Here is a 72,089-nt window from a genome sequence, read left to right as displayed (position 1 = left end):
CCCCCATCTCTGGCTGTCACACTCCCCCCTTGTCTCCCAATCTCCCCCTTCCCATGTAGACCCACAGCTCCTGGGCTGGAGGACATGGTGCAGAGACGAACACACCTTTTGACTGACTGCTGTCATGCACAGAAAGATCCTACTCTGCAACCATTCCCCAGCCACACACACTGTCCTTCTCCCTTCATATGTGTCCTTCTTCCTCTCCCTGTTTCTCACTCCCCATCTCTCTCTCTCCTCAATTTCTCCATCCCCACTCTCTCCATCTCTCTCTTTCTCTTTTTGTCACCCTCCCCTTCTCTTTTTCTTCATTTCAGACTCAATGAGAAAAGTCCTTTTATGTCCCTCACACTAACCCCCTCCCCACAGTCGAGGTAACATTCGGGAGAGACCAGGAAAAGGTTGATCCCCTGCATTAACTGTACAGCATCCAGTGACACAGAGACAAACTCTTCCCATGTCCCTTTCCCAGTCACTGGGACAGGGGTCTACGGAGACAGAGGGAGAGAAACGACAAGAGAGAAAGAGAGATGGGTAGACAGACAGTGAGAGGGAGGGAGAGAACACGAGAAAGACAGGCAGGCAGAGGGTGGGAGAGAAAGTGAGAAGAACTGAAAAAGAGCAGGAGAGAGGCAGAGAGAGAAAAGGAGAGAGAGATAGTAAAACCCTAGGAAGAGAAATACAATGTCAGACAGATACAAGGGGGAAAAGGGGAGGCAAAGACAGGGAGTGAAGTTCAAATAGACAGCAAGAGAGAAATCCCAGGGAGAGATATAGGACAGAGAGAGAGAGAGAGAGAGAGAGGGGGGAGTTGCAGCAGCAGCATAGAGCTGAGAGAGTTGAGGGGTGGGGGTGGGGGGGGGCTGCTGTGATGCAATGAGAATGATTTACAGACAAGAAAGGCAAGATCCCCCAGAGCTGAGAGAAAGATGCAGAGAGAGATGAGCAAGGTGTTGGTTTTGGGGAAGATTGAATGATTAAACATTCCAGAAAAACATGATGGGGTGACAAAGGGGCAGAGTGTTGGAGGAAGGGAATCTGCAGGGAAATGGCAACAGGGCAGAGATATGAAGGATGTTGTGAGATAGGGATTGAAGGGAAAATGTGGGAGAGACAGCTGGGTACACAGAAATATACATAAGAGCTCTCATGGCAGTGGGAAGCAGTGAGATCGGTGGGATCAGACTTTGCAGCTGCCCCCTCTCTAGGATTTTGCACCTTTGTGTCTCCTTTGTGTCACAGACACACACACAGACACACACACAGACACACACACAGACACTCTCTCACAGACACTCACTCTCCCAAACACACACTCTCAAACATATACACACACATTCCTCTCTCTCACACACACACATTCCTCTCACACACATACATACAAACACACACTCTCTTTCAAACACACACTCTGACATCCTCAAACACACACACACATTCCTCTCTCACACACACACACGCACACAAACACACACTCAGACAGACACATACATAAACACATAATCCCTCTCTCACACACACAGACACACAGAGATACACACACATGCACTCTCTCTCTCACACACAGACAGACACTCGCTCTCTGTCTCTCTCTCACACACAGAGATACACACACACAACCACGATTACTGTACAAACATGGAGGAAGGTTCGATGGAGAGATTACTTCTCCTAGGACTAAACCCTGATCTCGCATGATGACTGCTGTAGGGAGACAGACAGCAACTGCAAATGACTTGTTGGATCTTCCTGTGCACCACGTCTTGCATCGACAGCGTTGGTCTGTTTGGGTGCCTGCTTTTCTAGAGAGTCTCCAAGCTACAAGTGACCATACATTGACAACAGTTTTCCTCCAATCCATGTTTAAGACACATGGTGATGTTATCTTTCAATGTTTGTTCAAAAAGATCTGAATCTTCTAAAATGGACGTGGCCTCCATCCCAAATTGCGACACCAGTGTGCCTTGCGGACCCTGAGGGAATGATCAGGGAAGTGTATCTGTACCTTCCTACATTCTGCACCTTGTACCACCAGACAGTGCTCCCTCATACCTCAGAAAGCACCACTCTATTGTGTTTACCCACAATGTCCCTCATACAGTACCTCCACAAAATATTCACACCCTTAACACCTCAGAACACAGCCCAGCCCAACTCTCAGACTGCATTCATCCACAAGCCCCTTCAGATTGTAAGGACCGACATCCACCGCAGTCCAAGATTGGAGCCCTGATCCTCAGAACATTATTGGGTCTCTTGATTAATCATTGAATTCCTACAGTGTAAAATCAGGCCATTCGGCCCATCAGGTCCACATCGGCCGTCTGAAAAGCATCCCACCTACACTCACACTCTCGATTCTATCCCTGTAATGTTGCATTTCCCATGGCCACCCCACCTAACCAGCACATATTTGGATTGTGGGTAGAAACCGGAACACCCAGAGGAAACCCACAGATTCAGGGAGAATGTGTAAACTCCACACAGACAGTGGCTGGGAGCTAGAATCAAAGTTGCATCCTTGGTGCTGTGAGGAAGCAGTGCTAACCACTGCGGCACCGTGCTGTTCTCTCTCCCTGGATGTCATGTCATCTAACCTTTTACTAACCAGTCTCCCATGTGAAACTTTCTCATCTATCTTCTCAGTCAACCCTTCAAAACCTCTATCAAGTTGGATAAACCATTTCCACAAGCCATGCTGACCATCCCTAATCAATTCTTGCTTTTCCAAATCCATGTAAATTGTCTCTCAGAATGCCCTCCAACAGCTTACCCACCACTGCCATCAGGCTCACAGCTCCATAGTTCAATGGCTGTTCCTTGCAGCCTTACTTCAATAATGGCCCATCATTAATCACCCTCCAGTCTTCAGGCACCTCACCCGTTGTTACTGATCGGTCCATCTGACAAGGCCATCTCCATCCTTCTGTAATCTAAGGCTATCATCCTCAGTATTTATCATCCAACCAATCTTCATATCATTCATGAACCAATGATTAACCCTCCACCATTCAAATCTAAATCTTTTCTATCAACCACATCAGCAAGACCCCAACAGTGAGACATGAACAGACAGAGATTTCTAACTGGGCCATCACTGTCTGCTTCCTGCCACTCAGCATTCTGCGCCAAATTCCTTGGATCTTGAGTTTTTATGTTCACTATCAGTTTCCAGTATGGATCCTGATAAAAGCCTTACTCACCTCCAAGCAGGCGACAGGAAAGTGTTGCCCCTTTTTACACACCTGGTCACCTCCTTAAAAAGTGCAATCCCATTGGTCAGACCCGACCTCCCCTTAACACAACCATTCTGACTGGTCTTCATGAACTCCAGTCTCTTTAAATGCTGATTAATTCTATCTCCCAAAATTGCTTCCAACAGACGTCCCACCCACGATATTAGCCTGACTGGCCTGTAGCTGCCTGGTATATCCCATGCTCCTTCTTGAATAACAGTACCACATGGTCAGTCCGACGACACCTCTCCTGTGGCCAGAGGGGATTTGAAAATGTTTGCAAGTGTACCTGCTACTTCCTCCATCACCTCATTCGGTAAACTGAGATACATTTCCACCGTCTTTGGAGATTTATTGGGTTGTAAGAAGGCCAGACCACTCAGAACCATCTCTCTCTATATATATGCTCATTCATTTAATTGTATCACAGAGCATCTTCACGATTTCATACCAACCCTGTCCCAATGAGCATTGACAAAATGAATCCATTCACTGTAGCCTCTGGGTCCATGCACAAATTCTCACTGTGTTTCTGTCATTATCAATTCACCCTTAATGTCACTGTAAGGTACATTCAGAATTCTATTTCCCCCCTTAGCATTCCTCTCTCCCAAGCAATTAGCCTGTGATCCGATTTGGAGGAGTGTGGGTTGTCAGTCTGGAATTGGATTAGCATTGGGAAACTCAGAAATAAGGAACACACGACTGTGCTGAGTGTGGGGCAGTGGGATTCATTTGGGATGAGCACACAGAAGCTGAGGAATAAACCTCAGTCCTGCAGCATGAAAATATCCCTTTGATCTGGCAGGTCAGTCACACGAAACAGAAACCCCAACACTGGGAAAAGAGGGTGGTAACCAAATGGAGACGGTCTGTTTGAACACAGTCTCTGGAATCTGGACGTGGGAATCATTGCTGAGCAGGGTATGTAGGAAGCAGAGACAGAAATATACTGAACAATTTCAGATATTCCTCTTAGGCCACAAAACATGGGAGCAGAAATTAGGCCATTCAGCCCATCTGATAGTGTGGCACTCAATCAGTCCTGACTCTCTTACAATGCAGGTATCCCCCAGACTGATGCGCTGACAGTGTAGCACTCCCTCAGTAATGATCCTCTGTCAGTGCAGCGCTCCCTCAGTAATGATCCTCTGTCAGTGCAGCGCTCCCTCAGTCATGATCCTCTGTCAGTGCAGCACTCCCTCAGTACTGACCTTCTCACAGTGCAGCACTGCCCCCAGATTGACCCTCTGACATTGCAGCTATTCCCCATTACTGACCCCCTGATAGCGCAGCACTCCTGCAGTAGTATCCTCTGACAGTGCAGCACTCCCTCAGTACTGACCCTCTGACAGTGCAGCACTCCCTCAGTACTGACCCTCTGACAGTGCAGCACTCCCTTGGTATTGGCCCTCTGACAGTGAGACTCCCCTCAGTACTGTTCCTATGACACTGCGGCACTCCCTCTGTACTGACCCTCTGTACTGACAGTGAGGCATTGCACGTACACTGACTGTGGGATATCAGTAGGATTAGTGTTACTTCTGCAATTCCATTTTACAAAGGAGGTGAACTCACACCAGTGGGTAATTGTTTTAGCCAAGAGCTGAGTCAACAAGAATGGAAACGATGTGGAGGAAATATATAATTGTTTTTATATTAGCTAAAACTCTATGTCAGAAGGTAGACATTATGGGCAAGTAGATAAGATGTTGTGAGGGGATGAAGTTAAGCTAGATACGCCTGTACAAACAGTAGATATAAACATCTGCTTCCCACTTTTATGAAAACACAGGAACAAACCCCAATTAAAAGGGTCATAGGGATCAGAACGGCCTCGGGAAAGACACAGATGAAGGGGGTAGATAATGATGAAGAAAGGATAGGCCTAACAATGACCTATAGCAGGATAAGGTCAAACAGCCTTGTGAGACCAGAAATAAGCATTTTATCACAGACAAGGCCGGATAAGGCAAGAGGTAAACAGGGGTAATGGGGGCCGGTCTTAGGGAAGTGGATGATGTAAGTAGGGGAGGGAGCAATGTAAAACAATGGACATTAAATCATATAAATATTATGTATGAATTGAACCTAGTGTGTGTATGTCTTTTGCCTCTTAGACACGGGACATCACACCCACTTGCAAGTGTAAAATAAATGACACTATTGATTCAGATCTTGTCTCGGACTGAAATTATTGAAGTGAGTGGGCTTTGTTTCTCACAAGTGGGGGCTCGTCCGGGATTTTCTTCCATCACCGGGGGGAGTGGCTGGCCTTGGACACTGGGAAGACGCGTCCCGTTCCCCATTGAGGAGCGGTCTCGTGTCCTGGTTTGGTCTGCTCCCTTGGGCGACTGGTACGAATCCCACAAGAGAGACATCTGAATCAGACAGTGATAGGAGCTCGATAGACAACACGGCACAAAGGGGCCAGGCAACTCTGTGCACAGACCAAGGTAAGAAACCTGACTTTTAAGTATTGCCTTGGTGGCCGGGATTGAGTTTTAGTAGTTAATAAGGGACTAACGAAGGAACTCAATATGGGTTGTGCCGTGGGTAAGGAAAAAGCCTCCGGGAAAAACAAAAGAAGGAAAAAGAAATGGAATTGGAGGCGGGGTCCATTACAACATACCTCCAGAAAGTTCTTTGGGGAGGATGTTGTGGAATTGGCAAAATAATACTTGTACAGGGGAAAAAGATGATTAAATATTGTTGCTTCATATGGACTAAGGAATCCATTCTTCGTCCCGCCTCTTTTGGCCAAAATTCAGGTCGGACAAAGACTGGGTTTGTAAATATCTGAATTTATTTGTCAATGAGTGAGAGAGAGAGAGAGAGAGAATGAAGAGAGCTGTACAGCTGGTCGAAAGTTTAACCCTTTGTGATTTGGTTTGAATGCACATTTGTTTGTTGGTGATTGAATGTTTGCGTTTTATTCCCTGGAGCTTGAGTTCCGGGACTGTTTTGAATCTGATTCTTATTATGGAAACTTAACATGATTTCTTTAAAGGTTAAGGATTCTATAGAGATTATGAAAAAAAAAGAATGATAACTCCTGTTCTTCTTACAGGTCACGACTGCCTTACTATCAGTTTCTAACTAATCTCTTTTATCTTTGCATGAAAGCGATTTATGGAGGACAGTTGAAGTTTCAGTTCAACATTAGATTGTAGTAAAAACAAGATCCTATGGTTAATATCTGTGACCTTGGATTCGGCCATTGTTCATGCATTAGAAGTTTTTTTCTTTAAACTTGAATAGACAAATAATTTTAAGGCAGCTCTGATTATTTCAAGACCTATAGTATTGTAATTGAGCAATGATTGGTCAGGACTACTTAAGAAAACTAATTTTGGATTTAAATTAAGGGACTAAAACTGGGTGATTACAGTGGATTTCAAAATTGAGAACTGTATGCATTTGACATTTTGAATATTAAATACTGAATAAATGAACGTAAATATATAAATATATTTACAAGTTTGGAACAGGCTTTAAAGTTAGTCAAGCATGAATTGATGAATTGGCGTTTGAAGTTATGGGGAGCTAGAAATATTGCAATATTTCTTTAAAAAAAAAGAAAAAGGGGAAGAACGTAATGACTTATCCCCTTCGGGAGGTACCAATAGGGGACAAAGATTGGGTTTGTAAGTGTCCCCCTCAGCAGTGGGGAGGTCAGAATATTTAAAAAAGAAATGAAGGTCCTGGTTGAGGATCTGGTAGGGTTGTCTGAACAAACTGATCAATTTTTGGGGCGCAGTCTGTATACCTGGGCTGAGTTAATGTCTATTTTGAATATACTATTTACTGGGGAAGAAAGGGGACTTATATGGGGAGCAGCCATTAAAATATGGGACAGGGAACACCCCATTGGAGATGGGGATGCTGGACAGGGAGAGGTGAAGTTTCCCCTCAGAGACCCCCAGTGGGAAAATCAAAATCCGGAGCATAGAGAAGAAATGAGGGAATTGAAAGACCTGATTCTAAAAAGAATAAAAGAGGCAGTTCCGAAGTCACAGAATTTGACTAAAGCCTTTGAAGTTAGACAGGAGAAAGATGAGACTCCCTCAGCTTTCTTGAAAAGATGATGAGACTCAATGCGGAAATATTCTGGAATGAACCCTGAGGACCCAGTGGCACAGGGTCTTTTGAAAGTACATTTTGTGACAAAGGCATGGCCAGATATACAGAGAAAGATACAGAAGATAGAAGGGTGGAGTGAAAAACCATTAGATGAATTGTTAAGAGAGGCACAGAAAGTGTTTGTAAAGAGAGAGGACGAGAGACAAAAACAGAAGGTGAAAATGATGGTAGCTGCGGTTGATGAGGTAGTTCAGAAAAGAATGGAACCAATAGTGAGCAACTGGAGCGGTAGGTGGCAGCATGTAGGACAGAGAGGGAGAGGGAGAGGGAGAGGGAGAGGGGGAACATTTGATAGAGGGTTCGAGTGACAGGGGCAGAGCTGGAGGTCTCCACAGGCAGGATACTATTATTGTGGAAAGATAGGGCACTTTAAGCGGGAGTGTCCTGCTCTGAAAAGGGAAGAAAGGGCAATTCCGCTTATGAATTTTGATGAAGAATAGGGGTGTCAGGGGTTCCTGCCCCTGGGGACCCACCAGGAACCCTTGATAAACCTGAAGGTGGGACCCTGTAGGGAAGAGGTAGTCTTCCTCGTCGATACGGGGGCAGCACGGTCATCGCTGAATTTTAAACCAAAGAAAGTAGGAATGTCAACACGGTCAATTACTGTTTCAGGGGGTAAAAAGGGGGAGGATTTACTGTTCCAGTATTTGAACCTATGATGATAGAAGGTCCGAAGGATAGGGTCACAGGGGAACTGTTGTATATCCCTGATATAGGCCAAATGGGTGGTCAGCTCAGACTTGTGAACTCTATGCATTGGAAAGAGCCCTTAGGGCATTAGAGAATAAAGAGGGAACAGTATACACTGACTCTAAATATGCATTTCGTGTTGTGCACACATTCAGTAAGATATGGCAGGAACGACAGCTGATCAATAGCCGAGGGAAAGAATTAGTACATGAAGAATTGATTAAACGAGTCTTGGAGTCCCTATTACTTCCCCGAGAAATAGCAGAAGTGCATGTAAATGGTCATCAGAAAGGAAATGAACCAGAGGTTAGGGGAAATAGTTTGGCGATGAAGTGGCGAGGGAAGCAGCCCTGAACCCACAAGAAGTGGTGATTCATTCCCTAATACCTACTGTCCCAAGTCCGAGGGAAGCTCCTATATTTACTGAAAGCGAAGAAAATGAATTGAGAGATTTAGGGGCTGTAAAAACAGCAGAAGGTCATTGGATGTTACCTGATGGAAGGAGAATGTTGAACAAAATGATGATGCGAGAGATTATGGCTGTCCTACATCAAGGCAGCCATTGGGGAGTACAAGCAATGTGTGATTTGGTTCTTAGGGAATATGGATGTAAAGGAATATATACAATTGCTAAACAAATATGTGAGGGATGTATCATATGCAGAAAGGTAAATAAGAAAGTCTTGAGAAAACAGACCCCGGGAGGAAGAGACCCAGAATTGAGACCTTTCCAGAGTATACAAGTAGATTATACTGAACTCCCCAGGTTAGGGAGACTAAAATATATGCTGGTCATAGTAGATCATCGATCTGGTTGGGTTGAGGCATACCCCCTAGATACCGCCACTGTGAGTGGAGTGTCTAAAACAATATTGGAGCACATAATTCCCTGATATGGGCTCGTGAACCATATAGATTCCGACCAAGGAACTCTCTTTACCTCTAAAGTGTTACAGGGGATAATGAAAGGGTTGTGAATTTCCTGGGAGTTCCATACTCAATGGCACGCGCCATCATCGGGAAGGGTTGAGAGAATGAACCAAACACTCAAACGACAGCTCTCTAAATTGATAATAGGAAACGGACTCCCTTGGACCAAATGTTTACCTATCGCTCTCTTGCGAGTACGAACAGCCCCAAGGAAAGACTTGTGACTATCTCCCTATGAAATCTTATTTGGATTACCTTACTTGGGAACGAATGGAGAATTGCCAAGTCCTGAAACTAAAGATTTGTTTTTAAAGAAGTACATACTGGGCTTGTCCTCCTCTTTGTTTTTCCTCAGGAAACAGGGTTTATTGGCACAGACTCCACCCCTTGAATTCACCATTCATCCCATCCGGCCGGGCGATTGAATCTTAGTAAAATCATGGACAGAGACTAAATTGCAGCCGGACTGGGAAGGGCCGTACCAGGCTCTTTTGACTACCGAATCGGCAATAAGGACAGCAGAGAAAGGCTGGACTCACTACACTTGGATCAAAGGGCCAGTGGACCCTCCAGTTGGGGAAGAAGTCTGGACAGCCGAATCAACACAAGATTCGCTGAAACTCAGGCTAAAGAGACTTTGAGTAACTGATTATACAGTGGCGACGCGAGCGTGGGATTATTTCTGTAAGATTGTATATTCAGCATGATGGTTAGAATACTGGGAATGCTGCTAGAGATATGATGCTAGCCCTTTTAGTATTGGGATTTTGTCAAATATCATTTTCATATGTATTATTAATGGTTCCTGAATCTGATAATCCACAAGTAATAGACGCTGATGTATGCAGCTTAGTAAATTGTGGGGATGTAGATAATCAGAGACAGTACCGCAGCTCTGAGATACATCTTAAGTCCTATGGGGATAGCCTTGGGGATGGTACTTCGTATCGTGGTCTCATCACAGTGCACCGGACCCCCTTCCGACCAGCTCGCGATTGTCCCGATAAAAAGTGTAACCCAATATACCTAACGATAAGAAAAAACACATGGCACGAAACAATCCTGGTTCGGGGGGGGGGCACCTATGAGATACAATGAAATGAAATGTTTGGGATAGAAATGAAAGCAAATGGGAAGGATTTCTTGGGCTATTGTTTTTGAATTAGCGTAGGACAGGGAAAACGGGTAGAACTACTGGGTAATAAGATACAATCTTTCACCCCTCCCACTGATCCTAAAGTAGTAAATTTTTTAGAGGTAAAGGACTTGAAACAGACCATTGAAATAGAAACTGGGTACGGGGATGCAAATGCCTGGGTTGAATGGGTAAAGTATACTGTCAAAAGTCTGAACAAGAGCAATTGCTATGCATGTGCCTCCGGTCGGCCAGTGGCCCAGGTGGTTTACTTTCCGCTCGGGTGGAAGCGAGACAGGAAGGGCATGAAATGTATGATAGCCCTGTATCAGGATGAGACTGCGTGGAATGATAGGAATTGTACCTCCCTATCTCTGATGTTCCCTCCCTTGGAGTAGAAAGATGTAAAAGATCCCCCCCTGTTTTCCGCCGCAGTTGGAAATCACACATCGTGTGTGCGTAGACGAGGTACAAGTCAGTCGAAAGATTTGGGGGAGCTGAAATTATGTACAGAAATTAAGAATGTAACCGAAATGGAGAAGGGAGGGAACTACTCAGCTCTGAAGGTTCCTCGAGTGGATCTGTGGTGGGACTGTGGAGGCAAAATATTGAGACCCACGCAACCTCCATATTGGAGAGGGATATGTGCAATTGTACAATTGGCAATTCCATTTACCCTGGCATTTGAGAAGGAAAAGATACGAGGGAAAAAGGGAAGGGGTAAGAGATTACTGTTAGACACTTCTTTCGATGACAGGATTTATCTCGATTCGGTAGGAGTCCCTAGGGGGGTACCTGATGAATTCAAGGCTTGTAACCAGATTGCAGCAGGCTTTGAGTCAGCTCTCTTTTGGTGGGTAACAATTAATAAAAATGATAATACCCTATATACGAGGAATCACCCAAAGACTGATTGAAACAGCCTTGATGAAACAGGTGCCCCTAAAAGAAAAATGCAGAAGATAACAAATGGTAATTAAAGAAAAGGGGGACATTGTGGGATATAGGTAAATTAATGTTACTTCTGCAATTCTATCTTACAAAGTAAAATGAACTCACACCAGTGTGTAATTGTTTTAGCCAAGAGCTGAGTCAACAAGAATGGAAACGATGTGGAGGAAATATATAATTGTTTTTGTATTAGCTAAAACTGTATGTCAGAAGGTAGACATTATGGGCAAGTAGATAAGATGTTGTGAGGGGATGAAGTTAAGCTAGATACGCCTGTACAAACAGTAGGTATAAACATCTGCTTCCCACTTTTACAAAAACACAGGAACAAACCCCAATTAAAAGGGTCATAGGGATCAGAACGGCCTCGGGAAAGGCACAGATGAAGGGGGTAGATAATGATGAAGAAAGAATATGCCTAACAATGACCTACAGCAGGATGAGGTCAAACAGCCTTGTGAGGCCAGGAATAAGCATTTTGTCACAGACAAGGCCGGATAAGGCAAGAGATAAACAGGGGTAATGGGGGCCAGTCTTAGGGAAGTGGAGGATGTAAACAGGGGAGGGAGCAGTGTAAAACAATAGACATCAAATCATATAAATGTTATGTATGAATTGAATTTGGTGTGTGTATGTCCCTTACCTTGTAGACAGTGGACATCACACCCACTTGCAAGTGTAAAATAAATGACACTACTGATTCAGATCTTGTCTCGGACTGAAATTATTGAAGTGAGTGGGCTTTGTTTCTCACATTTTCAAAGTTACTCACAATTTAGAGTGATCACTTGATGCTGTCTGCATAACACACTACGAAAAAAAATTAACAGAAAAAACATTATAACCCAATTTCAGAGTCACTAATTCATTGATATTGCATTGGTCCAGCATTTATAAGTAATCAATTTTTAAAAATAAATACAGATACATTTACTAACTACATTGGAGTACAGTCAAGTTTCTTACCGAACAGTGACAGGATTGGACAGAGTCCACATGGATTTAAGAGAGGGGAATTATACTGAGCAAATCTACTGAAAGAATCTACAGAGTCGAATATTAAAGTAAGAAATTGCAGGATATTTAGAAAAGCTTATCAGTAAACATGGTAGACTGGGTTTTGTGAAAGAGAAACTATATTTGACAAATTTGCGACAGTTCATTGAGGAGATAACAAGCAGGGCTGATAAAGGGCATTCCAATGATGTTCTGTATTTGGATTTTTAAAAATGCAAATGAGAAGGTGCTACATAAAAGTTAATTGCACAATTTAGAAGCTCATGGTATCGGCAAAATGTATTAGAATGGACTGAGGATTGGTTAACCACACTGGCTGTTGCTGAGTACTCACGTAGAGTACTGTATGCAGTGTTAGCTCCCATATTTAATAAAGGATAAACTAACATCAGAGACTCTTCAAAAAAGATTCAGTTAGCTGCTTTGAGGACAAAAGGGTTGACCGATCAAGAATTGATAAGCAGGGGTGATCTTATGAAAACAAGATTCTGAGGAGCTTGACAGGGTAGATGTTGACTAGATCTTCTAGCACCAGTGAAGTCTCAAACCAGGGGACATTACATAAGGGAACATTCATTTTAGAAAAAGTAAAGATTTTTTTCTCTCAGTGAATGACTAGAATTTTCTCGCCAAAAAAATTGTGAAAGTTAAATGTGGGAGGGGAATGGTTGGGTTACTCTTTGGAGTGTTGTTCTGGCTTCAGGCTGAAGGGCCTGTTTCCACATATAATCACAGATTCCCTACTATCTCAAATTATTTTAAAAGAGGGCAGATAGATTTTTGAAATATTGAGCAGTTGAGGGCTATGCGGATCAAGCATAAAAGAGGTTTTGAAGTCTGGATTGGCCCAGCCATGATCTGATAGAATGGGGGAACAAGCTGAAGGGAATGAATGCCCTACGCCTGCTCCTTGAGGCTCCGTTTCATGTTTTTTTTGTTTCCAAAGAAGAGTGTGATACAATGTGCTAAAGATCTCAGATGTTGTGAAAATGGTGTGTTTATGTACTGATTCAAATGGCATTGATTCATCAATCACAGCTATACAGTCATGAGTGGGAAGGCAATTCCCTCCATGAATAAAGGAAATCTACTGCAGAGCTCACAAAGGGAATTCCTACCCTCAGTGAACTCTCCCATCACATTACCCAACATATCAGCAAAAGCAGGCCGCACTGCGCATGCTCTAGCCAACAAAGTATCCCGCGGGTGATTGATGTCAGCACCGGACCAATGAAAGGACGGTGGGCGGATCTGGAGGACCTAGCGGGATGTTGGTCCTCCAACCAATCAAAGTAAATGAAGGGCGGAGCTAAACTAAACCATGTGATCACCCTCGCGCGCGGTGCAGAGTCGCTGTAATGAATGCTCGGCAAGTTATGGAGAGAAAGGATCCGGTAAGGAAAGAAATAAACAGGGAAACGGGAGAAAAACTGCGTTGCTATGAGCGGAGAGGTTTTACAACCAAATTGTGCACGTCGGAAAACATAAATTTGAACGTCCCAGTCCCGTGTTTACAGTAAATGGGGAATTGCCTCAGCGCGGCTGCAGACCTGAGTGAGCGCCGCCATCTTTATTCGGGACAACGATTCACTGGACACGTGCGGAGCCGCCATCTTTGTAGGGGGCAAGGTGCAGCCAGGCGCATGTGCAGCCTTTCTCTCGTATAGAGTCACTGGGATCATAGCAGCCAATCCTGCTCTGATTCACCTCTGGGCTCCCTCATAACCACTTTGTCACGATCTAACTTCCTCAGTCTCGAACCATGGGTGTAGTTTTGGTCTGTTTACTCATGTATTATTACTTTTATAGACCCTTTGTAAATGAGTTTTTCACTGCAGCCCGGCCCCTGACCATGTACTGCTCTATTATCAGATTACTTTTTTCTTGAATATTTTTGACAGTCAAGAATTCTTTTTTCCAATAAGCAAGTGTATGTTCCTTCCATTTCTGACGATCAAATTCTGCACCATTTTCATTCCCTGTAATCCATTTTGCACTCCCTGAAACATCAACTATGTTTCTCCTTCCACAGAAACCAGTGATTAATGCCAAAGCCCTGTTGCTTGTGGAGAGGGTGATGTTTGACTTTCTTGTACAGCTGCAGTTTGTGTGGTGAAGGTGCTCCTTACAATGTGGTTGGGTAAGAGACATTACAGAGTATTCATTACAGCAACAGTGAATATTTGAAGATAATGTCAAAATCAAGAACAGTTTGTAGTTTTATTATCATGCTTATAATTTCTCAAAAATACTATTGAGAACTTTAGACATAAGGCCAGAGATGGAGATATTAGGTCAGGTGACCAAAAGCATTGCCAAAAAGCAGGTTTTGAGGGATGTCGCAAAGGTGGAAAGCAGACCTGTGAGGTTTTGGCTGCGAATTTCAGACCATGCTGCTTCAGGAACTGTAGAAACAGCCACACAGGTGAAGTAATGAATTAACAAATGGTTGGGAGTCTTCAAGAAAATGGGTTGTCGAGGTCTCAGTGTGTGTGTGGTGCAGGGAGCTAGGGATTATCACAGTCAGGAATTAAATCAAGTGTGAGAACTTTAAATTGAGGGACATTGGCCAGGTGCTGGCAGGTGAGACTAGATTGGGTTGGGGTATCTGGTCGGCATGGACGGGTTGGACCGAAGGGTCTGTTTCCTTGCTGTACATCTCTCTGGCTGTATGCTGTTGATTATAATTAGGAGCCTTTTGATAAATCAACAAGCAGAGATTTAGACTTTCTTGAGATTACAGGAGGTTGAATGTGGCAAGCTGGCCCTGAGAGTGTTTGGAAAATGAAGTCTGGAGATAACACAAGGTGGATGAAAGTATATGAGCTGAGACAAGGGTGGAATCAGCTAGAAATAGTGGTCTTGGAGTGGGACTGAGTTATCACACTCACCTCACCTCGCCTCTGGGATTCAGTTAGTTGCCAGATTGTGAATCAGGGCGGTAACACAATCGGGAGCTGAGTGGCCCTGGTGATGCCTAAAATGAGTGTCACTCAGCTGGCTGTTGCTGAGCAGCTGCTGCTTGGTAGCCCTGTCGATGACATCTTCCATCACTTTACTGCTAATCGAGTGTAGACTGATAGATGGAAATTGCCTGGGTTGGATTGCCCTGTGTTTTTGTGTTGAACATCCCTGGGCAATGTTCCACATTGTCGGTAGATGCCAGTGCTGGAGCTGTACTTGGCTTGGTGGGTGGCAAGTTCTGGAGTACAAGCCATCAGTATTATTGCCAGAATATTGGCAGGGCCCGTAGCCTTTGCACGACTTAACCATTTCTTGATGTTATTAAAACTCAACTGCTTTAAAACTCACATCTGTGATGTTGGAAACCACTGGAGAAGGCTGAGATGGATCATCCCACTTTGCACTTCTGGCTGCAGATTGCTGCAAATGCTGTCATCTTATCTGGTGCATGGGGTGTGAGGCCCCTCCATCAGTAAGGGTGGGGATATCTGTGATGCTTCCTCCAATGAGTTGTTTAACTGTCCATCACTGTTCACAACTGGGTGTGGCAGAACTGCAGAGCTCTGATCTGTTCCATTGGATGGAGGATCACTTAGCTCTGTTGCTTGCTGCTGATACTGTTTGATATGCAGATTGTCCTGCTTGGTCACTTCACCGAGTTGGCACTTCATTTTTAAGTCTGCCTGGTGCTGCTCTTGGCATGCCCTCCTTTCCTGTCCATTGTAATGGGTGAGTGCGGGATGTACAAACCCATGAGGTTACAGATTGTGCTGGAGTACAGTTCTGCTGCTGTTGATGTCCCACAGTGCCTCAGAGATACCCAGTTTGAGATCCTACATCTCTTCAAAGTCTGTCCCACTTAGAACTGTGATAGTGTCACTCAACACGATGGAGGTTTTTCTCAACTTTAAGGCAAGACTTTGTCTCCAAAAGGAATGTGAGATGGTTGGTCTTACTGATAATGTCATGGACAGATGTATCTGCAGCTGGTCAATTCATAACAATGAGATCAAGTATGTTTTACACTCTTATTGGTTCCCTCACCACCCGCTGCAGACTCAGCTGAGCAGCTATACCCTTTAGGACCTGACCAGCTCAGTCAGTAATTCTATTACAGAGCTAGTCTCAATTGTGGACATTGAAATCCTGTACCCAGAGTACAATTGACACCATTTTATTGCCTCAGTGCTTCCTCCAAATGTTATTCAACATGAAGGAGGAGTGATTCATCAGCCAAGGGTGGATGGGACGTGGTAATCAGCAGGAGCCATGAGACTTCCTGGTCTCCGGAGCCAATGCTGTGTACTCCCAGGGCAAATCCTCCCTGTCTGTACACCACTGTGCCACCACCTCTGCCTGGTCTGTCCTGCCGGTGGGACAGGACATATCCAGAGATTTCAGGAGAAAGTGAAGACTGCAGATGCTGGAGATCAGAGTCAAGAGTTTGGTGCTGGAAAAGCACAGCAGGTCAGGCTGATGAAGGGCTTAGGCTAGAAATGTCGATTCTCCTGCTCGGATGCTACCTGACTGTTGTGCTTTTCCAGCACCACACTCTCGATATCTAGGAATGGTGATGGTGGTGTCTGGTCATTGTCTGTAAGGGTTGATTTTGTGTGTATGACTATGTCAGGCTGTTCCTTGACTAGTCTGTGAGACAGCTCTGCACATTTTGGCACCAAAAACCATATGTTAGTGAGGAGGACGTTGCACCATCGAGAGGGCTGATTCTGTGGTTGTAATTTCTGGTGCCTTGTTAGTTGCCAACTGGTCCATCCAGTTTCATTCCTGTGTTGAGACTTTGCAGTGATTAATACAGTGAGTAGCTGGCTGGGCCGCTATCAGGTTGGCAGGATTTTATTCGCCATTGATAATGGTTTCATGGAGATCAGCAGATTCCTAATACGTTGTTTTTTTTTTCTTGAATTCAGATTCCACCATCTGCCAAGATGGGATTCGAACCAGGACTTCAGCCGTTTGTTTTAAAATTCTAGGTAAAAGCTAAATACATCAGGTTTGTTCATTCATTTTAAATATTACTAACCCTGGTTTTGTTTCTTTGTAAAACACTGTCCATCATCCTGTCTCCTCCATCCTCCCCTCCAACAACGAGTGAGGAGCACATGGAGTTTCTCTGTCACTAAGACTGAGATAATCCGATCTGCTGTTTCTCTCCCTCCCACTAGCCCACTGAGCCAAACTGCCTCACATGGTGTTTCTGGTTTAGTCCTAAACCTACATCTTTCTCCAGTGTCTTTTCAAGCCTTATCAGAGCTCACCTTGACCCTTTACCCTAATCTCGCTAAATTCACTTTCCAACTCTCTTTCCTCCACTGCTGCCTCATCACTCCCCCTCGCCAATTCATAGATATTGTTCCTTGTTCTGTCTGTTGGTCTTTTTTTGGTTATGTCCTTCTCTCCCATTTTGTGAAAAACTGATATTTGACCTCACCGTTGTTGGAAAATCCTGCTCCATCTCCACTCTCCTTTTCCTTTCTGAATTCCTTGCATTTGGTGTCCCTCAACGATCTATCCTTGGTCTCTCCTGTATCTCACGTATAAAGTGCCAGGAGGTGATATCATCCAAACACACTGTGTTAGGTTTGACATGTACACTGACGATGCCCAGCTCGCCCTCCCCATCATCCCTCTCCATTACTCCACTGTTACTCAGTTATCAAACTACTTATCACATTCCCACTACTCGATTAGCTGTAATTTCAGCCAATGAAACATTGTCATGGTTAAGCCCATTGCCTTACCTTTACCTTTCTGCTGAGCCCCTCCCTCCCACTGGGAACTCTCTGAAGCAGAATGACACTCTTCACAACATTGCTGTTATATCTGACCCCAAGGTGACCTTCTGATCAGACATCCACAAAATCACAACACCAGGAATTCCAATCTCTTAAACGTTGCTTTTCTCCACCCAACCCCAGCTCTATTGCTACTGAAACCCCTTACCCTCGCCTGTGTTGCCTTAAACTTGAATCCAAAGCAGATTCCTTGATTCCGTGACTCAGAATCTGGTTTCAGACTCCCCTCTCAGTATTTACCCTCAGACACATCCTCTCAGTATTTGTCCTGTCAAACCCCTAAAGACTCCCATCTGTCTCAATGTGATCACCTCTCTTTCTCCAAAATCCAGTGAGTAGAGTCCCAACCTTTTCAGCCTTTATTTAAACGATAATCCCTCCAAAGCGGGGATCATCTCATTGAATCTTCCCTGAAATGCCTCCAATAAAGTGACACATTTCCTTCTCTAAAAGGACCAAAACTGCTCTCATTACTGCAGATATGGTGGTCTCACCAGCACTTCCACACATTACTCTCGGGTATATACTCCAAACTCTAATACTGAAAACTTTTGAAACAAAACATTCGATTCCCCTTCCTGATTCCCTGTTGTAACTGTGTGGTAGCTTTCTGTGTTTCCTGAACAATTACCCCTGGTCACTTTGTGGTGCAGCTTTCTACAGTTTCCACCATTTAAATAGTACTTTGTTCTTTTATTATCTCCTCCAAAATGAGGAATTTCCCATTTTTCCCAAGTTACACCCCATCTGGCAACTTGTTGCCCCCTTCTCCTGTGCATCTCTCTCTTTTCATAATCCTCTTAGACCTTTACAGTTATGCCTTTTCTAGGAGATATCCCCCCCCCCCTTCCCATTCTTCCAAACATTTACCGGGAGCACTGGGCAGTGGGAAGCAGACAGAGCTGCTATCTTTTTAGGGATACGCTTTGGAGTGATTGAGAGGATCTTCCTACCCATTGGTCAGGATGGAGACAACTTGCCCATCGTTAGGCATTAGCCTTTCACACCCATGTCTTATTGATGAGGCAGAGCGGCAGCACGGAATGAAAGAAAAGAAAGTCATTCTTGTTCCCCATATCTCACTGACGCTTGGATCATTTTCTCCAATGTGTCAAAGAACTGCTGTGTTCAGTCACATAAGATCTCAAGTTGGAATCTCCTAGAAACCCACAGATTTCCCTCTGAGTTGACTGCTGATGTCCTCAAGGGTAATATGTACAGTAATTCTGGGCCAGAGGAGGGGATGGTGTGAGTTTCTAACTTGAACTGATAGTGACAGATTTTATAAACTTATATTACAGGATATTACAGGTGGACATTCAGATGGTAATCTCAGTAAATATTCTGCTAAACTCTAATTGAATTACTCAGTATATCAGGATATGGATATTCGCATTGTGTGTGTGAGTATTGTGTTCAAGATCAATCCCATTTGCTGCTTAAAAATTCTCCTTTGAATCGTTGCATTCTCTCAAAAGGTCTCTGCAAACCTTCAATGTGTCATGTAATCCTTTTATGATGACCTGATGAGTGTAAGGTTTATTATTCGGATGTGTAATTTTTGTATAAGGATGTCTCAGAGAGGGAGCAGAATATTCTTAAAGGGGAGAATAACCATTTTGAGGGGAGGCTGTTGTTTATTGGTATCAATGACATAGGAATAGAAGAGTTCACATTATTGGATCATTGGAATCTCTTGTGGGGTAGAATTGCCCTCCATCGGAAGGATGGATTGTACTGGCACTGGAAGGGAACAGTTGCTCGTGCTATTCAGGAGGCATTAAACCAGTGAAGGAATGTGGGTAAACCCAGAGAGAGAGTGAGGGAAGAGCTCAGTCTGACGCTGGTACAGTTCAGACGTCAAACAGCCAAGGCAGACAAGGGCAAGGCACAGAATGAGCAGTTACTCTGCATTTATTTCAATGCAGGAGGCCCGATAGGTCGGGCAGAGGAGCTCAGGGTATGGTTTTGAACATCGCACTGGGATATTATAGCAATTACAGAGGCATGACTTAATGATGGATAGGACCAGCAGCTTAATGTTCCAGTGTATAGATGCTATAGCAAAGATAGAAAGGGGGCAACAGAGCAGGGGGAGAGGTATTTTTGATTAGGGATAACATTACAGCTGAGCTTCAAGAGGGTATTCCTGGGAGTACATCCAGGCAGGTTATACAGGTGGAACTGAGAAATAAGAAAGGGATGATCTCCTTATTGGGATGGTAATGTTGACCACCCCTCACTTCCCCAATAGTCAGCAGAGAGTTGAGAAGCAAATTTACTAAGAGATCACTTATCTGTAAAAACAGTATGGTTATGTACAAGACTTGATCTTCTTTGTTATTCATTCACAGGATGAGGGTATCACTGACTGGGCCCAAAGGGCAGTAAAGAGTCAACCACATTGCTGTGGGTCTGGAGTCACATGTAGGCCAGACCAGGTAAGGATGGCAGATTCCTTCCCTGAAGGATATTAGTGAATCTGATGAGGTGTTTTTTTTTCGCAATAATCAACAATGGATTCGTGGTCTTTAATAGATTCTTAATTCCAAATTTTTATTGAATTCACATTCCACTGTCTGCCGTGACGGGATCCAAACCCTGGGCCCCAGAAAGTTATCTGGGTGTCTGGATTATCCATCTAGTGATAATCTCACTAGGCCATTTGGCAGGGTGAGTGACTGAGGTATCCGTGGGGCAGCACATCAGCACCAAAGATCCCATGGTCTCTGCGGAAGATAGAAAGGGCTGGGGAGGGAGATATATCCCTAGTGGTGGGGTCTGACTGTAGGTAGCGGACATAGCAGAGGTTAATGGAGATTAGTGGGTGGTAGGTGAGGAGTGGGGGATTATATTCTTATTGTGGTTGGAGGGGTGGGGGGAAGGCGGAGGTACAGGAAGTGGAGGATATGCGTTGGAGTGCATTGTTGATCAAGTAAGAGGGAAATCCGGTCCTTGAAAGAGGAAACCTTTCTGGGATGTCCTGGAGTGGAATTGCTTCTCCTGGGAGCAGATATGGCAGAGGCGGAGGAATTGGGAGTACAGGATCACGTTTTCACAGGAATATACTCGAGAGTAATCAGGAGAGCAAAAAGGGGACTTGAAATATCTCTAGGAAATAGTTTAAGGAGAATCCAAAGAGATTCTACAAATACATTAAGGATAAAATAATACCCAGACAGAGAATAGGACCCCTGAAAGATTAACAAGGCCATCTGTGGAACAACAGGAGGTGGGAGAAATACGATGCTATTCTATTCTAGAGAGTTTGGGGAAATAAATAGTGATAACTTGAAAGTGTCTATATTACAGAGGAGGAAGTCCTGGATGTCTTAAACAGTAGCAAGGTGGATAAATCCCTGGGACCTGATCAGGTGTATCCCAGAAATTTGTGGAAAGCTGGGAAGGTGGTGGTAGTGCCCCTCCCTGAGGTATTCATATCATTGTTTGTGACAGGTGAGGTGCTGGAAGATGGGTGCCATTATTTTAAAAAGGTGGTAAGGAAAGGCCAGGGAACAAGAGAACAGTCAACCTAACATCAGTGGTAGGTAAGTTGTTGGAAGGGATTCTGAGGAACAGGATTTACATGTTTTTGGAAAGACAAGGATTGATTAGGGCTAGTTAACATGGCTTTGTGTGTGGGAAATTCTCTCTCTCTAACTTGATTGAGTTTCTTTGAAGATGTGACAAAGATGATTGATGAAGGCCGACTGTGGACGTTGTCTATATGGACATTGAATGATGTTCCACAAAGTAGACTGGTTAGCAAGGTCAGATAACATGAAATGTTGGGAGAACTAGCCATTTGGATACAAAACTGGCTTGAAGGTAGGAGGCAGAGGGTGGTGATGGAGAGTTGCTTTGCGGACTGGAGGCCTGTGAGTAGCATTGTCCTGCTGGAATGGATATTGGGTCCTTAAATAAATGACTTGGATGTGAATGTATGAGATATGGTCAGTGGGTTTACAGAAGACACCAAAATTGGAGGTGTAGTGGACAATGAAGAAGGCTAGTTCAGAATGCAACAGGCTCTTGACCAGATGGGCCATTGGAGTGAGGAATGGCAGACTGGGTTCAATTTAGACAAATGTAAGCTGTTGGATTTTGGAAAGGCAAATCAGAGCAGGTCTTGTACACTTAATGGTAAAGTCCTTGGGAATGTTGCTGAACATAGAGACCATGGAGTGCAGGTTCATTGTTCCTTGAAAGTAGAGTCGCAGGTAGGCAGACTAGTGAAGGTGGTGTTTGGTATGCTTATATTTATTGGTCAATGCATTGACTACAGAAGCTGGGACATCAAATTGTGGCTGGACAGGACATTGATTAAGCCAATTCAGGAATTCTGTTTTAAGTTCGAAATTCCCTGTTCTGGAAAGGATGTTGTGAATCTTGAAAGAGTTCAGACAAGATTTACAAAGACTTTGCTAGGGTTGGAGGATGTGGGCTGCAGGGAGAGGGTGAATAGGCCAGGGGTAATTTCCCTGGAGAGTCAAAGACTGAGAGGTGACTTCATGGAGATTTATAAAATCATAAGGGGCATGGATAAGGTGAACAGCCAGGGTCTTTTCCCCCCAGTTATGTGGGTTCAAAACAAGATCACATGGGCTAAAGTTGAGAGGGCAAGGATTTAAAATGGATCTAAGGGGCAAAGTTTTCAAGCTCTGTGTGGTGTGTGTGTGGAATGAGCTGCCAGATGAAGTAGTGGAGGCTGATACAATTACAACATTTGAAAGGCATCCGATTGGGTACATGAATAGGAAGAGTTTCCAATGATACGGACCAATAGCTGGCAAATGGGGCTCCATTTGTTGAGGATTCCTCGTTGTCATGGACAAATTGGACCAAAGGTCTGTTTCTGTGCTGTACATCTCTATGACACTAATAAATGAAAATAAGATGTGTTCCTCTTTTGTGGAGAGCTAGCAGAAGCACAGATAATTGTCCTTGGAGCTGAGAAGGTTAAACAGTGATTTTGACCAGGTGCAAATTTGTTTCTAGGATATCTAATCTGCAGAGAGAGGGGAATTGTTAACAAAGTCACAATTTTAGTAACTGTTTTCAGGTAATTGGCAAATAATGTGAATATGTGAACATTACTTTATTCAGTAAGTTCTGAGTATCTGGAACAGTCTGAATGGCAGCTGGACACAGACTCAGCAGTTATTCATAAACAGATTTGGAATTTTACTTTTTAAGGGAAGATTTGGGGGGCTATGGGCAAATGGGAAGGGAATTGGGACAGATTTGCAGCATCTCCAGAGGGAGAGGGTACATCCCAAATGGGCTGAATAGCCCCAGCCCCTGTGCTCTGTGATATTGCCCCATTGACTGTGAATGTTGAAGCTCATCCCAGGGCAGAGAGAGGGAGGATCCCACCACTCACCTCACAATGGGCCCCGATGATTGATGTCAGCGCAGGCCAATAGGGGGCAGAGGGCAGTACTGGAGGACCAGGTCGTACCAGTTTGTCCTCCAACCAATCGGAGTGAATGAGGACATCCTCAAGGCTGGAGCTAAAGAAAGGCACATATCGCAGAGATCTGAGAAACTGGAGGACATGAGATAGGGAGTGTTCTGTGGCTGGTGAGGAATTCTATAAATCAGGAAGAGTTGTGAGGCTGGATGAGGTGACAGTGATCGGGAGAGTTGAGGATGGAGGAATTTAGAGTTAGTGAGGATTAGAGTCCTAATGTTATACAGCAAGGAAACAGGCCCTGTGGTCCACCCAGTCCATGCCGACCATAATTCCAAACGGAACTAATTGTACCTGCCTCTGATTGGTCCACATCCATCCAAATATTTCCTATTTATGTACTTATCTGAAGGTCTTTTAAATATTGTAATTGTATTCACAGCTACCACTTCCTCTGGAAGTTCATTCCACGTGTGTAATTTTTTTTTAAAACTCTAATGTCTTTCCCCTCAAATCTTTCTCATTTCTTCTCAAAATGAATGCACCCGAGTTTTGAATCCCCCTCTCTCCTGGCTATTCACCTTATCTACACACTTTCTGATTTTGTAAACCTCTAATAAGGTCACCCCTCAACCTCGTGCGTGCCAGTGAAAATAATTCCCAGCCTATCCAGCCTCTCCTTAGAACACAATCCCTCCTTTCATGGCAACATTCTGGTAAATCTCTTCTGAACCTGCTCCAATTTAATGATATCCTTCCTATAACAGCACCACCTGAACTGGACAGAGTATTCCAGAAGAGGCCTCCCCAACGTGCTGTAAATCCTCAACGCAACTCCTGTACTCAGAGGTCTGAACAATGAAGGTAAGTGTGCTAAGCACCTTCTTAACCACCTTGTCTACATGTAACACACACTTCAAAGACGTGAAGCCCTCGGTCTCTTTGTTCCCATATCACTACTCAAGGCCCTACTTTTATTGAGTGTAAGTCCTACCCTCGTTTATTTTGTCAGGATGTTATATTTTGCATTTATTCCAATCCAAAAAATTTTTGAGTATAAAGGCAGTAGGAGTATAATTAAGAGGGAAATCAGGAGGCAAAAAAGGGGACGTGAGATAGCTTTGGCAAATAGGGTTAAGGATAATCCAAAGGGCTTTTGTAAATACATGAGGAACAAAAGGCTAACTAGGGAGAAAATAGAGACCCTCAAAGATCAGCAAGGCAGCCATTGAGTGGAGCTGCAGGTGATGGGCAGTATAGGAAACAAGTATTTTGCATTAGTGTTTACTGTGAAGAAGTACATGGGAGATATTGAATGTGGAGAAATAAATGGTCACATCTTGAAAAATGTCCATATTACAGAGGAGGAGGAGGTGCTCAATGAGTGGCTAAGGAGCTGGTGCAGGGGAAAAGGATTCACGTTTTTTTGGATCATTTTGATCTCCTCTGGAGTAGAGTTGACCTGCATAAGAAGGATGGATTGTACCTGAATTGGAAGGTGTCAAATATCTAGGCAGGGAGACTTGCTAGTGATACTCGGGAGGCATTAAAACAGTGAGGGAGTGGGTGTAAACCCAAGAAGATAGTGAGTAAAGAGATATGTCTGAGGCTGGTACAGTTCAGAAGTCAAATAGTCAAGGCAGGCAAGGGCAAGGCACAGAATGAAGTCGGACTGAGCAGTTGCACTGCATTTACTTCAATAGAAGAGGCCTGACAGGGAAGGCAGATGAGCTCAGGGTATGGTTTTGAACATGGCACTGGGATATTATAGCAATTACAGAGGCATCACTCAGGGATGGATAGGACTGGCAGCTTAATGTTCCAGGGTATAGATGCTTTAGGGAGAATAGAGAGGGGGACAAGAGAGGAGGGGGAGTGGCATTTTTGATTCTGGATAGCGTTATGTTTTTGCTTAGGGAAGGTATTCCTGGGAGTATGCCCCGTGAAGTTATTTAGGTGGAACTGGGAAATAAGAAAGGGATGATCACCTTATTGGGGTTTTCTGCATGGATTTCGTCCGGGTGCTCTGGTTTCCTCCCATAGTCCAAAGATGTGTAGGTTGGGTGGATTATCCAGTTTGAATTGCCCACAGTGTTCAGGGATGTACAGGTCTGGTGGATTATCCAGGCTGAATTGCCCACAGTGTTCAGGATGTGTAGGTTGGGTGGATTGTCCAGGCTGAATTGCCCACAGTGTTCAGGGATGTACAGGTCTGGTGGATTATCCAGGCTGAATTGCCCACAGTGTTCAGGGATGTGTAGGTTGGGTGGATTGTCCAGGCTGAATTGCCCACAGTGTTCAGGGATGTGTAGGTTGGGTGGATTGTCCAGGCTGAATTGCCCACAGTGTTCAGGGATGTGTAGGTTGGTTGGCCCTGGGAAATGCAATGTTACAGGGGGAGGTTAGGAGGCTCTCCAGGTCAGTATCGATGTGATGGGCTGAATGACCTGCTTCCACACTGTTGGGAGTCTCTGATAATTCTAATAGTTTTAAAATAGTTACAGAAAATAATATACCAGATCTAAAAGTTAAGGTTCTGAATTGGACAAAGGCCAATTTTGATGGCACAAGGCAAGAACGTTCATCTGGCCCCTCAAGCCTGCTCTACCATTCAATAAGATCAGGGCTGATCTTTTCATGGCCTCAGCTCCACATTCCTGCTCTCTCCCCATAACCCTTCATTCCTTTCCTGTTCACAAATCTACATTTTGCCTTAAAGGCGTTCAAGTTGATAACGTCAAATGCTGCACTCGGCAGGGAATTCCACAGATTCACAACCCTTTAGCTGAAGAAGCTCCTCCTGAACTCAGTCCTAAATCTGCTCCCCCTTATTTTGAGGTTATGCTCTGTAGTTTGACCCGCCCCCAGTGGAAATAGCCTCCCTGCTTCTGTCTTATCTACTCCCTTCATAATTTTATTGTTTCCTATCCAACTTCCCATTCTTCTAAATTACAATGACTATTTTCTCAACCTCTCCACATACACCAACCCTCCACTCCTGACTCAAACTAATGACCCTACTCTGTACTCCCTCCAGTGCCAGTACATCCTTCCTGAAGTAAGGAGATCAAACCTGTACACAGTACTCCAGGTGTGGTCTCTCCAGCACCCTGTACAGCTGCAGCATAACCATCCCTCTAGCAAAGAAGGACAATGTTCCCTTCACTGTCTTAATTACCTGCTGCACCTGCAAACCAACTTGCTGTGATTCATGCACAAGGACACCCAGCTCCCTCTGTACAGCAGCGTGCTGCAAGTTTTCACCATTTCATCATCAGTTAGCTGTTAGTCTGACCAAATTGGATGACCTCACATTTCCCAACATTGACCTCCATCTGCCAGACCCTTACCCACTCACGTAACTGATCTGTATCCCTGTGCAGACTGACAATGGCCTCTGCAGGCATTGCTCTACCTCATCTTTGTATCAAATGTGAACTCTGACACCATACACTTGGTCCTCAACTCCAAAACATTTGTGTAAATTGCAAACAGTTGTAGTGGCAACACTAATCCAAACACCCATTTATCCCCATTCTTTATTTTTTGTTGGTTAACCCATTCTGTATCAATGATAATTACCCATAATGCCATGCATCTTTACCTTATACAGCAGCCTTTTATGTGGCAACTTATCGAATGCCTTCTGGAAATCCAGGCACACCACATCCACCGAGTCCACCTTGTCCAACGCACTCGTCGTATCCTCAAATATTTCCAGTAAATGCGTTAAACTTGACCTGCCTTTCATGAATCCATGCTTTGTCTGCTCAATGAGACCATTTCTACCCAGATATCTCACCACTACTTCCTTGAGAGATTCAACTTCTGTAGGGGAGAAAACGCTTAAGCTAACGGGTCCTTTTTGAAAAATAGTGGCACCACATTTGCAGCTTCTAGTCTGTCAAAACCATCCCAGAATCCAACAAATTTTATTGAATTATCACGAGGTCTATTTGTTATTTCCCTCCCCACCTCCCCACCATCTTTTTTAGTCCCTGGGATGCATTCCATGAGAGCCAGGAGACCATCTACCTTTAGGCTGTTATCTTTCCCAACATTACCTCTTTACTGGGAATGATTGCTTCTGTATCCTCATCTGCCATTGCCTCCATAGGCCTGTGACAATGAGAGTACACAGACAGTATGTTCCTGTTAAGGCCAAGGCTGGTAGGTGTAAAGAATGCTGCCTGACGAAAGATATTGTGGGCCTGGTCAAGAAAATGAAGGAGGCATATGGCAGGTATAGAGAGCTGTGTTTGTGTGAATCCCTAGAGGAGTATAGGGGCAGTAGGAGTATACTCGAGGTAAACCAGGAGGGCAAAAAGGGGACATGAGATAGCTTTAGGAAATAGGCTTAAGGAGAATCCAGAGTGATTGTACAAATACACTAAGGACAAACGAGTAACCAGGCAGAGAATAGGTACCCACAAAAATCATCAGGAGGAGGTGAGAGCGATTCTGTATGAGCGGAGAGGTTTTACAAACAAAATGTGCACGTCAGAAAACACAAATTAGAACGTCCCAGTCTCGTTTTCAGTAATCGGGGAATTGCCTCAGTGTGGCTGCAGGCATGAGTGTGCGCCGCCATCTTTATTTGGGGCAAAAATTCACTGGACACGTGCGGAGCCACCAGCTTTGTAGGGGGCAAGGTGCAGCCAGGCGCATGTGCAGCCTTTCTCTGGTACAGAGTCATTGGGCAGGATTTACACAGAGCACATTCAAACTCTGAGAAATGGATGTCTATTTCTGGATTTGTTTCGTCATTCATTTAAATAATTTGGTATCGTAAATGAGTTTACAGGTCATACAAAATTGGAGGGGTGTGGATAATGAAGAAGGTTACCTCAGATTACAATAAGATATTGATCAGATGGAGTTTAATTTAGGTAAATGTGATGTGCTGCATTTTGGAAAAGCAAATCAGGGCAGGACTGGTACACTGAATGGCAAGGCCCTGAAGACGTTTGCACAACAAAGAGAGCTTGGACTGCAGGTTCATAGTCCTTGCAAGTCAAGTTGTAGGCAGATAGGATGATGAAAAAGGTGTTCAGTATGTTTTCCTTTATTGGTTTGAGCATTGAGTATAGGATGTGGGAGGTCATGTTGCTGTACAGGACATTCCTTAGGCCACTTTTGGAATATTGTGTGCAATTCTGGCCTGCCTCCTATCAGAAGAGTGCTGTGAAACTTGAAAGGTTTCAAAAAAGATTTACAACGATGTTGTTACGGTTGGAGGATTTGAGCTGTAGGGTGAGGCATAAAAGGCAAAGATGCTCCGGTGTTAGAATCATGAAAGTGTTGGCCCCTTAACAGCGCATCAATGAATATTCATGGGCTATGCATATACCTACATGAACACAGGCCACTCACAATATGAACACCTATCTCCCACTCTGTGCCTACATTCCTTGTCTGTGTGCCCTTTCCTGCTTCCCTTGTAACATTGTGGGTCTGATTACCCTCCCTGTACTGCAGCTATTCCCCTGTGTTTCTGTGTTTGCCTCAGCTCTCATGGCCCAATTCACTGGGAGTCCCATGTGTATAATTACAGTTAAATAGGGTCCCATGTCATCTTTTAAATGCATCAAACCTATTTCATCATCACAGGTTGGGGTTTGGTAATCCCCCGTGGTCCTTACACACCTCAGGCTTCCTCTCTGTATGATCCTCGATATTACCCTTGGGTCCCTGAGTCTCCAAGGTTATTTTAGCCCATTCAGCCTGTCCCCTCCCCAGTGTGTCCCTGTAATATCTGTAAACGCCTGGAGCCACTGATGGGCTGTGCACTGGGGGGGACCGACTCACACCCTCACCCTCTCATTGCAGGGACAGATTCTGCTGTACACGTCAGGGCACCTTGGGCCGAGGGAGGGTCCGTACATCATCTTCGGTGAGACTGTGTACCTCTACTAATTCATCCATATTGTCCCAATAAGGCCCATTATTACCATTTCTCTATCAGGCTGGGTGTTCATTCACCAACATCTGTCGTTCAGCGGGTGAACGGTTCAGGTTTGGTTTCTGTCAGTTCCCCAAGTTGATGCCCAGTGGTTCCATAGAGAGGGCCTTCTGGACCTTATAGGGCGGTGGGTCATCCCACCCATTGTCGTCCCTCTGTCCATACGTGGATGCTTTGTCATCTAACCTGTTCCAGTCAGTGTCACCATCCTCACTGCCTTCTGAGGAGAGCGGGGCTCTAGGTACCTCCCCCCACTGTAACTACCACCTGGCCTTTTGGCTTTAAGGCCTCACGTCTGAGAGCCACCACTTTCACTTGTTCCTGTTTCCCATAATAATTCACACATCCTGTCATTCCTGGATTCAAACAGAGCAAAATGTAAATTTGGTTTTACTTGAAATAATTTGACATTCACTTTGACATATCTATAGGGGTGAGAATTGTACTGTGATTATTTAAGTGAATTTAACGTGATCATACAATGGAAATAACTCTGATAATCAACGACAATGAATGAACTGAATAATATGTGATTATTTGTACCAGTTCTTGCATTGAAAATTCAATTTTATTTTAATGCTTGTCACCTATTGCACCGTGGGCATTGTTATTAGGGAATAAAGTAATGGAAGGATATCAGAGAAAATAAATAGACTTTAATTTTAGCTTCACTGCAATAATGAACCAAAACAATATTTGGAAATATGGTTAAACTACATAACAAAGTTTCCAGTGTCATTATTGACATGAAACCTATTTTAGTTTGCAAGTTGTTTTGCTCTAAGAATAATTGGAAATGAATTGTGATTATGAATTGACCATTTAAAATATATTTTGAAGAGAATAGTCAGATATATTTTTTGGAGGAAACTTAGGAAAGGAAATAAATATGTATGCATTGGTATTAATAGTTTTAAAATGTTTGGAAGTTGACTAGAATTATTTAATCGAGAGAGGCTACATGATTATTAAGACTAATTCACCTTTTTCATTTCATTGTTGGTTTCCCTAGAATCTGTTGTAGTCTCAACTCCTGTTGTGTGCAATGGACTGTCACTAATAGCTTAATTAACCTGCGAGTCTCAGATCAGGTTTCCTTTGTCAGTCAGTCTGTAAGTGCGTGACACACCTGCTTTTCTGAAGGGAAACAGAGACTCTTTTCAAAGGAAATAAGTGGCAGTTCTCACTGAGAATGGTTTCTACCACACACCATAAGCAGGGAAGTGTTTTTCTGAAGAACTTCATTGTCTATCTATAAACTGATTGTGTGTTTGTCATATACCTGTGTTTGTCAGTTTGTGGAGGATTCAGCACCTTTGTTTTGAGCTAGTTTTATACAAGTAGTTGGTTCATTCTGTCTTTGCCAAGAATGTTGTTTACTTTCCCCTTTTACTGTGATTCTGCAGGTTAGAATATTCTGAGAGTCAGTAATATTCAATAACTGAACGTTGAATGATTTTGACTCTAACAGAGCAGTCGCCTTGTTTTCAGCTAATTATTCACTTTCCATTTCCTGGTTGTGTTGAATGTTCCAGAACCAGACTCTGAGCAATGTTTCCATTCACTTGTGTTGGAGTCACTGACAGCCACGTGGTCACTCAGTTTCAGGCTGATGGATCAGTTTCTCTGTCCTATTAGATGGTGGTCACTTGCTCAGTTTCCGATGGCTCACCTGAGCATCAGTCCATCAGCTCCTGAAACCCTGCATACAGCATTTGTTCCCTCTCACCGTGACTAATCCAATACAGTCCCAGCTTGGACTGTCTCCCACATTCACCCCCACATACTCATGATCACCTCAGATTCTACTGTCTGTGTCCTTATAGCAAGTCACGTAAGACATCTACCTCCATTTTAACCTCATCTACATTATGTTCAGAAATATGATTTCAAAATTTGGTTCACTGCTTTTAAACTTACCCATGCCTTCACCCTGTCCTCCCAGTGTAGTTCCACACCTCCCTGAGGTAGCTGCACTTATCCAATTCCAGCTGCATGAGAGTTTCTTGTTTTCATCTCCTCCCTGTTGGTGGCTTTAGTTTCAGCTGCTTTGAACCTAAACTTGGTAATTCTCTTCCCCCAATCCTTTCAACTCTCCTCCGTTCTATCAGCACTCCTTTATTTAATCCAGTTTGATCCAGGTTTTGGTTTCCACCCGTAAAACTGTCCCTTTGTAGCTCGGTAACATTATCATTGCTGAACTGTTAATCCAGAGACCCAGCGAATATTCTGGGGACCCTGATTCAAATCGCATTACAGCAAATGTGGACCTTGAATTTAATAATCATCTAAAATTATGGGTCTGTTGATGACCATGAAACTATTATTGATTGTCAGGAAAAACCCATCTGTGTCACTGATGTCCTTCAGGGAAGGAATCTGCCATCCTTACCTGGTCTGGCCTACATGTGACTCCTGACCCACAGCAATATTGTTGACTCTTAACTGCTCTCTGGGTAATAAATGTTGCCCTAGCCAGTGGCGCCTACATCTAGTGAATGAATTTTAAACAAAGCTCTCAGTCTGGGATCATGTGAGAAAGAAGCAGAAGGTGACCATTATGCCCCTTGAGCCTGCTCCACCATTCAAGAAGACCAAGCCTGATCTGTTCGTGATTTTTATTCCATCTTGCCCCAATGCCCCTTAACACGAATCTATCAACCGGTGTCTTAAAACTACTCAGTGAACCCACCTTCTGGGGCAGAGAGTTCCAAAGTTGCACAGCCTTCTGTTAGGAAACAAATTTCATTATCTTTGTCCTGAAAGGGTGAACCCAATTTTAAAGCAGTTCCCTCTAGTTCAGGAATGACCCACAAGAGGAAATATCCTTTCCACATCCACCTTATCAAACCATTCAGGATCTTATATACTTCAGTCATGTCACCCCTCACTCCAACTGAAACAAAACCAGCCTGTCCAACCGACCCAGATTTTATTTCTGTCATGCCGTTATGAGTGGGGTTGAAATATTGTCTTATGTTTATTATGCAGTGAATGTGTTGCTTCACTGTGTGGGTTCTAAGAATCAACATGAGCCATACTAGCTTTCCTGTCTCACTGTATTACATATAGCTTACATCACTGTAGTGTTTCCATGCCTCCCTACGTTGTCTAATGAAAAGGAAGGAGAGATAGATTGAGAGAAGTTTTTTGAAAATTTGTTGTCGCCTAAAAAATACTTGGACTTTTTGTAGAGATTGCATTAGAATTGAAATAACCAGTTAGTTAAATATTACTGATAAAATATTTCCAACAATTTACCAATGACTGAGGCCAGGGTTATTAGCCAGTAATTTCCCTTCTTTTTCCTTACTCCCTTCTTGTGGTTGGGGGTTATATTAGCAATGTTCCTGTCCTCTGGGACCCTCCTTGACTCCAGTGATACCGGAAAGCTCACAATTAAAACCTCCACTATCCCTTCAGCTATCACCTTCTGGGGTGTAATCCATCTGTCCATGTGATTTATCTATTTTCAAATCTTTCAGTTTTCTAGCATTTTCTCCTTGGTGACTCTTAAATGCTCTCTAGGTAATATGTTTTGCCCTAGCCAGTGGCACCTACATCTAGGGAATGAATTTTAAACAAAGCTGTCAGTCCTGGGATCGTGTGAGAAAGTAGCAGAAGGTGACCATTCGACCCCTCGAGCCTGCTCCACCGTTCAATAAGACCAAACCTGATCTGTTCGTGATTTATATTTCACACTCATCTCTGTTCCACCACCTCCCCCCCCCCCCCCCCCCCCCCCCCCCACCCCCACCACCACCCCGACTCTCTCTGGAAGTTTTGGGATAGTATTTGTGTCTTCCACCATGAAGACTGATGCAAAGTACTTATTCAGTTCCTTATCCATTTCTTTGTTCCCCATTACTATTCTTCTAGCCTCAATGTCCATTTTCACCTCTCTTTTGTACTTTATATAACTAAAGAAACTCTGACAATCATGTTTTTAATATTACTGACTAGCTTTCTCTCATGCTTAATCTTCTTTCTCCTTATGTTTTTTCTTCATTGTTCTCCATTGGTCTTTCTTGGCTTCCTATTTCACTGACTTCCCACTGCCCTTTGCCATGTGATACGTTGCTTGTATGCTTTTCCTGACTTCCCGAGTCAGCCATGGTTGCCTCACCCTCCCTGATCAATGCTGCTTTTTCCTCGGGATGAATTTTTACTGTGTCATCCGGATTACTCCCAGAAACCCTAGCCATCACTGTTCCACTGTCTTTCCTGCTCGGCTCCTCTCCCAGTCAATTCTCTCCAGCTTCTCCCTCATGTCTCTGTAGCTGCCTTTATTCAGCTGGAATACAGTTATATCTGATTCCATCTTCTCCCTCTCAAACTGCTGAGTAAATTCTATCATATTATGATCCCTTCCTCCTCAGGGTTCATTCACGTTAACCTACCTTATCAAGTCTGCCTCATTGCACAACATTAAATCCTGTTCCCTAGTGGGGCTGAAAATGTGCTGCTGGAAAAGCACAGCAGGTCAGGCAGCATCCAAGGAACAGGAGAATCGACATTTCGGGCATCAGCCCTGCTCCACTGCAACCTTCTTCAAAAAGCCATTTGTAGAGATTCCACAAATTCATTTTCTTGCAATCCACTATCATCCTGATTTTCCCAGTCCCCTGGCATATTGAAATCCCCCTGGTCACTGTAACCTTACCTTCCTTAACGCTTTTCCTATCTCCTCATGTAACTTATGCCCACATCCTGACTATTGTTTGGAGCTCTGCAGATAACTCCCATTATGTTTTTTTTAACCTTTGTGGTTCCTCATCTCCACCCACACAGATTCTAAATCATCTGAGCCAATGTCATTTATTGCTGTTGACTTAATTCCATTTCTTACTGTTCAGGCAACCCCAGCCTCTCTGCCCACCTGCTTGCCTTTTCATTTGGATGTGCATTCTTGGATATTTAAGTCCCAGAAAGCTTCAGCCTTATCTTTTGCACTGATGTGTTCAGCTCTTCCATCATCGATGATGGGAATATTTGTGGAACCTCCTTTTCCGGCGAGTTGTTCAATTGTCCACCACCATTCTCGACTGGATGTGGAATGAATATAGAGTTTAGATCTGATCTGTTGGTTGCTTCATCGCTCAGCTCTATCTGAAGGTGGGACCTGTCTCCAAAAGGACTGTGCTGTGGTCACTGACACTGTCATGAACTGTCTTATTTTCTTCTTCAATGCTATCAAGCGAGCTATTACATTTTATTCCCTCAGTTTTCCGATCTTAATAAATATCCAATCAATTTCAGAGCAAAATGCTTTCAAAATATTGAATCAATTTATTGTTTAGATTCTAACACTAATTATCAAGTCATTGCCATGACAATAATTGCATAATAATTTAAATTACATTTGCTAACAAGTATATTGTGGTTCATATATTAATTTAATTTATTGACTCTTAGCACAAATAGTATAACATTTTCTTTTTTCAGAATTCTAACAGCAATTATTAAGTCATCAGCATTACAATAATTACACAAAGCTTTAACTTATTCTGGCGAACAATTACAATGAAGTTCATATTTGAATTAAATCTAGTGTTCCCTTGTACCAATATGCTAATATAAAATTTTATTCATCCGTGTGTAAAATAAAAACCACCATTTTGACTGTGACAACACATCTATCCTGTGACAGGCTAAGCAAAGACATGCCAGAGAATTCCTAGAGGCCTGGAACTCCCACCACAATGCCATAAACAAACACATAGATCTGGATGCCATCTACCAACCCCTCAGAAAACGAACAGAAAATGACATCACCACAAAACCCAGGAACCCCATCCAGGAGAAAGATATAAATAGAAAGCAGGAGACAACAGCTTCGCTTCACTTGGTGGTCGCCACTGATGATGTTACCTAGCCAGGTAATGAAACGTCTGGATATCAAACCTACAGCTCAGCGAGCAAACCTACACCCTAAACCTCAACCTGAGATACAAACCTTCACAAACCTTGCAAGGACAAACATTTGTTAATTCTGTTTTGCGTACACAAGAAACACGTGAAATTGAAATGATATTTAGCATGAAAAAGGTTAGCTCTTATTGTAATAATCAGAAAACATAAATGTTGGCATTAAAATGAAAAACAATCAAGACAACAATGCAAAAAAACGGTGGATACTGGAAATCAGAAACAAAATCAGAAATTGTTGGAAAATAGCTCAACAGATCTGGCAGCATTTGTGAAGAGAAATCACAGTTAATACTTTGGGTCCAGTGACCCTTCTTCAGAATGAATTTTTGCTCACAGCCAGTTCAATCCAACTAAGCTTCCACACTTCAAATTATTTTTGGTAAGATTAAGAGATTGTAGAGTGCAATAAGTTTAGCCTTTTTTGATGTACTGAGCCATAATTCCTCATCTAAAGCTGGAGATATTAGATTTCAACAATGATTACCGGTTTGATAATTGCAATAGTTAGTTTTAAAATGGCTGATAACAAATTTAAGAATGATGAGAAAACCCTTATTGCAATGTAATTGTGCAATATATTGGAAAGAAATGAAATATTTATGTGAAAAGTAGTTAGCCAACTCTTAATTGATAAAGCTGATTAATATTCCTTCTATTAATATGAGAATTCAAATGAAAGAAAATGAGATAGTTATTATGAGTTTTGGATGCAAAACCATTGGTGGATTGCAGGTCTGTTGACCTGAAAAGAAAGTTAATATTTCATTATGATACTGGCACTAAGAAATAATGGATTAAACTGAAATGTGAATCGCCTGATGCTCATTACTAGATTAAAATACATTATGGTGTGGTAATTGAAATGACAATGAACTAACAATTAATGTTAGAACTTAACACTTAAAATGATTCAATATTTTCAAAGCATTTTATTTTTACTAGGTATTCATTAAGATCAGTAAACTGAGAATTAAAATATTGGGTTAATTTAAAAACAAAAATCACACCTTCAGAGATTATTCATCAGCGTTTTTCTGTCATTGAAAAACCGCATTTATTCAAGAATTCTGCATTTCCTTCATTTTCCGTCTTTTTTTCCACAGGGATCTGTACTGAAACTTTTCTGTTTGTGATACAAATGTATATAAGTGACATGGATTAAAATCGAATTGAGTGAGTTAATAGGTTTGCAGGCATTACAAAGTTCAGTGGAGTTGTGGATAATGTAGAAGGTTGTCAAAGAATGCTGCAGGATAAAAGATAAATTGCAGATATGGGCAGAGAAATTAAAGGTGAAGTTTAATTCATTTAAGTGTGAGTTATTTCACTTTGGGAGATCTAATACTAAGGAAAAGTAGATAATGGCAGGACCCTGAGCAGCTTTGTTGTTCAAAGTGATCTTGGCGTTCAAGACCATGGCTCCCTGAAAGTGACCATGCAAGTAGATAGGGTGTTAAGGAAGGCAAATGGCATGCTTGCCTTTATTGGTCAGGGAACTGGTTACAAGAGTCAGGGAGTCATGTTGTAACCAAAGTCATGTTTTAAGACTTTGGTTAAGGCAAACATAAACGATTGTATTCATTTCTGTTCACCACATTACAGGATGGGTATGGAGTCTTTGGAGGAGGTACAGAGGGCAGTTACCAGGATGCTGTCTGGATTTGGAGAGGCGAGAAAAAACTCAGGCTGCTTTTTTGTGGAGTGCCAGAGGCTGGGGGAAGACTTTATGTAAGTCTATACAATCATGAGATACATAGATAGGGTTGACATTCTGACTTTTTTTTCCCAGAGTTGAAACGTCAAAACTATGTGACTTGCGTTTAAGGTTAGGGGAGACAGTTCAAGGCGCAATTTGTTTTTTACAGGGGGTGGTAGGTATCTAGAATGAACTGCCAGAGATGGTGGGGGAAGCAGATGCATTAAGGCTCTTTAATGTTCATTTAGATATTTTGGAAGGATATGGACCAAGGGTAGGCAGACGCAGTGAGTTTCTTTTGCATTATGTTCAGCACAACGTTCACAGTAAGATTTAAATATTTTAAACGTAAAAAAATTTTCAAATTAGTGACATTTTGTGTAAACAAGAAAAAAGGATTTTACAGGTGTTTGCTCTTTCCTTTATCAATCAGAGTGAATATGGAATTGTTGGAAGTTGTACGTTTGTGGAAGGAGGGGGAAGTTCTCTGCAGCTGAATTGTCACAGTGAACAACATTTTCTTCAGGTTCCGTCCTACTGCTAAACGTTCTAATTATCTTTCCATTATAAGAAAACCACTTTAAACATATACAGCAGTTGTATTTTTTATGAATTTACAATAAGCGCATGATGTGTCTATTTATCTTTCTCTCAATTATCATAATATTAATTTTTAAGTAAGAGCATATGTGACTAGTTCCATCATTATTGTGAATTGCCATTTCATTCTCAGTCCATTACACAGAAACAGTTTAATTAATTACCAGCCCAATTATCGGAATGAACACTGGTTAGTTTGCACTTGAGTAATCACAATGGATTATAATCCCACCCTTCCTTGGTGGGAAGATAATGAACTGCACTCGTGGAGCTCTAGTAGTGTCTCTCTCCTAGGAGACTAGGAGGTGTGAGTTCATCTTGAACAGAGATGCATCAGAGCAGCTTAGAATGGTGATTAGAATATAACTAAGGGGAGTTTGCATTGCTTTTAAATCCAGTTTTGGATCTGCTTCTGTTTGTTGTTCATTCTAGTAATCTCACAATCTGCAATCTTTTATCTGCAGGTTGTTAATAAAAGTATGTATCACATTTAAATTTGAGGACTTTGTAGTTTTCAAAATTTAATATATCTAAGAAATGAAATTCATTTGTTTTTAAAATCAAAATACCTTGCTACATCCGATTATTATGCATATGGTGGACAACAGGATTTTAATTCCAATCAGATCATGAATGCCCAAATATTGTCTATTCTGTGAACGTAATTCTGCAGAAGAGATTCAATAAACATTTAGCACATCGGTGTTGTATATTTGAACATCTCACATACATTTATCCTTATTCTCTAGTCCAAGCAAGATGAAAAAAATACTTCGATTTTTTTTCTTCAGTAAAATGAAGCAAATGCCACTTGCTATTGCCCTTCAGTTCTTCAGGTTACCTTTATTATCCAATAAAATATTGTAATTCATCTCATTATTGCTATGTCGTTTATTAAGTTAAATTTCTACCAAATGTTCAATTGATGAACTGCCTGAAAGTTCAGTTTATTTTTCCAATGGCCGAGTCATATTGATTGTAAAGATGAAATGCTTTGAAAATCGATTTTGCATATATCTCACTTATCACATGTGGTTTTTCAGTTTGTTTCACGAAGTTAAAAATCACACAACACCTGGTTATAGTCCAGCAGGTTTATTTGGAAGCATTGGTTTACCCGGCGCTGTCTGTGCATCAGATCACCCGACACAAAGGCAGCACCTTGAAAACTAGTGCTTCCAAACAAACCTGTTGGACTATAACCTGATGTGTGATTTTTAACTTTGTCCACCCCGGTCCAACTCCAGCATCTCCAAATCATTGTTGCACAAAGGAATTCTTGTAATTTTTAAAGAAAATATGACATTAGTTAAAACCTTTAACACACGATTATTAATCCCTTCCGTTATTAGTAAAATATCTCAATGTAATTTAAACAAAATGCTCACAGACACGGCGTATACAGCCACATAATGTCTTCCTGGTCATCTAATTACTGCTCTGGAGAAAACCGTGAGGAAGTATCTTATTGTTCCTGAGAACAAGAACCACAGTAAATATTTGGTGAACAATTCCACCCAATAAATGCACTTGATTTCCTACATCTGAGTTCAGTAATTGTGCACAAAATATTTCACTAAAACTAATAACCATGCTTTATTACAAATGACCCAGGATGCGAACATCAACATACGGAGCCGCTTTCCAATCAGGGTTCCAGTTGGAGTATCGCAAAATAAAGTAACTTAATTTTGGCTTAGTACAACTGGAGGTGAAAACATTTTGAGCTCGCACGTTAAAAATCTTTATCTGCTAAGTCAGAGAAAATACTGAAAGGTGACACTGTAAATTTAATTTATTTTGACTTTCACTCCCGAAAATACTCGTGAATTGCTTCTCATTTTCTTCCTGGTTCTGATACAAATGTCGAAATAAATTACGATAATAAAAGTTTAGGAATAATAAGAGTGTTCTTTGCAAGAACGATATGAAGATGTTCACGGTCGTCGAATTACTGTTGAGTAGAATATTTTACATAAGGGTCTTATTGTGACGAGCCAATGCTTTTTGTGACTTTTCTTTGTGTCTGGTATTTTTGTGACTTGTGTTTTTGTGTTCAAGTTAGTAAATATCTAAACGTCAATCCTTCAAAACCATTGAGGGACAAAGAAATGATGAGAGCAGAATCGCTGACACTCCGAGAACCTGTTTTTCAAAATATTTGGAAAGGCCCATTTGGTGAAATACAAGGAATGAATTTCACAAGTATAGAAATAGCCTGTGGCTAGGTAAAGTTGTAGGGGTAGGGTGTAGTCGGTTGGAAGCCGCGGGGAAACAGTGTCTCAGTTGGTTGACTTCAAAAGTATAGAAATTTCATGAACATGCACAGCTGAATATGATTTTGTTTCAAATACCCTAGATTTGGAAAGATTTGGCATACTATGCCACCTGAAGCATTGCAAATGGAACTCAGTGAATTATTTTATTGTAAAGGAAAAATATTACATAATGAACAGGAAGTGATCCGTTGCTTGGAGATCGACTTCCTGCTTTAATCACGTAGCTAAAAGATGTGATCACCATGATGTTTGGTCCATTTCATGATCATTGAACTCTGCCAAAGCACGAGCAACAAAACTTTTTCTTTTGGATTTTAATCGTCTCTTTTTCTAAGCTGTATTTTCTTTCAGCTGAAATAAATTTGGAACAAATTTGCATATATCATTAATCGTTCCAATGAGATAAATCTAATTCACTTCCGATTATTATAATGAACAGTGTGACTTTCAGTTTAATTAATAAAATGAAACGAACAAAACAGCGTTTCTTGCGATTTAACCCAATTCACTTAAGCCATATGAGAACGTCTATTGAACCACAACTTCACCTTTATATCTACTTATTCACGTGAGAGAGAACGTCACTGAAGACATTATGAGTCAAGGCAAAATGTGGGTGTGAATATGACGGGAAATTCTTGTTCGCTGTTTCATTCTAACACAGTTCTGATTCAGAATGAATCCATGACAAATGTTCATTCCAACGAACATGGCTATTTCTTGGATTTTGCTGTTGTAATTCTGGTGAAAGCAGACACACAATGTTTTGGTTTCAATTTAGCTCTAGAAATTTCTCATCCATGACATTCACCACATGTAACCTTGATGAGGTCACATGTCACCCCTTTTCAAAACGTGCTGAGGAGACCGAGAGATTACGGTGGTGGGTTATTATACTACCCTGCTCCGCATTCACGGTTTGGAGTCACAATTTGGTTACTAATACCACAAACCACTATTGCATTTTTACTTTGCATCTCACACCTCTGGTATACACTGGATCGAGAATTTTGTTCTTGCCCTTCATTGCATGGAGGTTCACGAATAATAAATACCACATTAAAGTTGAAATAAAGAATGATTGCAGATGTTCTATTCAGTTGTAAATTAAATTGGTGTAATGAGAAGGAACACATTTTTTTCTTTATGCCCCTCATTCCATCTTGTCTTTCTATGAATTTACATCGACAGAAAGAGAAATAACTAACAAGTTATCGGGAGCACAAGTTTATCCAGTGGGATTGTTCATGATTATTTTAATCTAACAGTCCACACAATGATCTGATCAGTATTTCAAACAGACAGTCGGAATTGGAACCGCAGAAAACTGCTGCAATGAAACGAACCTTTCATTCTTTCACATGCAGCGTGATGACTGACTTGCTAACTGTACAAGGACGACCAATTTTCTTCAGCAATCACAGCTTCTGTAAACAGCCACCTGTGCTGTGCAGAGTGTTATTTGTTGCCCCCAGGTCACAGCACATTTCTTCTTCATGAGCTTACAAGCTTCGTTCCTGATCTGTTTGATAAACCTTTTCTATCACTTCATCCCATCCACTCTCAATTCTCAACTTATGAATAAAACTTGGCGTTAGACCAAATGTTAAACAAAGTGGATATATGCCATTCAGCCCATCGAGTCTGTCCCACCATACAACGAACTCATGGTTGATCTGATAATCTTCACCTCCATTCTGCTCACTTACCTCGACAAACTTCATCATCTTTCTGATTAAGTACCTGACACAGTTTGAAAATACCCAACAACTTAGCCTCTACTTCGATTGCCAAACAAAAACCACAGATTCTCTGAGTATGGAAATTACTCTTCATTTCTGAATTAAATGGGCGATATCTCATTCTGAGATTATGTCCTCTGGTGCCCTCCTCAGAGCAAGGGGCAAGCCACCTGCCTGTATCTACCCTGTCAAGATCCCACGATTTTGTTTCAAGGAGAATAATCCCAGCCTGACCAATCATTCCCCGAAGCTCCATTTTATCCAAAGTTTACAACATTCTCGTCAATCTCTGCTGTCCCTTCCAGCACGGGAACTGGAACTTGAAATCAAATTGCGATTGGAATCGGATTAGTCCACACATGGACCAAATACAGCAATGATAACTTTGACAAATGAGAATTTAATCATATTCTATTGACATTCAATGGCTTCGTTGTAACTGAAGTCCTCCCTGTAATTGCCCTCAGAGCTAATATTTAGGAGAAATGGAACCTGACCGCCCATATAAAGACTACAAAAAAAAAATGTCCGTCAGTCGACTTCGTTTGATTATTAACACAACTCATGTCTCCGTGAAGCCTGCATCATTTGTTAGGCACAAATTAGATGTGTAACAGAACTCTCTCCATTTGCCTGAATGTGTGCAGCTTCCATACCACTGAAGGAACTGGACATCCTCCACGACAATGCAGTCACTTAACTGTACCACGTTCAACACCTGAATGTTTATTACCCTCACCGCTAAGGCACAATTGCAGTAGAGTGCACCACCTACAAGATGCGGTGGAGTAAGTCATCCAGGCTGTGCTGACAGCACATTCAATGCTCAAAAACTGTACCGACTATGAGGACAAGGTTGAAGATGTACTGAAGCGCTACCATTTGCAAGTTACCCTCCAAGGCACATACTGGCATGACTTGGAGATGTATTAGTGGTAAATTTACTGAGTGATGAAGCGGTCTTGATGGTCAAAGCGGTATACTTCAGCCCTCCATCCTTTATCTTTCAATTTTTAAAAATGTTGATGATTGCATTGACCAGACTTGTGCTCATTCTTTTAGTTGTTTCCTAAACTGGCGGTTGCTAAAGATCGAATATCATCCTCAGTCTGAGGTCAACTTCAGGAAATATCCAAAAATACTCTCGACCAACTGAGCTCCCTGTCCAAAATTCTTCAGTGATCAGTGAATATCCACTCCAAGATCTCTTTGTTCCTGTTTGTTCCGTTCACCACTCAGAATCCTCACTGTTATTGTTACAACTCCCCAAAGTCGTTACCACTTATTGGTCTAGATTCAATTCCAATCGCCGTTTTTATTTCCCACCTGATTGATACATCTCTGCAGGCCCTGACATTGTTCATCAAATACACGACCAATTGTTGCATCCTCTGCAAACTTCTAAATCATGACTCCTACAATTAAGTCTGAATCGTTGATCTACATCAGGAAACAGAGGAACTCCACTGGAAACAGGCGTCCAAACATGGTTCATTGCTGAATGTGATGAACACCTGCAATAACAGCACAATTGGACCCCTGATGTCATTTGTAAACTTGATGGTGACTCTGCCAGCTGGCCTCCTGAGTGATCCCTTCTCATATATGGGAGTGGTGAATGACCTGTCCACATTGTGCCTGGGCACGTAGGTTTACACTTCAGCGGGTAATTGGATCCTTTCCTGAAGCCCCCTTATGGACCTGACTTCTTGGCATTGTGTGTATCCATGTGTATATTTAGCTTGGATAATCAGTTGAATTTGAGCCCACGCAGAGATGACTTCCAATTTTCCCCATCATCCATGTTTTTTTTATTCTTCTTTATTCTCCCACGGAGTGTGGACATCATGGTCTGAACATGTTCATTCATAATTCACCTTGAACTGAGTCAGAGGGATTCTATGGGTGAACCGCACTGTTGTGAGTCTGGAGTCATATGTTGGCAGGTCTCGTTAAGGACAGCAAAGGGACAAGAATGAATGGGTTTTCAGCAAATTAAAATTTTTGCCTCTGTTCCTCTGATCGGGGTTAATATTTCAGATTTTATTCATCGATGTAAATACCAGCAGTTGCCATGTTCCAGTCTCCAAGGTTTGCTAGTCCAGTATATCGCCACGACATTTGCATTTGACACGAAGATTGGTGAGTAGCAGAATGCATCGGGGTCACTCAAAGAATGAAGAAGAGAGATAGACAGGAGAGTTGAGCGGAGAAGTGGCAGACGGAGTTCAAGGGAGGCAAATGTGAGGTGATTCTTTTTGGGAAGCCTAATTCTAGAACCAACTACACTGTAAACGGAACAGCCTTGGAGAAAGTTGATGAGCAGAGAAATCTGGGAGTTCAGGTCCTTTGTACCATGACGGTGGCGGGACAGGTGGATAGAGCGGTCAAGAAACCATATGGCATGCTTGTCGTCATAGGACCGGGCTTTGAGTGTAAGAGCTGGCAGGTCATGCTCAAATTGTACAAGATTTTGGTTCGGCCGCGTTTTGAATACTGTGCACAGTTCTGGTCGTCAAGTTAACAAAAGGAAGTGGACGTTTATTAGACGGTGCAGAGAAGGTTTTCGAGGGTGTTGCTGGTATGGAAGATGCTAGCTATGAAGAGAGGTTAAGAAGTTTATGATTGTTTTCAGTAGAAAAAACGAGATTGAGGGGTCCTGACTGAGGTCTACAAAATCTTGAAGGGTACAGACCGGGTGTATAGAGATATGCTTTTTCCCCAGGTGAGGGATTTAATAATGAGAGGTCACGCATTCAAGTTGAGAGGTGAAACGTTGAAGGAGGATCGATGTAGAAAGTATTTTGAACAGAGGGTGATAGGTGCGTGGAACGCATTGCTAGCAGAGGTAGTAGAGACAGGCATGGTCGTTTCATTCATGGTGCGCCTTGATAGATGCGGGAGTAAGTGGGGAGCAGATGGAAACAGATGCTGAGGAATTGGGTGATAGGATTAGACAGTTGATTTGGTTCAGCCCAGGCTTGGAGGTCCAAAGGGCCTGTTCCTGGGCTATAAATGTTCTGTGTTCTTTGTTCTTCTTTGTTCACTACACTACCATCTCAATGCTACGTTGCTCCATCTCAGAGAATGACATTGGAAATTTCAATCATCTCAGAGGGAGTGAGAATATGACATGTGGCTGTGTCGAAATGAAACTGATGTACTCTGTACTGGAGTGTTTGCTGGGAGAAAGAGGATGATGTGATCAAAAAAACAGTTCTTACTGTCAAAATAACAAAACAGTGCATTGTTAAGGAAAATTGCACTGAATGCTTGCAATACATCGACCTCTCGCTTAAGGCTGCAGCACACTTCCGCTGCGCCGATCTGCAGTGCGGGTTAATGCTGCTGTTGTATCTTAATAATCTAATAACTGGAGACAAATATGCCTTTCCTCCCCGCCTTTAACCAGGAGAACTCCCAGCCTCCGAATTTCCTACGCCTCGGTACCATCATAGAAGTACCATGCGCTCACCGATCACATCACTGGTGTGATAGAGTAGCTTCACGTGCTCATTTCCATCCCAATTTCCAGTTTGATCTTTGCAACTGCACCACTGATTCTGGGTGAAGGAACAGGGATTATGTGGTCCACTGCAGAAATGGGTACTTCCTTGTGTGGGGAAGCTCGTGAGGCAACAAATGTGAAACCTCATTGCTATTGAAACATACATTACAACAATATCCTGCAGTATCCTTTGAGAATTTGATGTTTTGTAAAAATCTATCACCCTCAGTCTTCAACATGCAGTACTCGATGGAACTTCCTCAGCCTCTTGAAACATGCAATTTGAATATACAGCCAATTCTGAGTTCCCACATGCTCGCCAAATAGTCCTGTTGTGTTTCTGCATTCTTCCTAACATGTCCTATGTCACTGTAGTTACTGCTCTTTTCAAACACGCATCTCTGCATGGCCCAGGGATCATATAATGTTCAGTGTTTTGCGTTGTGGCCGCAGTAACCTCGTTTGAATCCGAGTTACCGCATGTAACGTTCTCCCCTTTTTAACTCCTTGTGGTACATGCCAACGAAACACAGAAATGAATGAATTGATTTTACATGAAAACGTTCTCTGATATTATGATTTTTTTCATCAAACCCCTCTTTCACACATCTCTGTGAGGTAAATATCAGAGTTCAGACTCACCCATTCTTGGAGACTTCTCTCCCTCCCACAATCACTGACCTCCTTTAAGTTTCGCCTCCCATTTCCCTGACAATCATTTTCACATTGAACCCTGTTCAGTCTGTGCTGCTGCGCTCACTGTTGCTGGGTGGACGTGCCGCAATCATACCATTGCGACCTTCAGACCAGTCAATCCATTTCGATACTGTGGTTTTGAGATCAATGGTCAAGTAGCAGCTTTTAATGACATGGATCAGATATTATTGGAACTTCAGGCTCAGGAAAAGAACACAGGGCAGCACTGAAGAAAATGTTTTTTTTCAAAAAGACCTCTTTCTGCGGACTTCCACATCATTTATTTCACTTGCTCATTCGGCTCTATCTGGACTATTGTGTGCAGTTCTGCAATCACATTAGCACTGGAAATGATGCAGGGGTGATTTGCCAGGACGTTGTCTGGGTAGAAGAGCTCCTGTTATGAAGAGAGATTGGATAGACTGGATAGACTTAGAGCAGAAGAGATCGAGAGGAGACATGATTGAGATATACAAAATAATCAGGGATACGGTGGCATAGACTAAACTAACGAGTCCGTTGAATGGAGAGATCACTCACGTAATAGATTTAAGAACAGAGGAGGAAATATTTGAGTGAATGCGCAGACAAACGTTTTGAAACGGCGGGTGGTTGAAATCTGGAATTCCGTGCATGCAAAGGTTGGAGAGGCAGAAATCCTCATAACTTTCAGAAGTACTCAGATGTGAATTTTTTGATGACAAGACCAACAAGGCTGTCGGCCAAGTGATTTTAAAAAAAGAGTTCGGATAGTTAATTGATTATTGATTTCCAATACTGATACATAGGCTTCTTTTTGCATAGAACTCCACTGTAATACCACTGACTGTCACTCCGAGAGATTGGGTTTAATTCACATCCGGGACGGGCGCTGGCAGCTTGGGAGGGCTAAGAGGCCAGAAACCCGCATTCGATTCCAGACTGATGTGACTGACTGTGTGGAATTTGCACGCTCCTTTTCTCTCTCTCTTTCGTGTGTGTTTCCTCTGGCTGCTCCGATTCCTTCTCACTGTCCAAAGGTGTGCACTTCAGGGAGATGGCAAACAAAACCTGAATGGCCTGTATAATCAAAGACAAAATCAAAGACAAACGTTGGAATTGCAGCTCAGGGAAATCAGAATGACCATTTGGGGTCAACAGATCATTCTTTGGAACAGTTTTTGATTCGCAATGTTAACTCTGATTTCTCTCCACCGATGCTGCCTGACCCGCTGAGCTTTTGAACTCATTTCTATTCTTGTAGGTGGATCAATAATGCGGGTTTAGGAAGATCGGGTGGGGGAGTGTGAATCTCTTCGGAGGTACAGAGCAGACTCAATTGGCCAAATGATTTCTGTCTGCATTGTGTCGAATTCCATTAACTCTTATTCTATAAGTTTTTGTCCGTTTTTTAGTCTTTGGTATTTCACATCTCCCCTGAAATGTCGTTTGCAGAACATGACAATCGACAATAAGCCACGGCCAAACCGTTACCACCCGCTGCCTGGAAGATGAACGCCTCCAATTTTGTCTTGGGACCCTGTAACCATACGGGATAAATGTGGATTTCAACATCTTCCTCAATTCTTCTTCCCCCACATTATCACAGTCCGAAGCATCCATCTCGGCACCACCCTCCGGACCTATTAATCTTTTCCCCCTCTGAGTTATCACTTTCTTCCCCGCCTCCATCCAATTATCATTTTCCCAGCTACCTTCCACCCAACCCCAACTGCCGCCCATTGATCTCTCAGCCCCTACCTACACGTCTCATTCCTGATGAAAGGCTTATGCCAGAAGCGTCGGTTCTCCTGCTCCTCGGATGCTGCCTGACCGGCTGTACTTTTCTAGCGCGACAATCTCGTCATGGCGAAGATAAATTGGCTTAGCTCAGGCTCTTTATCTGAGAGCGGAGAAGAATGAGTGAGGAAGAGATGAAGGTGTACATTAAAGGGGCAGATACATGTTATAGAATATAAATACATGGCTTACTCGAAAAACTGAAGGCTGGCTGCGACTATGAATCTATGCAGCAGTCAGAAGCCTGTGAAGACGCTATGTAACCCACGCAGGAGGCGGTCACGTGACATTCCGTTTCGCGCTCGGAAGCGGGCCAAGGAGGTCACGTGATGCTCCGTTTCGCGGGCAAAAGAAACTCACGTGGGGTCGGACGTCCGGGAATGCGAGGAGGCGGATGAGAAGATAGTTCTACCTCAGTGTTTGTATGACGTTTTTTATTGTATAAAAGACTGGGGCAGGGACAGAACGAGGTCTTACTTTTTGAACTGGCACACTGGTAGTTTGTCAGGGGAAAAGGGTTAGACCCAGAGCTCTGAATGCTTTGTCCACTTACTGTTTAAAATAAATCAAGAGTGTGAGACTGAATATCTTCTCCTAGTGTTTCATTTAAAAGAACACACAGGACTAGGCTCACACATAGAAGAAAGTAAATTGGTCGATTGAGCCAAGGTCCGACAAGGAATACATTTCTTATAGGAAGTGTTTACAACCATAGATCTATGTTAAACGCAAGTGTGAGGATAATCAGAGGAGATATAGGAAGAACATTTTTATTCTGAGAGTGTTGTATAATTGGAACTCACTGTTTGAAAGTGTGGTAAAGCTATGAGTAATCAAAGCACTTCAGGAGTATTTATCCGAATACTTGAGAAGCTAGAGCACACATGGATAAGGACCAGGTCCTGGAAAGTGGGGCGAAGACAAACAAATATCTGATCAAAGATCCGAACACCATACGTAAACTAGGGAGCATGAAAGCATGGGAAGGGTAAAAGCATGAATACTACTGTCGCTAGCAAGGGGACTGTAGAATGTTACACGAGTCAAAAGGTCACTGTGGCTGGATGGGATAAGCGAGTGGAATGCTCCTCCACCAATGAGCAGAGTCAGACTGGGGCTGAACGGTTACTGTGACAGGCTGAGATAATAGCAATTAGTAACGTCAACCTTGCCAGCTAAATATCATCATTGCAGATTGGGACAAGTCGTGACAATAAACATTTAGGACTTGACTTTAAATATTTAATTGATAGTCAGCCTGCTTGAAACCCTTGTAGCAGAAAAAAGACAGTAAATATCTAACCAGCATGGGACAGGAAAACATTGTGGTAGATGGGGTAGCTAAAAATCTAATCATGACAGGTTAGTCTGGGCTGGAAGATCATTGCAGCAGAGGTGACAGTCAAATACATAATCGTGACAATAGAAAAACCCTATTGACAGAAGTAGAGAGATAGTAGTTTATTGTATACCTGGAGTGAAATAATTCTGACTAACACATCCTGGTAAGCTAACAAAAATATAATTAAAGAAAGGGTATAAAGAGCCACGGATCCTGAGTTTCGGGGTCGTTCAAGAATTTGCTTTCTGAGTGTCATGGTTTTTTGTCTGCTAATAAAAGATCTACTCCTTGAAGAACTCCCCGCATCTCCTGGAGATTTATTACATTTTCTCCACGACAACCACAACTTTGGGTACAGTAAAATTGTGGCTAGTGCAGCTCGGTTGTGCAATGAAAAGCGCGTTAGGTTTCTACAGCATTGTTAACATTGCTACACAAAGTTTGTTGTTTTGCGTTCCACCAGATTCGGAGTTCAGATTTCCGCTGAATAAGTTATTATTCTGCTGATACATCGTTAATTACAGTCGTCTGGGATTCTCGAAATTGCTGTTTACCACAGAAAATTCCTTACCCCCTTGTTGGTGAGTTTTGACGGAATCATATCATTTGAAGCATGATCAGACCAGAATCAACTGCTAATCCAGGAAACCTACAAACTTCGTGCAGAAACCCACTGTCTCCAAACGCATTCCCCTCCAATAGTTGCACAAGCATTATCGATTGCTTCAATGTCTTTTTCCCTTTGGGCGACAGGCTGTTGTGAATGGGCCGGGGAAAGATATCGATGTATTTATTCACTTATGACGATGTCAAATGGCGGAGTAGGACCGGTGTTAGGAATAGCGTCCTCCTGTTCCTCTCTGTCAGGGTTTTCAACAATAACATGTTGCAATGTGAATCTACACCACGGAATATCAAGGTCCTCCCATTTACCCCATTTACCGCTCTCACAGCCAGAATGGAGAGCTCCTATTGCAGCCTTAGATCAGACAGTGGAGGATTCTCCCATGCACTCTGTCAGACTGCATGCTCCTTCACACAGGGTTCCAACTGGGCACATGGAGCAAGCAAACGTGGGCATTCAGGGACAGATTACCCCTCTGTTTTGCTGCAGTTCTGGACACGGAGACGTACATGAATTTCTGACATTCTGAGTCTTACTGTGCATTCTTCCTACTTTACAATTTAAACTGGAATTGAATTTATTCTTGTATCACACTCTTACATCCTCAGTATTCATGGAAACCGTGCAATGTGTTCATGGATGTAGGAATGGTGAAGATTATTGATAAATGCAGTATGTTTCATGTTACCAGTATGAACTTTCAGAAGAAGGTTGCGAAGCTATATTGATTCGAATTGAAGCCGATCGAAGGAAAGGCCTGTCGACAGCGGCAATGTCACATTGTCTGTAAACTACGCAGGAACCAATGGAAACCCATTTTTCAATGAAGTCTATTTTGCATATTTTTATGTGTCCCCTTCCTGAGCCTGATGCTTCAATAATCACAGGTCCATGTCAGTTTCACCTCGTCTGCGTTAGCTTTAATTTCAGAACAACAGCAAAAGTAGAGCAGTTGAGTTAAAGTTCCTAAGGTACGAGTAGGACATGTGACCAGTTTGCTGTCTGCGGCTTCAGTCGCGCAATTCTTTAGCGCCTCTACTTAAAGGTGCATAAAATGCCACGGTGGTAAGTTCAATGCTTATCTAAAGATGCTGTTACTAACATTGACAAGGGATTATTAGTGCATCATACTAAAACGTAGTTGAAATCAATGTTGAGTAAAGTAACATTTATTTGAAAACCCCAGTTTCAAATTTGTGTCAATTATTAGCTGAAAAGCTGCAAATATTCTCCAGGTGAATATCCATCTGTGTATAAGGAAGCAGAGGTGAAATTCTAGCTTAATGCCCGTTCTCAAATCTCTCACCCTGCACTGGATTACATTCTGCGAAAGTCTGGTTAACTCATTTCATATCATTCCATTTCCTGCAAACACGCTCAGGTCGTTATCCAATCGAAAGTATTAGATTTATCTCTTTGGGGAGTTTGAATGTTGCCAGTAAATCTGGAAAAGGCATACCAAGTAGTTTTGCTGTTGGGAGGAGCAGAGGGTGCAAACTGGGATAAGGTCGAGTCTTGTCACAGGATTTTTCAAGCGGAGATCAGTGAGTATTAAATGGACTCACTCTCCTTTCGAGTGATTGTGACCAAATGTTCAAGGCAACAGATGGTAATGACAATGATATTTTACATCTGCAGGCCAAATCTTACTAGAGGCACCATAGTATTACAGATCAGGTGAGCGGAGTAGATGATGATCCTTATGCAAACCTGAGACAGTGAGAGAATTAATCCCATGCCGTTGGTCTCACTTTTCTCATAACTTGTTAGTCAGCGGACTGAGCTCATCGACTTCCATTCAATGCAGAGCTACACCAAACAGCTCAGTGAATTTACAATATATAATATTTCATGTAGAATAAGCTGCAACACCTATCAACGCCAGCAGCTCTTCTTATACTTAACATTTTAAGATGCAGGTATGCAATTTCTTTCTGATGAATGTTATCCACTTTTGCCTCGCCATCCAGGTAGCCCAGAATCTCTGTCGCTGTTAAATTCACTCCCTCTGTGCCTGCACACGACTTTTGAAATATAATGGAATCAGCTCCTAAAATGTTTTTATTTCTGAAAATTCATCTCCGATTTTAATCATTCTCAGAATAAAAAAATCTGCTCCAAACTTCTTCATCATTCCCCGTTGGTTTTGAAGCTCTAACCTCTCGTTTCCACTCGCCTAAACGAAGGAATTCCCTCAGATTTACACTTACAGATTTACACATCACCTGGACAACCTCCCTTCAGACAGTGCTAAGTGTTTCCTGATTTCTCTCGCATGTTTCTTTATCCGTCCCACCTGCCCATTAAATCTGCTATTTCCTTTTCTAGTGTTGTTATCTCAAAGTAAACCTCATGTCTGTCGTTTCTATCGACTTTGTATCAAGTGAACTCTGACCGTGTCCTTCCTAACGTCTTTATATTCTAATAAACTCTACCGTGTCTTTCACCATGCCTTTATATCCCAGTAAATTTCAACCTGAGAAAGAATGCTGGGTCCAATTCAACGCATGAAAACTCACCACTAATCTGTGCAATCTTATTACCGACACAGGAAAGGTGGAAGCAATTTTAATTACAGCTGAATCGATTGGCTGCAGCAGCATCGGGTCAAATCCCAGTCGCATACAGAGAACATAGAACATAGAAAAATACAGCGCAGTACAGGCCCTTCAGCCCTCGATGTTGCGCCGACCGAAGCCTACCTATCCAACACGAGCCCAATAACCTCCATATGCTTGTCCAATGCCCGCTTAAATGACCATAAAGAGGGAGGGTCCACCACTGCTACTGGCAGGGCATTCCATGAACTCACAACCCACTGAGTAAAAAATCTACCCCTAACATCCCATACCTACCACCCCTTAATTTAAAGCTGTGTCCCCTAGTAACAGCTGACTCCATACGCGGAAAAAGGTTCTCACTGTCAACCCTATCTAAACCCCTAATCATCTTGTACACCTCTATCAAATCTCCCCTAAACCTTCTTTTCTCCAATGAGAAAAGTCCCAAGTGCCTCCGCCTTTCCTCATACGATCTTCCTACCATACCAGGCAACATCCTGGTAAACCTCCTCTGCACCCGTTCCAGTGCCTCCACATCCTTCCTATAGTATGGCGACCAAAACTGCACACAATACTCCAGATGAGGCCGCGCCAGAGTCTTATACAACTGCAACATGACCTCATGACTCCGGAACTCAATTCCTCTACCAATAAAGCCTAGTACACCATATGCCTTCTTCACAGCACTATTTACCTGGGTGGCAACTTTCAAAGATCTGTGTACATGGACACCAAGATCCCTCTGCTCATCCACACTACCAAGTAGTCTACCATTAGCCCAGTAATCCATCTTCTTGTTACTCCTACCAAAGTGAATGACTTCACACTTAGCTACATTGAATTCCATTTGCCACCATACTGCCCAGCTCTGCAACTGATCTATATCACGCTGTAACCTGCCACATCCTTCTTCGCTGTCCATAACTCCACCGACTTTCGTGTCATCCGCAAACTTGCTCACCCAGCCTTAAAGCCCCTCCTCCAGGTCATTTATAAAAATGACAAACAGCAATGGTCCCAAAACAGATCCTTGTGGAACACCGCTAGTAACTGTGCTCCAAGATGAACCTATACCATCAACTACTACCCTCTGTCTCCTTCCAGCCAGCCAATTCCTAATCCAAACCTCTAATGCACCCTCAATGCCATACCTCCGTAGTTTTTGCATTAGCCTACCATGGGGTACCTTATCGAACACCTTGCTAAATTCCATATACGCCACATCTACTGCTTTACCCTCGTCCACTTCCTTGGTCACCTTCTCAAATAATTCAATAAGGTTTGTGAGGCACGACCTGCCCTTCACAAAACCATGCTGACTATCCTTGATCACATTATTCCTATCCAGATGTTCATAAATCCAATCGCTTACAATTCTCTCTAAGACTTTTCCCACAACAGAATTGAGACTGACTGGCCTATAGTTACTCGGGCTATCCCTGCTCCCCTTCTTGAACAAGGGGACCACATTCGCTATCCTCCAGTTTTCTGGCACTATTCCCGAAGACAACGACGACCTAAAAATCAAGGCCAATGGCTCCGCTATCTCCTCCCTAGCTTCCCAGAGGATCCTAGGATAAATGCCATCAGGCCCAGGGGACTTATGTATTTTCATCCTTTCCAGTATTCCACAGACCTCTTCCCTACGTACCTCAAGGCCATCCATTCTAATCACTTGTGACTCAATATTCACATCAGCAACAACGTCCTGTTCCTGAGTGAATACTGACGAAAAGTATTGATTTAGTGTCTCACCAATCTCCTCCGCCTCCACACACAACTTCCCACTACTATCCTTGACTGGACCGATACCTACCCTAGTCATCCTTTTATTCCTGACATACCTATAGAAGGCCTTAGGGTTTTCCCTAATCCTACCAACTAAGGACTTTTCATGTCCCCTTCTCGCTGCTCTTAGCTCTCTCTTTAGATCCTTCCTGGCTACCTTATAACTTTCAATCGCCCCAAATGAACCTTCACGCCTCATCTTTACATCGGCCGCCCTCTTCCCATTCACAAGGGATTCCAATTCCTTATTATACGTGACTGTTGTTCTTCTATTTATTTCTTCTCTTCGTGAGCTAAAGTAACACAGTGAGGTATTAATTACTGTTGTCAGACATATATAGAGGGGCGTATTAAATACTGAAGTTGTGAGATCCGAGCAGTATTTATTAACATAGACCATTCACTGTTCGAATCTCAGGCTCAGGAATTTGACAGAGAGCGAATTTGAGCGAAAATTGAGAAGGGGCGTTTACCCCATGGCGTAACACGAGTTTCTGTGGTTGCTTTGTTGTTTGCCTCATTTGTGTGTCTTGCATCATTGAGGATTTTGAAGTTGTGCCCTCTATACAAAAGGCCCGTACTTTTGCAACATTGTACAAAAGATGCAGTACAATAACAGCCGATGCTGATTCAGTCTACTTATCCAGATATTGACCCCTCGAAACAGCACTGTGCACTCTCCTCGAGTCTGCACGTCCTATACATAGTAACCTGAATTCCTGAGTCTGGTCAAATTTTGCTTTTCTCACGCTGTGATCTGCATGTCCTTGATTACTATGATCTGCCTTTCTCAATTGCAAACAACGCTTTCCACTGTACTTAGGTCCATGTGACAATCAATCAATCAAAACACAGTCATTTCCTCATTGCGTGGAGCCAGCAGAGCGAAGGTGGGCTGCATGGCATCAGTCTGCAGTGTGACACATTTTGTGATTCTGATTGAAATTGCAATTAAAACAGCAGAATTGGGGAAGTTTCAGAGCGGTTATATTGACACAGCCGGGACACATCTGTGCCATAGTGTATCACACTATAACAGTGAAGATCATTTGACGTCATCCTCGAAGGTACATGCTTCAAAAATCTGAAGACTGCGGGAAATTGCTGTGGTCAGCGATAACAGAGCGGAGAGAGGGATCGTGGTGGGCGCATAATCCAGAAATTAATAAATGAAAAACATCCTCTGCTCGATGACAATTCCAGCTTTCAGCGTGTGTACTGCAACTGCCAGTGTTTCGCTATAACAGTGCTCCGTTCTTCGCATTACATATTGATGAACCTTCTGCGTTCTGTCACTCAATGGTATCTGAAATAGATACACCCGCCACATTTTACATTTGAGGAAACCCACGTTTGAAGGTATGGAAGATTTTTTTGCTGTTCTCTGTCGGTCTGTTATGACCTGATTCGCAAAGTCACTTGCCTGAGCTGGGAATACACTGGCGAAGTTGAGAGAAATCAGTTGTGGCGTGTACCATGCACATGACGCCTTGCAGTTATTCCCCACACTGTGTCACACAGCGGGGTCCTCCGGTGAAATGAACAGCCGTGAATGACGTGGATCAGTATGTTGGAGACAGCATTTCGACACAGACACAGTTCCCTATTATTAGGACAAGCAGCACTGATGATGACTAACCTCAGAGAGAAGCAAGTGACAGAGATTTACCGTGGACTCGATGGGCTGAACGGTTCATGTCTGCGCGTGAATGACGTCACCCGTCTCTGCCGTCCCTCTCCCTGTCTCTGTGACAGAGTGGCTGAGGGAGAAATAATGGCTCGTTTTTAATCCTCCCTTCCGCTTTGGACAGCCTGCAGCCCCGCAGATCCTGGCTGTGGGGATGGTTCTCAGTGAGTGAGGGTTTCATTCGGAGTCACTTCATCTGGGACAGTTGGGACTCAGATGTTAACTGATGCCTTTTGCAGCAAAGAAACCGACGCCTCTGAAACAAAAGCCTTTCTGCTGGATTGTTCTGTGAAGATTGATTCTGAACATCAAATGGGCAGCACAAAAATGCACTTATTTGAATTTTACTGAGGGAAAAGAGTCCAAAGCCCATTTCTCTCTTTTCCACTAGCTCAGCACCTGTCTCTCTCTCTCAAACAAATGATATTTGGAGGACGTTAGCAGTCAAAGTTGCTAAGTTCCAGCGGCGCTCTTGCGCCTGGCTGTGCCCGTAAGAGTATGCTTCATCATAACGTCTGCAAGTGGAGGGGAATGGCTGAATACTCTGCCAATAGAGACAGCTCAGTCCACGGGGATGGGATAAACAGCACCGTCTCGGTGGGGACATTCTGCAGATCAGACACAATGCACTTTATCATTCAGATCATACCAGAGTGAGAGCGCTCGAGAAGGCAATCGGTCACTCGTACCTGTGCCAACTCGGGAGTTGCAAAAGATTGGTGAAAGTGGAAAGTGGATTTGTTCATGTTTCAAGTGTTTCCGTGAAGCTGGAAGCAGAAGAAGATAACAGTGAAGCGATTAAGATCTAACTACGGGGCAGCAAATAAGTTGTACAGCGCAGAGGAGAGCTTTGAAGTATTGAATTCTTGTTGATGGGACGATCATGCTTTTACGAGGCCACGCTGCTACAGAAGAAACTATGTCAGTGTCTCTCAACATTGTGATGTCACAGGCAAAAGACGCCGTTACACTGCAGGAAATTCCTTTTTCCAATGTGAGGGCTGTCCATATGTAAAGGTGGAGCTTATATATCGAATCCTTTCACATATATAATTCCACTGCACCTCAGTGTGTTGTATTGTCTCCTTTCCACTTTACCTGTCATTGTGCCTACACTGAAGTTGATTTTCTCCTTGTGCAAGTCTTTTACAATCTGGGTGATGTGATGCAGTTGTACTGACCCATTTTCTGGCAGAATTTTCCACTTCACTTCAGCCCGCCCTAACTTCGCTATCTGATACTATTCCAGTTGTTTAGGTGTTAAGTGCTCATCCCAGATCCAGCCTGCCCTCACCCAAAATAAATTGAAAAATCAGTTACACTGTGATCACTGCAATCGAGGGATATCCTCATTCCAAGGTCATTGATAATTCCAAGGATAAAGTTAGGGCTGCAAATGCTGGAGATCATAGTTGGTAGTGTGATGCTGGAAAAGCACAGCAGATCAGGTAGCATCCGAGGAGCAGGAGAATTCAAGTTTCAGGCTTAAGCCCTTCATCAGGAATAAGGCTTGTGTGTCGGGGCTGAGAGAGAAATGGAAGTGGTGTGGGGTTGAGGGGAAATAGCTGGAAAGCAATAGATGGATGAATAGAATGGAGAATATAAGAGGTCAGAAGTGGCAGTGATGGAATGGGTCGAGAGGGCGGTGGCGAGTTGAAGGCTTATGCTTGGGGGAAATGAGGAAACTGTTCGAATTCACATTATCCCGCGTGGTGTAAGGGTCCCGAGCCGGAATGTGTGGCATTCCTCCTCCAGGCGTTGGGTGGGTAACGGTTTATCTGTGGCGGAGGTCCAGTACCTGCAAGCCTTTGATTGGGGAGGAGGGGGAGTTGAAGTGTTCAGCCACGGGACAGTGAACTTGGTGGGTGCGGGTGTCCCAGAGATGTTCTCTGAAATGATCTGCAAGAAGGTATCCTGTCTCCCTGATGTAGAGGAGAACACACTGGGTGCAACGGATGAAGTAAATGACATTGGTATTTGTACAGGTGAATTTCCAACGGATGTGGAACGATCCCTTCGGGACTTGGTTGGAGATGAGAGTTGTGTGGGTGCTAGTTTCACCCTCACTTTGGTGGCAGTCAAAGGTGCCAGGAGAAGGTTATGTGCTGGTGGGGGGAAGTGTCTTCCTCAAGAGGGGGTTTTGGAGGGAGTGGTCTTTCTGGAGTGCTGGCAGAGCTGGGTAGCGAAATATATCTCCGGTGGTGGTGGCTGTTTGGAGGTGGCATCAGTGGCAGAATATGATGCGTTTTATGCGGAGGTTGGTGGGGTAGAAGGTGCGCACCAGGAAGTTCTTTTCTTGTTGCGTTGACAGGCATGGGGTTCAAGGGTGGTGGTGCGTGAAGTGGAGGCGATGCACTGGAGGGCATTGTCAACTAACGTGGAAAGGCAATTTGTGACCGTGGAGGAAGGAGACCAACTGGGTCTTTCTGAGGTGCAATTGGTCATCCGGGGGAACAGATGTGGTGGAAGCGGAGGAATTGGGAATAAGGAATGTCGTTTTTACACGAGATAGAGTTGGAGGAGATGTAGTCTAGATACCTTTGGGAATCGGTGGGCTTGCAGTATATGTCTTTTATTAGTCAGTCACCAGAGACGGTGATGGAGAGGTCGAGGAAGGCTAAGGAAGTTGCCAAGATGATCCGGATAAATTTGAGGTTGGTGTGGAAGGTTTTGGTAAAGTTGGTGAGCTATTGAACCTCTTCGTTGGAGCACCAAGTGGCGCCAATACATTCATCAATGTAACGTAGGAATAGGTGTAGGATGGTGCCTGTGTAACTGCGAAAGATGGACAGTTCCGCGTATCTGACAAACAGGCAGGCATAGCTAGGTCCTATGCGGGTGCCCATGGCTACCAGTGTCGATGGAGGAAGTGGGAGATTTGGAAAGTGAAGTTGTTGATTGTGAGGACAAGTTCAGTCAAGTGGGGTGAGGATGTTGGTGGAAGGGTACCTGTTGGGATGGTGTGAGATTAAGAAATGGAAGGCTTGCAGACTTCTGTCATTGCAGATGGATTTGTACAGGGACTGGATGACCATGGTAAATATGGCGTGTTGAGGGCCAGGGAAACGAAATTCTTGAAGGAGGTGAAGTGCATAGGGGTGTCACGAATGCCAGTGGGCATTTCCTGAACTGGGGAGAGAGGATTGGGTCGAGGTAGAAAGAGATTATTCGGATGGGACAGGCGCAGGATGAGACAATAGGTCCACTGGGGCAGTAAGGTTTTTGAATCTTAGGAAGGAGGTAGAATTGTGGAGTGCGCAGTTCCCGGACAATGAGGTTGAAGGTTGTGGATGGGAGGTGCCCAGAGGTGATAAGATTGTGGTTGGTCTGGGAGATGATGGTTTGGTGAGGGGAGGAGAGTTTGTGATCGTGGTCTGTAGGAGGAGGTGCCTGCGAGTTGGCACCTGGCTTCAGCTTTGTTCCTCTGCCCGACTCACAAGCCTAATTCCTGATGAATAGCTTATGCCTAAATCGTCCATTCTCCTGCTCCTCGGATGTTGCCTGACCTGCTGTGCTTTTCCAGTACAACACTCTCCACTCATTCATTATTACTGTCTGATTTCACACTACCAGGACCATGTTGTCTGTTTGATTCTCATGAGCACTGTTCTCATGGACTGCGACAAAATCTGCCAATCTGAAACAAAAACAGAAATTGCTGTAAAATCACAGGTGAGCTGGCAGCATCTGTGCAGATGAATCACAGTTAACGTTTCATATCCATTGGGTCCGTCTCTCCACAGATGCTGCCAGACGTCCTGAAATGTTCCAGCAACGTCTGTTTTTGTTTGATTTTCAACATCAGCAATTTTTTCGTTTTTGTTTTCTTGTTTTCTGCCAATATGATTTGGCTAAAGATTATGTTAAATGTTTTAAATATGACTACGATGGAATGGCCAGATTCCACCAGCTCGCTACTGCTAGTTGGTTCACGTGACCAATGCCTTTCCACTTGGTCACCGCGCTCTACAGCTGCACTGCATTTAAATTGACAAAATTGTGGCATTCTCTCGGATTGGTAATCAGGAGCGAGATTGATTGAAATTATTGAAAACTTAAGATAAACCGATAAAATACGGGATATAAAACGGGAAAATGAAAGGGAAAGAGAGAACGGCGAATGATATTTTTTTGACAAAACTGAAATATAATTGCTCAAGAATCAGAAAGTGCTTTCATTCACAAACATACCATAATATGGAATGTAATTTTTGGATAACCAATGCAAGTAGATCTTAGCAAAATCTTAGTTTTAAAGTCTTGCTGCAACTGTTTCGGTTATAATGAACGCACACATGGGATTCAGTGCTGTAATGATCTCCTAAAATGGAAAAGGAAATCCTTGTCTTCCAGGATTCGTGGGGAATGTTCACTGATTCATCCCAATAATGGCAGGACTGTCTTCTGGATGCGTATGAGTAAAATCTTTTAATGTTCCATGGAGCTTCGAATGAGTGGTGAAGGGAATGTCTCCATTCACAAATTAATCATTCAGTAGAATTCAGTATAGGGACCCATGAAATGATGAAAAAAATTGAACAAGAACATGGACATACGATACACAATAGCTACGACCATTACAATGTGAAAACTGTTGATTTCAGATCCACGGTGGCCTTTGGTGATGGCATTTACTGTCCAGAACCAGTCTGAACTGGAATGACGGGAGACACACTATGAAGTATTTGAACTTCAGTCACCTTTAGAAATAGCTGAGACTGACTCAGGACACGGGGATATGGAGATGTTGGCCTTACAAACCTTTCAGACATCCCGTGGAAGAATAAAGGAAGTGATAGATAATTTTCGTCTCCATGGAGACGATGTTCATGAACTGGATAGAGAGTAATTAACCTTATTGGAGTTTATAAATAGAGACGTAGTATTTAAAAAGCAAAGAGTTCATAGTGTAACTGTAAAATCTTTAGGTCACCCTCAGTGGAAGCATTGTGTGTAATCCTTGTCCTCATTCTCCACCAAAAGCATGTAAAGAAGTGAGAAAGGGCACAGACGCTGTTTCCTGGATAGCAAGATATTAGAAAGCCAAGTGACGTTGTTTACTAAGAGATAAGAATATCAGAAAAGATACAACCGGTTTCATCGGGATGATGGAAAGAATGACGGAGTTTATTCATGAGATTTGGAAATGCTGGAGCAAAAACACGCAAGTTTGATGTAAACAAATGAGATTTTCACATAACGCGAGATTTGAATGAGTAACTCGGGGAAAGTCCCTCTTTCGAGTGAATCAATAACTATCGTTTGAGCTTGAAAACCATTAGGGAATGATTAAGAAAAGTTTGGATGAGAGTTTCTTCCACTCAATAGAGTTATTTAAATCGTGAACGACTTTACAGAAGTAAAACGTAGAAGCTGACTTCAGAGTGGTTTAAAAGATACACGAACAAACGTACAAGGAGAGAATTTACCATTGAGTGAAAGTCATTATGGTTGCGTAACAATTTCGAATTTGTTGACTTCAGATACAAAGATATTTCATGAACACGTACAACCGAATAAGACTGAGTATAACAAGTTCATGGATTGGTAAGGTGTGGCGTATTATTCAAGGTGAAACTCGGTAAATGGAGCTGATGTCCTAAAATAACTGCAGACAGAAGTTATATCCTAATGACTAGGAATTGAATCGTCACTTGAAGATGCAACACCTACTTTAAAGATTTGACCACATTCACATGATGTTATGTACATTTCGTACATTCTTAACTCCACCCAAGAAATCCACCAAGAAGACTGGGTCCTTTTGTATTGTTAACCCTCTGTACTTCTCTGCCGCACGCCAGTTAAGATAAAATATGCTCACACCAAAATTCAGTTCAATACAATATTCAAACGGTCCTATGTGATTTCTTTTTTTATTATTGCAACAACCTTTGTGAGTTTGTAACAAACTGTGTAACATGAAACCAGTTCAACATCTATTTTCCCAGAATTTAAAGCAGTGCACATGGGAAACGTTATCCATCTGGTGAAAAATCACCTTCGGCTCTCTCTTCACATATGTCTCTTCACGTTGTAGATACTTGCAGTATGTTTGTTGATCAAGGAGTCATTATCCAGAAAAGGTTGTTTCTCAATCCACAAACACGGGTATTTTCCCATAAACCTGGCTTTGCTCAATATCACCTTCTGTCTGTATCCCTCAACACGACGATAAATTAAAGCTGCTCCATGTGAGGCTCAAATTTAAACCTTCGGCACAGCACAGCCCACTATACTGGAACAGAGATACTGTGTACTGGTCACCTTCAGCACAGGAGCAACACATTAATGCTGACCTCCACATTCCTGGTTTTACCTTAACGTTTGGGAAACCGAGTTTCTCTGATTCCATGGCTAGTAAACGGGGATTATATGATCATCTTCACCAGTGGTTCTGTCCCCGAGTGAGGAAAGTGGTGAGGTACTCATTGTAAAGATGGATAGATTGATGAAATGTACAATTTCATATTTTGCCTTCATTAACTCATGAGCTTTTTATTTTGTTTTGCATCTGTAGAAATCTTAAAATCTTCATCTTGAACAGACTCAATGACAGATCTCCATTGTGTCTCTGGCATCAAATTTCACAGTGCAAACTCCCTCTGAATTTTTCCACCGCATTCCGCTGTTTGGGAAGTGTTCCTGTTGTGGGAAATGCACATCCCCGTCTGTCACCTGTTGCTCCCAGTATGCGCTCTGACACTGCCCTCGTTTTCCTTCTGACACTTGCTCACTGTTTTGCTGTGATCATACAGTGACTTGGTGTCGCACGGCCCAGGAAAATGATACAGATCAAGGTTTTTGCATTGTTGAGTTCAGTTGTCAGTTTAGCCTTATTTTGGATTTTGAAATTGTCTGTTCTGTACACAAGTGCCTGTCAAAAACATCTGAGCGGAAGTTAGGTCTTCGGAATAATGACATTGAGCACTATGCACTCTCCTCCAGTCTGGAAAACAATTCCTCACAGGCAATTTAATAGACAATAGACAGCAGGTGCAGGAGTAGGCCATTCTGCCCTTCGAGCCAGCACCACCATTCATTATGATCATGGCTGAACATCCTCAATCTGTATCCTGTTCCTGCCTTATCCCCATAACTCTTGATTCCACTATCCTGAAGAGCTCTATCCAACTCTTTATTGAAAGAACACCTCCTGCTGTCTCGGGTTCTTCATTCCGTTGACTTCAAATTTCACAGAATTCAACTGACCTTGTTACATAGTCATTTCCTCATTTTTGTTCAGATCAATGTGTGCACAGTGTGACAGTGGGAGTGCACTTGCCCCACAACCCAGGGGTCAGACCATAGTCTTGGAACCAGACTGTGTTATATCTCATTTCACCAACACCAGGGAGAAATATCTGCTGCTCTGCATTATTTACGAAATTCAATTATTCATAAGGTCATAGCTTTTTGCGTATCTGTGACGAGGTGGCCGAGCGGTTAAGGCGATGGGCTGTTAATCTATTGTGCTCTGCACGCGTTGGTTCGAATCCCACTCTCGTCGCTGTCATCAGCGGTTTTCAGCTGTCGCATTGAAACTGGAACTCCAATGGTCAGTTTATATGCATTGTCGCTATTGCAAAATCTCAACGAATAGTTTGTGCCGTTTGACCAAACTGCATTGAAATGTAGTTTGCTTTGGGATAATGAAAAGAAACGCGATTTTCTTTTTCATTTCAAGTTGCTGTGAACGTTTTTTCGTATGAAAGACATCCAGGAAAATCAAATACCGAGAGCTGCGAAGTGCATGTTTATGCAAAGGGATTCTTAATGAACGTTTTGTCAGATGAAATCTGGAAGAGGTTGAGTAGAAGTAATTCATCCTGGTGAGAACAGCACAGCAAGACAGCACAAAATAATGGAGATATTTCAAAGGGCAGGGTGTGGGTTTAGGGGCACTGAGAACTGGGTGTAAATGCACAGTGGAGAATTGCCGCTGCGGGTGCCGTGCATGGGCACGGAGAGGCTTACACATTGGTCTCGCCCTCGCCCCTTGCTCTCGCCATTGATGAATGCTGGACATAAGGCACAGATAAACACAAGATGTGGGAAGCAAGCTCCTTCTCGTTATGCACACACTGGATGCATCAAATTGAACTATGAACAACTGGAGAAATCAGCATGTTACCTAAAGGGAGTGAAACTAAACTGTGGATCAATAACCGCAGATTCATGCAACATAAACATGAAAAATGATTTAAAATGTAGGGTGTAGGGTTGCTCACTGAGCTGTAACTTTGATATCCAGACGTTTCATTACTTGGCTAAGTAACATCATCATCAGTGGCGACCTCCAATTGAAGCAAAGCTGTTGTCTCCTGCTTTCTATTTATATTTTTCTCCTCGATGGGGTTCCAGGGGTTTGTGGTGATGTCATTTCCTGTTCGTTTTCTGAGGGGTTGATAGACGGCATCCAGATCTAAGTGTTTGTTTATGGCATTGTGGTTGAAGTGCTAGGCCTCTAGGAATTCTCTGGCATATCTTTGCTTAGCCTGTTCCAGGATAGATGTGTTGTCCCAGTCGAAATAGTGGTAATTTTAACCCGTATGTAGGGCTACGAAGGAGAGAAGGTCGTGTCTTTTTGTGGCTAGCTGGTGTTCGTATATCCTGGTGGCTAACTTTCTTCCTGTTTGTCTTACATAGTGTTGGTGGCAGTCATTGCATGGAACTTTGTGGATGACGTTGGTTTTGTCCATGGGTTGAACTGTGTTTTTTAAGTTAGTTTTTGTTTGAGAGTGTTGGTGGGTTTGTGTACTACTAGGATTCCGAGGGGTCTGAATAGTCTGGCTGTCATTTCTGAAACTTCTTCGACGTATGGTAAGGTGGTTAGAGTTTCTAGCTGTGTTTGGTCTACTTGTCGTGGTTTGTTCTTGAGGAATCTGCGAACTGTATTTTTGAGTATCTATTCTTCTCGAATACGTTGAATAGGTGGTTCTCCTCTGTTTTCCGAAGTTCGTCTGTGCTGCAGTGTGTGGTGGCTCATTGGAATAGTGTTCTGATACAGCTTCGTTTGTGTGTGTTGGGATGGTTGCTGGTGTAGTTAAGTATTTGTTCAGTGTTTGTCGGTTTTCTGTATACATAGGTTTGTAGTTCTCCGTTGTCCTTTCTTTTGACTGTGACGTTCAGGAATGCGAGTTTGTTGTCGGTTTCTTCCTCCTTGGTGAACTTTATGCCTGTGAAGGTGTTGTTGATCATGTCAAATGTCTCTTCTATCTTGTTTTGTTTTGTGATGACAAAGTTGTCATCTACGTAGCGGACCCAGATGTTTGGTTTGATTGTTGGCAGGGGTGTTTGTTCTAGTCTTTGCATTACCGCTTCTGCTATGAATCCTGATAGCGGAGATCCCATGGGTGTGCTGTTGGTTTGTTTGTAGACTATGTTGTTGAAAGTGAAGTGGGTGGTGAGGCACAGGTTCACTAGCTTCATGATATTTTCATTGGTAATGTGATTGATGGTTGTTGGTGCGTCTGTGATGGTCTCTTCTAAAAGTGTGGTAAGTGTTTCCTTTGCCAGGTCGATGTTGATGAAGGTGAACAGTGCTGTTATGTCGAATGAGATCATTGCTTCTTCTTCCTCTATTTTGGTGTTTTTGATGATTTTTAGGAATTCCTGGATGGAGTGCTGTGACTCTTCTATGAGGCATTTCAGTCTTGCGTGTAGTTCTTTGGCCCCTCTGTAAGTTGGTGTTCCGGGTAATGAGACTATGGGTCTGAGGGGGGGCTCCTTGTTTATGGATTTTTGGTAGTCCGATTCGACTTGGGAAACACGTTGATCCTGGGGCAGTCTAAGCAAAGACATGCCAGAAAATTCCCAAAGGCCTGGCACTCCAACCACAACGCCATAAACAAACACATGGATCTACATGCCATCTATCAACCCCGCAGAAAACGAACAGGAAATGACATCACCACAAACCGCAGGAACATCTGGATATCAAACCTACAGCTCAGCGAGCAAACCTACACCTTAAACCGCAACCTGAGCTACAAACCTTCACAATCCTTGCGTATAGACATCTTAAATCGCAAGGATTGTGAAGGTTTGTAGCTCAGGTTGCGGTTTAAGGTGTAGGTTTGCTCGCTGAGCTGTAGGTTTGATATCCAGATGTTTCATTACCTGGCTAGGTAACACCATCAGTGGCGACCTCCATGTGAAGGGAAGCTGTTGTCTCTTGCTTTCTATTTATATCTTTCTCCTGGATGGGGTTCCTGCGGTTTGTGGTGATGTCATTTCCTGTTCGTTTTCTGCGGGGTTGAGGACAATTTGAAGTGAATCAATGATGGTGATTATCTTTGTTCTTTGTTCACCTTGGGACTGTTACTGTTATTGCTCATGTCCTTGTTAACACCACAGCTCTGCAGCGTGTAAAATCTCGGCTGTGTATCTGGCCATTGGTGCAACCATTTGTATAGTTGGCTCCGGATCAGGCAGTTGTAAGTTCGACTTTTACTTTGCGCAAGCGCATTGTGGAGATTCATCACAAATCTAACCTAATCATTTTTATTATGCTGAGGTGGGTAATATTTGAAATTTTCATCTTCACGAGCGAAAATTCTTTCACTGTCTTCGATCAGTTAAACATTACCAAATGCTATCAGAGTAAAAATCACACAGCACCAGATGGTATTGAACAGACGTATTTGGAAGCACCAGTGTTCCATGCACTGCTTCTTCATCAGGTGTTTGTCAACTGTTGGAATCTAAAATGGCTTTGTCTGATTATTAAATATATCCACCCCAGTCCAACACCAACACCTCCAAGTCATGGGTACCGTCCACACCACGAACGGTCGGTTAAAGTCCAGATGATCTTCCAAAAGATCGCGCATATTGACGCACACACCAAGTTTCTGCAGTAAAACACCCACCTGATGAAGAAGCGGCTCTCCGAAAGCTAGTGCTTCCAAATAAACCTGCTGGACTCTGCCCTGATATTGTGTCATTTTTAACTTTGTCTTCTCAACTCAAACACTGGCACTTTCATATCATAGACAACACCAGTAATGTCCCACCGTTGTCAGAGAAGGCAATCCTGGAATAGCCCAATACATTGCTCATGGGTACGTTTCATTTTCAGAAACCAACACACTCAATCGCTGCAACTTCTATGTATCAAAAGGCAGAAAAGAAATAGCTGAGACGCAGTTTTGACAATATTTTGAAACTCTTTGGGAAGTGGAATCAGAGGAGAATGAAGGATTAACTATCCGACTGTGCAGAGAGAGGGAAGGCACTTTTTCCTTCTTTGATGAGCTGGGGTATTGACTGATCTAAGGCATGAAACAGATTCCTGATAGAGCTGCTCTCGCTGCGTCAGGAACAAGAAGTCCTGATCTCCTGAACGGTAATGAAACCCAGGCCACTCAGTTAAAGCCCTGAATACTAACGACTAGACCACCAGGGATGAGGGCAGGAGCCGTTGCACCGTTTCTTCATAACACAGCTTTTGGAATTATGTCACTGCAGATATGTTTCCCCTCAAAAATGATTGAATTATCGAGTGTTTATAGCACAGAAATGGGTCCCTTCATCTCATTTCCCAGCACTTGGTCTGTAACCTTGTGAACTCTAACGTTTCACCTGAATGTTAATTTCTCTGGAACGTTTTAATCTCGTAAAACACAATAAATGGGAGTAAAGTTTGAGATGGGAACTGAACCCCATTTTTACCCATAGACTGAAGCACACAGACACATTTCCCCAAGTGTGACACAGGTCTCGGGAGAAAACAAGCTGAAAGTAAGATTTCACCCACTTAGCTGATATTATCCCATTTCAGAATTCAAAACTCAAGTTTGGTTACAGCAAAGAAAGGAAGCATTCAGCCTCTCCCGTCCCAGTGTTTCTTGCCCATTGTTTCCCCATTACTCTGTAGTTTATACTGCCTCACCTCGTTCTTGCTGCCAAACTTGATCACTGCTCACGCCCACTATTTCCTGTCCTGCCAAACGGTTTGCCTCACGTTCTTGGAATGAAAAACAGGAATGGCCTATTTCAAGCACTTTTCTAGTTTACAAGGACAGTGTTATCGCCACTGAGCAAGCACATTGCCCGCTCAGAGAGAAGGTCTCATCCTTTAGAAACTGAAATGTAAAGATGATTTGATAGACTCAGTATTGTAAACCAACCAACAAGACCGGAATAGGGCCGAGGAGATCACGCACAGAAGGATGGGAGAATAGACTGGCGAATTTCATGGTGTCCAGGGTGATGTTAACAGAAATCTTCCCTGGTAGTATAGTGATGAGGATTCAGTGATTTCACTGTCATGGCTTGTTAAAGGTTAACGTTTACAGTCATCAATATGAAATACTGCCTGATATTTCGAAGCAGAATGATGTGCAGCAGACAGTATAGTATCCCTGCATGACCTAATAAGAGAGCTCAGAAGAGTCAGGAGGAGACATGAGAGCCAGGAGGAGACATTAGAGATTGTTGGCGGATAGGATCAGGGTTAACCCTAAGGCTTTCCATAGGTATGACAGGAATAAAAGAATGACGAGAGTTAAATTAGGGCCAATCAAGAATAATAGTGGGAAGTTGTGTGTGGAGTCAGAGCAGACATGGGAAACACTAAATAAATATTATGTTCACGATATAAAATGAAAATGTTGGCGAGGAAGATACATTGATACTTGCATCGAGATTCGAAGAGATTGAGGTTCACAAGGAAGAGGTATTAGAAATACTGCAGAGTGTGAAAATCGACAAGTCCTCTGGGCCAGATGGGATCTATCCTAGGATCCTCTGGGAAGCAAGGGAGGGGATTGCCGAGGCAGTGCCATTGATCTAGAAATCATCATTGTCTACAGGAATAGTGCCTGAGGACTGGATGATTGCAAATGTGGTTCCCTTGTTCAAGAAGGGTAGTAGAGACAACCCTGGTAATTACAGACCAGTAAGTCTCACTTCAGTTGTTGGTAAAGCTTTGGAAAGGTTATAAGAGATAGGATTTATAATCATCTAGAAAATAATAATCTGATCAGGGACAGTCAGCACGGTTTTGTAAAGGGTAGATCGTGCCTAACGAATCTTATGAGTTTTTTGACAAAGTGACCAAACAAGGTGGATGAGAGTAAACAGGTTGATGTGCTGTATATGGATTTCAGCAAGGTGTTCGATAAGGTTCCCACAGTAGGCTATTATACAAAATGAGGAGTAATGGGATTGTGGGTGACATAGCAGTTTGAATCAGTAATTGTCTCGCTGAAAGAAAACAGAGTGTTGTAGTTGATGCAATATGTTCATCTTGGTGTCCAGTTCCTAGCGGCTTTCCGCAAGGGTCGGTGTTGGGTCCACTGCTATACGTCATTTTTATAAATGACCTGGATGAGGGCTTAGAAGGGTGGGTTAGTAAATTTGCGGACAACACTATGGTCGGTGGAGTTGTGGATAGTGACGAAAGATGTAGTAGGTTGCAGAGAGACATAGATAAGCTGCAGAGCTGGGCTGAGAGGTGGCAAATGGAGTTTAATGTGGACAAGTGTGAGGTGATACACTTTGGATGGAGTAATCGGAATGCAAAGTACTGGGCTAATGGTAAGATTCTTGGGAGTGCAGATGAGCAGAGAGATCTCGGTGTCCATGTACACAGATCCCTGAAAGTTGCCACCCAGATTGACAGGGCTGTTAAGAAGGAAAACAGTGTTTTGGCCTCTATTAATAGAGGGAATCAGTTCTGGAATCAGAAGGTTATACTGCAGCTGTACAAAGATCTGGTACGGCCACATTGAAGTACTGTGAACAGTTCTGGTCACCGCATTATAAGAAGGATGTTGACGCTTTGGAAAGGGTGCAGAGGGGATTTTCTAGCTGTTGCCTGGTATGGAAGGAATGTATTACGAGGAAAGACTGAGGGCCTTGAGGCTGTTCTCGTTAGAGAGAAGAACATTGAGAGGTGACTTAATGGAGACATACAAGAGAATCAGAGGGTTAGATAGGGTGGACAGGGAGAGTCTTTTTCCAAGTATAGGGACGGCAAACACGAGGGTCACAACTTTAAAGTGAGGGGAGATAGGTATATGACAGATGTCAGAGGTAGTTTCTTTACTCAGAGAGTAGTTAGGGCATGGAATGCTTTGCCTGTAACGGTGGTAGATTCGCCAAGATTAAGTGCATTTAAGTCATCATTAGAGAGGCATATGGACGTACATGGAATAGTGTAGATGGGATGGGCTTCAGATTAGAATGACAGGGCGGCGCAACATCGAGGGCCGAAGGGCCTATACTGCGCTGTAATGTTCTGTGTTCTATATGCGATGTCATCTGCAATTGCCTGACGTTCAATCAGTTTAAAACAAGAACGGAGGGGGCGTCAGGAAAACGGAAGGGGAATAGTGGTTTGTGAGAGTTAACTACATGCCCCGTGGAGCCAGGTACAATGTAGATACTGAATATCGGTTTTCCTGTTTACCTTGGTATACTGATCACTCCGGATCAATTACCCAATATTGTCTGCCCTTTGTGTGCTGTTCTTTGTACATTTCACCTTGGTTCAGTGCTCCGGGGGACCAAGCTTTTTTAAATTTGGCACATTTTACTCAGGTCGGTTTTGCAGCTTCATATTAAGGCCAACAATTTTAGGAACAGATAGACACCATTCAGACCATCAAGTCTACTCCGCTATTGAATGGTTTCATATCTGATCTGATAACCTTGACCTGCACTTTCTTGCCTTTCTCCATAACGCTTGATGTCTTTTCTGTTTGAAGATCTGCCGATCTCAGCCTCATTACACCTAATGACACTTCCTCAACAGCCTTCTGCTACAAGAAAGTTCACTGATCCAGAACTGTCGAAGAGAATAAATGCTTCATCATCTCTATTTTAATTGTGAGATCCGCATTCTAATACGAAGTTAAAAATCGCACAACACCAGGTCATAGTGCAACAGGTTTAATGGAAGCAATATCGTTTGGAGAGCTGCTCCTTCATCAGGTGGCTGTGGAGTACACAGTGGTAAGATACAGAATGTATAGCGAACGGTTACAGTGTAATGTCACTGAAATTATACATTGGAAAAATACCTTGATTGCTTGTTAAGTCTTCCATCTGTTAGAATGACTATGTTTGGTTCATTTCTTTCTCATGTAAATCGAAAAACTTTCTTTGAACAGTTACATTCTCAGGTGGACTTTTCCCATTTGTGTCAGCACAGATAATATGTTGACAGTGTTAGTCCCTGTGTGCTGCGGCAATGCCATTATGTTTAGACTGACGCTAATCTAAAAAAAAACAACACGCTGCAGGCAAGGATGCCTTAAGACATGGTACATTGGTGAAGCCGAGCAGAGGCTACAACAAGGGAATGGGCGCTGCACATCAATCAACAGACAGGTGTGCCCCTTTCCAGTTGGACAGCGCTTCAGTGATCCAGGACATTCGACCTCGGATCTTCGGGTGACAATCCTCCAAGGCGGGCTTCAAAACAGGCAGCAGCTAAAAGTGCCCCCACAGAGACTGATATCTAAATTCGGTACCCATGGTCATTGGGTTCATGTCACAGGACAGGTGATCCTATTGCCCTATCTACAAACAGACACCCTCCTACACACACACACACACACACACACACATACACACACACATATACGTCTGTGGGGTGAATTTGTACTTGCAGAGTTACATTGTACTTTGCTCAAAAACTGCATGAATCCATTTAAGTCTCTGGTAACCCATTTTAATAAATTAAAATCATTGTAAGCATTATGGAACAGACAGCAGCACTGGGGGGGGGGGGGCAGACACCAGTTGTTAAACTTCACCTGATAATGAAACTTTAAAATAAAAAAGTTTTGCACTTTACATATGAAAGAAGTGAAGCTAACATGGTCATTCTAACAGATCGGAGACTTAGCAAACAATCAAGGTATTTTTCAATGTACAATTTCAGTTACATCACACTGTAAACATATGCAATAAATTCTGTGACTTACAACTGTGCACTCCACAATCACCTGATGAATGAGCAGTGGTCCGAAAGCTCGTACTTCCAATTAAACCTGTTGGACTATAACCTGGGGTTGTGTGATTTTCAAATTTGCATATCCCAGTCCAAAACCGGCATCTCCAAGTCATTTGATACGAGGTGCTCTGGTCACAGAACTAAACTTTCTGCATCCAACTTATTAAATCCTTGAAAATACTTTTATGTTTCAATAAGGATCATTTTGTTGTACTGAGTCTCAGCAGGCAAAGGCAACTGATTTCAGTGTTTCTTCCCATTTGATTTCATCTCCGATATGAAATTCTCACTGATTCTGACAGAACTGCTACCTTTGCTGTTTTGTAATGTCAAGAATTCATGTTCAATTTCAGATTTCCATAAGGAACAACAATTTTTTTTCTCTGACTGGAAATCAACATTGGGAAATAGCAGTGAGACAGCTACATTTCAGCACTTTCGCACCAACGACGACATATGCAATGCTTGGAACTTTTCTTGATGACTTTGTTTTTGCCTATTTTGTTCAGTTGACAAATGACAGTTATTGAGTCTTTAAAAGCATGGCGAATGACCCTTCAGCCTATTGCATCATTATCAGTTATCAAACATCTGGCTTGTAAACACAGTTTCCAGCACGTGACTCATCGCC

General features: G+C 42.9%; 1 long non-coding RNA gene across 7 annotated transcripts; it reads left to right on the top strand.

Annotated features, from left to right (window-relative positions):
- The first annotated feature begins 13,432 nt into the window (after positions 1-13,432).
- Positions 13,433-40,196, top strand: LOC140468584 (uncharacterized). 7 transcript variants are annotated; one of them, XR_011955715.1, is made up of 8 exons: positions 13,456-13,496; positions 14,135-14,242; positions 16,995-17,077; positions 19,181-19,280; positions 20,234-20,320; positions 24,060-24,156; positions 34,905-37,207; positions 37,315-40,196. It is a non-coding gene; the product is annotated as an uncharacterized lncRNA (long non-coding RNA). The 7 variants fall into 7 exon arrangements; XR_011955708.1 differs by having other exon boundaries at positions 34,905-40,196; XR_011955709.1 differs by lacking the exon at positions 14,135-14,242 and having other exon boundaries at positions 13,433-13,496; positions 34,905-40,196.
- Positions 40,197-72,089: the final 31,893 nt, after the last annotated feature.

This window comes from Chiloscyllium punctatum, chromosome 47 (genome assembly GCF_047496795.1).
Source record: "Chiloscyllium punctatum isolate Juve2018m chromosome 47, sChiPun1.3, whole genome shotgun sequence".
Taxonomy (NCBI): domain Eukaryota; kingdom Metazoa; phylum Chordata; class Chondrichthyes; order Orectolobiformes; family Hemiscylliidae; genus Chiloscyllium; species Chiloscyllium punctatum.
This window is presented reverse-complemented; position numbering and strand designations above follow the sequence as displayed.